This window comes from Lontra canadensis, unplaced genomic scaffold, assembly GCF_010015895.1.
Source record: "Lontra canadensis isolate GAN:19392208 unplaced genomic scaffold, GSC_riverotter_1.0 scaffold65, whole genome shotgun sequence".
NCBI classification, from domain to species: domain Eukaryota; kingdom Metazoa; phylum Chordata; class Mammalia; order Carnivora; family Mustelidae; genus Lontra; species Lontra canadensis.
Genome location: NW_022631059.1, coordinates 3614725 through 3679743, shown reverse-complemented (window position 1 = coordinate 3679743; position 65019 = coordinate 3614725). Strand labels below are relative to the sequence as shown.

The 65019-nt window shown below is 54.1% G+C and overlaps 1 protein-coding gene across 1 annotated transcript; it reads left to right on the top strand.

The window, feature by feature from the left end:
* Positions 1-21129: 21129 nt before the first annotated feature.
* EDN3 (endothelin 3) lies at positions 21130-38857 on the top strand. Its single transcript, XM_032878878.1, has 4 exons — positions 21130-21432; positions 22064-22352; positions 37284-37457; positions 38370-38857. Exons 1-4 carry the CDS (start codon positions 21381-21383, stop codon positions 38446-38448), a joined length of 594 nt encoding a protein of 197 aa, XP_032734769.1. The 5' UTR covers positions 21130-21380; the 3' UTR covers positions 38449-38857.
* Positions 38858-65019: the final 26162 nt, after the last annotated feature.

The window sequence follows — 65019 nt, the reverse complement described above, 5'->3', positions numbered from 1 at the left end:
AATTTCTTGCTGAACACTCCCTGTCTTGCTCAAATGTACGCCCTGTCTCTGTCTTTCTCTCTCTTCATGATGAAGGGGTTTCAAGTGGGTAGAAGTTTGCTTATCATCCTAATCACACTTATTTATTTACAATGTCAGATTCCCCTCGAGATGACAAATTTGCTTTCTGTCAAAGTTACGCGGCTGAATGTTTATAGCAGAGCCTGTAATTAATCGGGTTCTGTCACTAGAATGCATGTTTCTTTTTCCTTTGATTTGCAGGTGTGAAAAGTCTCCAGACTGGTCTTGTAAGGTGAGGCTTTGGCGCGCATCAGCTTGAGGGGACCGGGCCTGTGGGCAGGCCCCATGGCCCCCCAGCTGCTAACTTCGGGCGCCCTGATGATGCCGTCTTCCCCTCTGTTGAATCTGGACAGCTTTGAACATCCATTATACTGCAGAATTGGTCCCAGCTTATTTCAGAATTATTCTTTTCCAAAGCTTATTTAGACAACCTCTGGCCTCCCGTTTGGTTGATGTAAAAGTATTTTCTCCAGAGACCCATCCATGGCCTGCTTCCCTGGGTGACTTGGGCTCCTTCTAACCATGAAATCTCATTCACGACTCTATTGTGATGCAGAACAAAGGCCGGGAGTCTAGGAGACCTCATCAGAGGTAAAAGGCCGCCATCAGCGGACCTCTCCCTGCAGTGTTTCCCAGAAAAAGTGTCAGACTTCCTAACTCTGTTGTGGAAATGCACCCACAGCAAAAACCAATTCAAGGAATCTTTTTTAAAAGGTTTTTTATTTATTCATTTGACAGAGATCACAAGTAGGCAGAGAGGCAGGCAGAGAGAGAGAGAGAGGGGGAAGCAGGCTCCCTGCTGAGCAGAGAGCCCGATGTGGGGCTCAAGCCCAGGATCCTGAGATCATGACCTGAGCTGAAGGCAGAGGCTTAACCCACTGAGACACCCAGGCACCCCCAATTCAAGGAATCTTATAGCGGATGGCGATCTGCCTCAGTTTTGCCTTTAATTTCAGGACCCTTGCTTTGCTGATTGATTTTTCCCTTTTAATCCCCTGAAACAAGTTTCCAGGGATCCTCCCACCTCTCTCCCTCCCCAAACACACAGACTTTGGGGCAGGAGGACGGCGGTGGTCGTGGTGGTCACGAGGTTGTGTCAGGCAGTAAGAGGAGACAATTGTATAGCCCTCAATGACACAGAAGAAGGTTGAATTCAAATCAATTTAATTAGCCAATGCAGGAAAACAAAAAACCAAGCAAGACCAATTGTCCAATAAAATATGCTAGGTTTTTAAACTGATTTGATCAAATCGATGGATGATTCCGAGGTCCTGCCTGGATGAAGCCGTGTAAACACGGATCTAAAGACCGATTTTTTAAAGAAAATCTAAGAGACTGATACAGAATAAATATTGAAGGCAAACAAACAAACAAAAAAACCTTTGCAAGCAAATAATCTTGTTTCCTGTCACTGACAACCCTTGTAGGGTAATTTACTCTTTATTCTGTCTGAACATCACAAGAATCCTTTAATTTGAAATATTTTCCAAAATGTCATTAAATAATGTATTTCTTTCCAAATAAAGCCCAGGCTGAATGGAAGCCTTCATTTTTCTGACTGTTGGGATCTGACAGCGAAACTCCCCTCGGCAGGGAAACTGGTCCAAAACAGCCTGATCCTGTTCAAAGGCCAGGCAAGGTTGCAGTTGTAGCTCGGGTGACCCCAGACACGAAGGGGAAAGTCTCCATCACAAACTGGCACAGACGCTTCTCTTCTCAAGGCTGGGGGGCAACGGGAGCGCTCCCTCGTCCCAGTGCGGAGAGACCCCTCCTCCCAGGGAAGCAGCCTCTGAGCTTCACCCAGCTGCAATCCAGGCTTTCCATGCTCTGCCCAGAGGAAGGAAGGGTTTACTCTACGGAAAAACTGTGTCATTCAGACTGTCTGGGCCTCCGACCCCATTTCTGGAGCACCAATGCTAGCTGTCTGGTCCTGGATTCGAATGCAGCCTGCAGCCACATTGGGGTTCATGCCTGTCCCTGACATTGTCGCCTGACCGCCCTTCCCGGTCCTTTCTCCTAGGATTTGTTGTAAGGGACTCAGAGCATCTCTTTCTTGCAAAGCCTCCATTCTCTCGAAGCCCCTAACTCTGACCTCCCTGAAGGGGCCTCAGAAGAACCTGCAGCTAGCCGGGCCCATCCATCACACAAGGGTTACGGTCACCTTCCAAGGGTCCCACCCTGCGCTGGGCACCCGTGGCCAGATCTCAGTGGCGGCGGGCCGTGGATCGCGTTTCGGAGCCCTCCCGGGTCCCACACTGGGCTTCACTGCCCTTACAGGGTGGCGGGGAGGAGGACTTTGAGTAGGTCACTGTAGACCGGCTGAGCTTTGTAGAGGGACTGGGAGAAGAAGAAATGATGGGCCTTAACTCCTTTGTTCAAAGACTCCCAGGAGTTCCCTCTCGGCCCTTCTGGTTTAGACTAAAGGGTTCCCACACCTCACTCGGGCACTACTGACAGCAGGCACTTGTTTTGGGGAGGGAAGGGAGCTTTTTTTCCTCCTCTGTTAAAAAAACCTATTTCTTTAAACTGGTGAATGCGGCAGAACATAAATTCTATCATTTCTAAACATCCCGGCCGGTGGTATTAAGTACAGGGACATCGCTGCGCGAGCACCTCCACGCCCCGTCTCTGGAACTGCTTCCTCCTGCAAAACTGAAGCTCTGTCCCCCCCTTTTAAACACTAACTCGCCCCACCCCGGCATCCCGGCCCCCACCTCCCCTGCAGCAAGCACCCACCGTTCCACTGTCTCCAGGAGTTTGACGACTCCAAGGTATTCATGAGAATAGAATCGTATGGTATTTGCCCTTATGTGAGCAGCTTGTTTCCCTCAGAGCAGTGTCCTCAGAGTTCATCCTGTTGCAAAGAGCTGAGGACCCCCGCCCCCGCTTCAGGATGAGAAATCTTCCTTTGTCTGTGTAGACCACATTTCGTTTATCCGTTCAGCCGTCCGTGAACGCTAGAGCTGCTTCCGTCGCTTGGCTCTCCTCTTGCGAAGAGTGTCGCGGTGAACGTGGGCACGTGGGCGTGCAAATACCTGTGTGCTCCCGGCTTCCAATCCTCATTTTCTGGTTTTTCTGACAGTGACCATCCTGGTGGGCACGAATCGAAACTCCGTGAGTTCGGTTTGCGTTTCCCTAATGATTCATGCCGGTGAGCATCTTGGCACGCGCCCGCGAACCGTGCGTATATTTTCTTTGCAGAAACGCCTCTTTGAGTCCTTTGCTCCTTTTTGAATCTGTGTGCTGTTTTTGTTGTCGAGTTGAGGATTCTCTGCACGTTTTGGATATTTGTCTCTTATCAGAGATGTGGGACTTGCGGATCTTTCCTCCCTTTTTTCTGTGTTGTGTGTTCTGTGTGTCGCCTTTGCACTCTGTTGGTGGTGTCCTCTGACGCACACATGTTTTTTTATTGTGATGAAGTCCAAATTGTCTGCTTTTTCTTTGTGGCCTGAGCCTTTGGTGTCATATCCAAGAGATCATTGCCAAACCCAATGCTATGGAGCTTTTCCCTCATATTTTCTTCTAAGAATTTTACGGTTTTAGCTCTTCCCCATTTGGGTCTTCGGGCCATCTTGAGTTCGTTTTTGTTCGTGGTGTTACATAAATATTCCAGATGTATTCCCTTGCATCCCGTTTTTCCAGCATTGTTGAAAACACTCTTTTGCCCATTACATGGTCTTAGCACCCTTGCCAAAAATCATTTCAGTATATGTTGGAGGTTATTTCCCCTGGGCTTGTTGTTAGTAACTTTTACCATATTTATGTATGATTTGAATTTGCCTTGTTTTCACAGCTTCTAAGTGATTTTGGTTCTTATTTAGCTCTTCCACTAGATTAGAAACTTCCAGAACAGTGCCCAGATTCTCTTACTGTTTGTGTCTTGGTGTTGCCTGGTGGCCTCTTGTTTTGTTTATTGGGATTCTCCGACCTGTGTCGTCAGGTGTGGATATACCTGAGTGACGTGGTGGGTGGATCTACTTGATCCCTATTGAAACTGGCTGTTCTCGGTCATGTTGAAGGCCGGCTTTGCAGTACCCTAATGGCCTGGTACAGCCAGCCTCCTTCTCCAGTCCGTGGGCTCCTTGGCAGTGCCCTGCCCACCACTTACTTCTCAAATGTTGAGCAGACAGGTGAGCCAGGGGATAAGTGGTGTTGGGAATATGGGAGCGACCACTGGTCTCTGGACCCTCCCCCCGTTATCAGTGGAGTTCTGTGGCCTGGTGGGGATCACAGTTGGACTCTGTTTTCAGTCCCTTCTTCTGAATCTCCTTCCTCTTTCCAGCTCTAAGCTCTGGATCACCTCACATCTCAGTCTCTAGGTGCCTTCTCGATCCACATTTATTTCCAAGGTGAGCTTATCCCCATAGCTATAAATGCAGCTCCTCTGCAGACAGCTCCCAAGTTCAAATCCCCAGAACCAACCATCCCTCTTGCAAGACTGTGGTTAAGTCTCTGAGCCTTTCTGAGCCTCAGTTTGCTCATCTGTAAAATGGTGATAAAGCGACATTCCATACTGCTGTGTATTATAGATTCTGCATGTCAGTATTTGGCACCTAGTAGGTGTCCAAGAAGCGGGAAGTTTATCTTATGAAGGTTCTGCTTTCGGACACTCCTGAGATCACTTATACTATCAGACATCCCTAATAAGGAACACTGAGGATGAACATGGGGGAATGAAAGCAAGAACTAAACTGTGGTAGATCCCAGTGTCTTCTGGCTGTTCTGCATGCAGGGAAGGCAGCTCAGAGCCTCCCCTGGCCTCCTGGAAGTGTGAAGGATGGGTACTGTTTGTACTTTTTCTTGTTAATCTATTTTTCCAAAGGTTTTCATCTGTCATTTTCATTTATCTTCAACCAGTTCAGAGCTGGGATGTGTTTTTGTTTTTACAGATTTTTATTTATTTATTTGACAGAGAGAGAGAGATCACAAGCAGGCAGAGAGGCAGGCAGAGAGAGAGAGGGAAGCAGGCTCTTTGCTGAGCAGAGAGCCCGATACGGGGCCTGATCCCAGGACCCTGAGATCATGACGTGAGCGGAAGGCAGAGGCTTAACCCACTGAGCCACGCAGGCACCCCCAAAGCTGGGATGTTAACAGACTCCAGGATTGTTCTGAGCTGTTAACGACCAAGGTGTTGTTGAGAGACGGTGCTGGTGAGAACGAGGGGTCATGGAGACAATGCCTGGGACCTGTGGGTGCGGGGGTTTTCGGAGGTGGGCGTAGCGGCCCAGCCATTGCAGCGCCTCCCCCAGAGGGTGGGAGCGGGCAGAGCTGGAGGGAGGCCCTCTCAGAACTCGGTGTTACCTCGAGCCTTGAAGAAGAACTTTTCTCTCTTTCATCCCCAGGACTCTTGTCTGGGAAACCTGCTCTGAGTTTGAAGCGAGTTGATGGGTGGAATAAGAGAGGATGTGGTTAAGCCACAAGAAAAGACCTTCTAGTCTGAGGGCCCAGGGGCAGCCCACCCTCCAGGTCCCGCTGCGGACTGGGCGTGCGGCGTCCCCTTCACTCAGACCAAACTGCCCGCGCCCCCAGCACTCCCACCCCTGTCCCCTCGGACTGAGCGTCAAGCCCAAATCCTGAAAGGTGTTTTGTGATCTCTCCACCGTGCTTCTGTCTCCCTCTCCAGTCCAGAGCAGCAGATTCCCTGTCCGAGGTCTCGCTTGTCATGGGGCCGGTGACACGTGGGCGACCCCCCGTGTGGTGGCAGGTTTGTGCCTTGTCACAGGCTCATCATGGAGGCAGGTCCTCCTCTCACATCCTCGTAAGAAGAGGGGAAAACAGCACAGGAGGATGAGGGTGAGAGAGAGAGAGACGGAGGTCACGCGTCCCTAACTGCCGTTCCCGTGTGGTGGTGTTATGGGTCCATTTCCTTACTGATGCCGTTCGTTTGTCTCTTACCACGCCTGGTTTATAAGCTACACTTCATCGGAGGTAGGTACGTATGGGGAAAAGCGTGGGTAGGATTTGGTGGTATCTGAGGTTTCGGGCATCCAGTGGGGGTGTTGGAACACATCCTCCACAGATAAGGGGGGGGTGTTCCTGTATCAGAAAATCCAGTTGGCTCTGCCCCCAAAACATTTTCTGGATCTGATCGCCATTCTTTATTCCTGCACCATGGTCCCCATTAAAGATCCCCGTCTAAACAAGCCTCTCAACTGCTCCGCCTGCTTATCTTGTCCCTATATTCTCTACATGCCTCTAGAGGGCCCGGGGTTGGGGGGCAGAGCCCAGATCCCCAGAGGGTAACTTTTAGGCCTTGGAATCTAATGGTGTTGGCACTCTGGGTTTCTAACCTGCATGGAGTCAGCGACCCCATACTTCTCACCATCTCTCCCTTGTGAAGTGGCGATGTCCACGTCGTTCCTGTCCCACCATTATATTCAGGGAGTGGGTAGCCGGTTTCCTGGGGCACCATCCACAGGTGGAAAGTAATTTTGCCCCAGGATGGATCACACCCAGTATCTCACCCATCCCTGATTTAGATGATGTAGATCGTGAGATCGGGGACTTTATTTATGGGGTTTGAACATAACGTTGATGCTGTAATGGGCTGAGACTTTGGGGGATTTGGGTTGGGGTGAGTGTGCTTTGCATGTAGGGTGGATGTGCATTTGGGGAGCCAGGGGTCAGACTGCAGTCCCCCTAAACATAGGTCCACCTCAAACCTGTGGGCCTGACCTTATTTGGAAAAAGGATCTTTGCAGATGTAGTTAAGAAGGGAGGAGATCATTCTGGATTAGGATGGGCCCTAAATCCCACGCCACGTGTCCTTCTAAGAGGAGGAGTGGATGGGGAGAGAAGGGCAGAGCGAGGGCCGAGCCAGTGGGAGCTGCACTACCCCTTCCTGGAGCTGCCGGAACCTGGGGGGCAGTAGAAGGAGCCTCCCTCAGAGCCTTCTGAGCTCCGTGTCAGACTCCTGTGAGAGAATAGATTCCTGTTGTTTAATGCCACTAATTGTGTGGTAATTGGGTATAGCAGCTATGGAAACCTAGTGTGCTCCCCTTCCTCCTTCTGTCCCTCCTTCTGTTAGTCAAATGCCAAGCTCGATTCCACCCCTCTGGGAGCTTTGCACCGGCTCATTTCTTTCCTGGAACACCCTTCCCCCAGATCTGTAAATATCTGCCCCCCGCCCCCATCTGGGGGTCCACTCCAGAGTCTGCTAGCTACCAAGACTGGCCTTTGCCAGCGCCGATGTGAATGACCTCCCTGGCTACTCAGCATCGCCTTACAGCCCCCCCCCCCCGCTTATTCCACGGTCCAGTTCTGTTCTTCCGGCTGCTGGTCACTTTGTTCCCTGTCTTCCCCCAACAGAACTTTAAGTGTCTTGAGGGCTGGGACTTTGTACCTTAGTGCCAAAGACGGTCCCCATGTCCTGCATGGTCTGTAGTAGGTTTGTTGAATGGATGGATGGATAAAAGGCAGAGAAGGCCCCTGGTCTTGTAGACCTCATATTTTCTCACCTTGTGAAAAGAGGAGAAAATGGGGGGCTCTAGGCCACCAGCAAGCCTACGATAGTGCTCATAGGGCACCCCGTGAGACCCTGGGCCCTGGCAAGACCTCTGCCCTTCACTTTTCTGTTCTTTCTTCTTCTGGCAAGAGATTCTTTTTCAGGGCTCTGGGGTTTCCGTCTTGCTTGGTCTCTGGCTGTCCTGTGCCTCCGTCACCCACTAGTGCCCAGATGCCAGGGGCTGGGCGCGGTGAGCTCATGCTTCTTCGGTCTGCTCCTTGCCCCATCCTGGCCTCTGCCCTTCCCTTTGCTGTTTTCCCTTCTTTCCAGTCCGAGCGTCTTGCTTAATAAGCCCACAGTGATCAAGGAGCATTCTCTCCCAGGCAGTGTAGCTCCAGAGGGGGGTTGCCACTGTGAGGCACCCGTGTTGAACACTCATATGAGTGTTAGATGAACTGACAGGCCCGCTAACCCCAGCAGGTAATAACATAGCTGTTTGCGAGGAACATGTGCATGCCTTTTCAGTTATCTGAAGTTGTGGCCCACGCACCTTCTATCTCCTGGAGAGACCCCGGTCTGGGGAAGTGGTTGAGGGACCCTCGGGCTTACATAGAAACCAGGGGCATCTCAGCTTTCCCCATTGGCTCCCAGCCTTGCAGCTGCCCCCTGGATGGCCTGCCTCGCTTCTGAGCAAATAGGGGAATTGAGGCAGGTGGAAATCCCTCAGAAGGTCTGGTGGCCTCGCCAGAGGGTCCTGTTGATCCCACCTGGCATGTTCCCAGCCTCTGCCCCCAAGACGGTGAACATGGCAAGTCAGCTCCTGACTTGAACGGGCACACAGGTCCCCACGGCCAGGGGATTCCTGCCTTCTCCTCTAGAGAGGGGGCTGGGTCCACCTCCCTTGAACATAAACCCTCAATATTAGAGCGCGTTCCCAAACTAGCCATCCCTGGCTCCATGTCAGTGGGTGTCAGCTCAGTACAGCAATCTCATTTGAAGAGTTTTTGTTGGATGCCAGCACCAGCCAGGTGCTGAGAGAGGCTCGGGATATGAAGGTGATGATACATGGACCCCACGGTCTCATCTTCAAGGCCCCCTCCCTTCTTCACAGAGGACACGCTAGGGCAAGGATGTGCTACCACAGACAAGGAAGCATGAGAATGATGGGGAATCTGGACGTGGTGTCAGACCTCAGTTCTGGCCCAGGACTTCCGTTCGTTTGGAGCTTTAGGCCCTAAGGCCAGTTACTCTATCTCTCTGTGCCTCAGTTTCCCAGATGGTGAAAAGGGATCATAAGGATACCTACTCCATGGTTGACAGGACGATTAATGAGATACGGAAAGAGCTTAGTGTGGTGCCTGCACAGAGCAGAGACAATAAATGATAGCTTTTAATCGTAACAAATGATCTTTATAGAATTCTGTAGACACCATGCACCTGGGTTCATATCCGGCCTGGTGGAGGTAAACTGTATCCCTCCCGTGTCTGCATCACAGTTACTTTTGTGGTGGAAGGCTGCTCCAAATTGCATTTGGGGACCCAAAGTAGAAGTCTTGGTTTTGAGCTAGACTGTCTTCCGGAGTTGTCGCCAGACTGTCTCCTGCAGTGGCCCCAAGTCTCCTTGAAGCCGACACGATACATCAAAGTTTTTACATTATCAGTCATTCCTACACTTGGCAAAAGGAGTGACTCAGGGCTCATTTTATGGTCCGTGTTTGGGAGTGCCTGACCTCAGGTTCTGCTCTTTGCGGTAGTGAGAAGCCCGTGTAGGGGGAAGCAAGGTGGAGGGAGCACCTCTCCCCGGCAGCCGCGGGGCGACACCCCTGCGGCCCTTTGGAATGAACAGCCTGCGGACGGTCCGGCCACACCCTCACCATGATCAGCCTTTGCCCAGAGGGCGGCTGGGTGGAAATCCCCAGAACTGAGGGTGAGACCTGGCTGGCAGGTGCTTGCCGCTGCTCTCCCATTGGCTGCCCGGACCTGCTCGTTTGCATGCATTCCGTCCTCCCTGCTCTCCCCTCACCAGCACCAGGGACCTTCTCTGATTCCCAGGCATGGGTGGACAGCCCCGTCCCAACACCTTGAGCTCAGCAGTGCCGCCATTGTCACAGCGTCCCCTTACTTTCATTGGGGCTCATACTGTGTCCCCTGCTAAAGGATAAGCAAGCTGGGGCCCCTCCACTCAAGGAGCTCCAAGGTCATTGTTGTCATCGGCAACACTGCAGCAAAAATACCACCGGGGTAGAGCTGTTGAGTTGAGATGTGTGTATCACTGCATATGTGGCTCACTTAGAATCCTCCCAGCAGCACTGTGAGCCAGCGGGGCGTCCTAGCTGTCACCGTTTTCCCAAGGAGGACAGAGGTTTGGAGAGCTGAGTAGGGTGCCCACAACCAGTGTGCGAGTGGCACCTAAACCTGAGCTAGGAGGCGGGTGGCCTTGTGCACAGCTCCCTCGAGGGCGCACTCCAGGGCTGCACGGGAGACCATCCAGGTGACACTGGGCCAGGAGCTGGGGCTGGGTCACTGACACTAATCCCATCAGGATAAGGCCACGCCCTAGTCCTGCCTTGATCCTGTTTGCCTCCAGGACCGTCTCGCTGCAGACCATATACCTTGAATGCCTCCTTAATGATGACTCACTTTTTTTTTTCTTTTGCATAAAGAGAGGGAGAGCCAAGAGCTGTGAGAGCCTTTGGCACACAATCGTATCTGGTTAGATGTTTGATGAGGGTGTTTTGCACTTTGCTTTACTTAAATTTATAGTGACTTTACGGCATGTGAAACTGGTTTCCATTTGTGGAACTGACAGCATCTCTTTCTAAAGTAAGAATTTTGAGGAGAAGTGGTATGGGGTAAAAGAAACTAAGGGAGTAGTGGTGGAGGAGTGCAGGGCTCTGGCCGGAGGATGTGTGTGACGCGTCTGCTGCACGGTCTGTCGGCCGCGCGCAGACTTGGCCTTGCCCCTTGTGAGTGCCCATCGCCCTACAGACGGCAGGACATCCCCAGCCCTTCATCACTCCTCCCTGGCTTTGTGCTCCGGCGGTTCCCCGCCTCTTCCTTCGTCTCCTCAGCAAGTGTCAGGCTTCTAAGGGGCAAAGACTGTTGTTGCATTTCTGCATGTTCCCGGGCACCCAGCACCTGGATCCCTGGTGGCTGGCGATGGATGGTCTCAATCTGTGGGCGTCACTACTATAGCAGGACAGTACCTGGTTTGAGCATTTGGCATGAATTGACCACTTCTCAAACATTTGAGAAAAAGGCCAACACAACTCAGAATTTTCCTATTATAAGCGTCTCTTGGCATCTCATTCCTTCTGGGGCTGTGGTGGCCACAGCAGGGAGTGAGTACAGCTGCTCTACCCTGGGGCACTTTGGGCTGCTAAAGTTGGGGAATATGGGATGGGATACAAGCAGTAGTGACCTTTCTAGGAAAAATGAAGCATAACCAGCTCTGGCAAAATGTGTACATATTTATGTCTTGGTTTCTTCTGTGAAACAATGACCCAGGAGTGATAGTGATGACCAATTAGAAAATGTTGATGTTGTTAGTGAAAGACACAGACTGGTGCTGTTTTGGAACATAAAGACTTGGCTGTCCAGATGCAAGTCTCATTCAGGTGGGGCTTGATCCAGCACCTTGTATGATGTCACTGTGGAACTAATTCTCTCAGTCTCTCTCCATTCTGTCTTCCATGGCAATACCTTCGTCCTTAGCCTCCACAGTGGGGAACGATGGCTTTTCTTTCCAGAAGCCAAGGCAAATGTTGCTAGGCCCATCACTGGCTCCTTCCCGAATAAATGAGAATCCAACAGGCTAGAATTAAAGTTCTGAACTTCCCCATCCCAGCTTTGTGAACTTTGGCAAGTCATATCCCCTCCCTGGGTCTCATCTGTGCGATGGAGATAATGACGTAACCCACTGGGTAGGGGTGTTGTGAGGTTTAAATGATAGAACAGAGGAAGACATGAGTATGCCCGTGGAGCATCTACTATTGTCAGGTACTGGGGCACAGCAGCAGGCAGGGAGACCTGGTCAATGCCGTCCAGCAACGTCATGGTTGTGGGGGTCAGGCACTCACCGGATCATCCCAGATATAGGCATTTTGTCACAATTCTGAAGAACACTGTAAAGGATCAGTCCTCAGTCTTCCCAGCCCGAGAGGCCAGGTCTGGGGTCTAAGGGAGGTCAGAGGATTCTGGGAAGAGTAACCGATAGGCTGGCCTTGTCGCTATCCCTGGGCCGAGCCACGTTCATCCCGCACGCGGTCCCCTCTGTCTGGGACACTCCGTCATCTTTGCAGGGTTCGGCCTCCTCCAGCTCCTGGGGCCTCGGCTAGCCTCCCTCTGCACCCCGTTCAGAATGGGGCCCCTGCCCTGCCCTGTCACTCCCTAGCTCTCCCTTTGTGCGCTTTTCCTCATGGCGCTTGTCCCAACCCCCAGTCGCACGAGTTAATTATTTGTGTCTTTACTGCTTATTGTCTTGCCGCCAGTGGCGTGTGGGCATCGCAGAGGCACGCCCCTTGCTCACGGTGCCAACAGCAGCGTCTGGGGTGAGAGTCTGGTTCCTCCTGATGGGGCTCAACAGAAAGTTGTTGAGTGAATAAAGGAACAAGCCGAGAACCCTTTTAAACGTGTTCTCTCTGTGCTACCAGCTGACCTCCGAAACGAAGACTTGAATCCTAAGGTTAAAAAAAAGAGCCATGATTTCCTTCTTCCCCATCCATCGCGGCGTTGGGGCCGAGAGCTGGCTGCTCTCTGGCTCTGGGAAGGTCTCGGGTCAAACCCCGCCCTCCGTGCATTTCCGAACTTGAGTTATGAATTCCAGACCCTCACAGCATCGCTCTTCTGTTTCACTGGTGTCCTGCGGAGGACTTCCTGCGGAGGGGCTTCTCTTGTCTTTCAGAAAGAAATCTTGCCTCCACGGGAAAATGTGGAGCTCATTAAAAACCCGGATTATGAAATGTCTTTCAGAAGGAAATGCATCAGAGTTACAACCCGGGAGGTTTTTGACGATTCCCTTCCTTGTTCTAACTTCTGGAAAGTTCTGGAATCGGAGAATCCCAAACAGGATTCTGTCCTGCCCTTCCCTAATCCCCGACCGTCACCCCTACTTCCCAACATGTGCTTTCACTTCTCTCGGGCACTTGGTGTCTGTTCTTCTCCCTCGAGACCAGATGGTCCTCAGGTGTGAGGGAGACCAAGATGGGGAGGAACGGGGAGGGACACACCACGGAATGTAGGCAAACCCCACAGATATTTTTTCTCTGACCCTGGGAACAAAAATTTAAGTATTTCCATGTAAGGGAACGAAGTGAGCTGTGTGAGGAAAACCCCGGCAAACCTCAGTGAGAATGAACCGTCTACACCCTGCAAATTCCCATTTCCGATGGCCGCGGATTCTGACGTTTTGCCACTTAACTTTGGGGCCCCAGTTCCTGTTCAAGTCAGCCAAGGGTTATAGAATCTTCGGGGTCAAGGCACCATTTCATGCATGTTGTAGGATTTCAGCCCTGGCCTGGGGCAGGTTTTAACAGGCCTGGTTCTTTACCGCTCCCTGACATGCCCTCGACGCTATCACGTTGCTGCCCACCTTCCCCCGCCGCCCCACCAAGGCCCAAGAGCTTGACTGTAGGAGTTGTTTTGGCCAAGAGGGCTGTTCTCAGATGCGGTGTGGACAGAGGCCTGAGAGAGGTCTGTGTGCTGGGTGTTCTCGCCCCACTGGGCTGACCTGCTGCAGGATGAGAAATGGAGCAGAGCTGAGTCATTTCTTGGTCCCACCCAAAGTCAGCCTGGATGGCCAGCAAGCCCAGCAAGATCTCAGAGCTGCTCAGCCAACAAATGCCCTCGTTCACTGTTGCTGTGGTTTGGGGAGCGTTTGTGACACGTGCTATTTTGGCAGTAGATAAAAAACACCCCTTCCTACCCCCCCAAGACTTCTGATCAGGAGAGAAAAGTATGTGTACAATTTTAACCACAACCACTACTATAGCTGGGTAACATTATTCAATGTTTACTCAATTAATTCAATGCTTACTGACTGTGTCAGGCCCTACAGTCAATACTATGCCTGTGTTTTCTCATTTAATCATACAGCCACCCTACTAGGTAGTAACTCCCATTATCCCCATTTAAGGTGTATTTTAATTTTAAATTTAAAATACATTTAAAAAATGTAAGGCTCAGAGAGGCAAGGTGACTTGGCCAAGGTCACACAGCTAGCAAGGGTGGGGTGGTCACACTTTCCATCCAGGTCTGTTTGGCTTCACAGCCCGTGAGTGTTACCATTCTGCTTTACTCAAGCCTGGAGGGGCTATAAGCAGCCATGAGAGGGCCAGAAGGTATTTCCTTTAAAAAGCAAATCAGGTAGAGCTTTCTGGCAGGGGCCGCATTTGGGTTTTGAAGTGGCTTTGGAGAGAATTCATGCAGTGGGGGAGGGAATGGAGGAGTGCTTTTGTGAATATTCTGCAAACAGATCAAACTAAAATTCGGTAGCTGCTGGAACCAAGTGTCCCAAACCTAGCGACTGGTTGCATTTGGTGGACACAGGAACTCACCGTGTCAGGAGCTCTGGAAGGATACCGTTTGTGAAAAATTCCTCTGATAAGAGTCAAGGCTACTTCAAGGTAGGTAAAACAGGCAGGTGTGTTTTGGTGTGTTGACTTAACTTGCTCAAAAGCATCTCTCCCATGAATCTGCTAGGATGCCTGACATTCCCATCTCAGGGAGGCGTGGAAGGAGCCCGCTGAGAGCACACATGTTGGAGATAAGTGGAATGGGTGTGGATGTGTGAGTGGTCCGGCCGGGGGCTCCTGGGGGCGCTGGGAAAGGACTGAGCTGGAGGCATCACTGAAGAAAATCCTGAAAGGGAGTACCTGAAGCGTAGGACAGAGATTCCCAAACTCAGTCTGCTTCTGCCAAGAGCTGATGCTGCTGAAGACAGAGCCCCTGTGCCCTTCCCTCGGGAACTGGTCATGGCTGTGCCAGGCAGCCGCGAGGCTCCAGGCTGGTGTCCCATCTTATGGCCAACTAACATGCTACATCAGGGGCAGCCTTCACCACCCGACCCCACCCTGCGCCCCCACGCTGCGTCCTTTCTGCGCCACAAGAAATGGTTGTGAACGCTACTCATGTCTTGCCTGCGACAAGTGTGGAACCTCAGATTTTCTGGGCACGGATTAAACATTTATTGTGGTAGCCCTTGCCGTCCCCTGAGCGGGTCACCAGCATGCCCATCCTGCTCCTGCTCTTGAGACAACCACCAGCAGGCTGGCTCTCTCACCTGCCGCTGCCGTGATCCTTACCTCCGCACCAGTGGTTGAGCTGAAACATCATGACGCTTTTGACTGCAGGTGGCAGGAGCCTCATCTGAGCAGCCTCAGATGGGACTGTACCTGCCGGTGCCGGGGGGTGGAGGTGAAAAGTCCAGGGGCTCAATGCTTAGTCGCAGCACCCTGCGGCTGCTTTCAACGTCTGGTCTTTCTATGTTGGACAGACTTTGCCCTCATAGTGACAAGATGGCTGCCAGCACCTTTGCGCTTCCCTCTGGTCCTCTCAGCAGCCCCATGGGAAAACATCCAGAGTCCCAGAACCGAATCTCATTGCTCTGATGGGGCGAGGCTTGGCTCTCAGCCCCGCCTCCAACAAACCACTGTATTCAAGGTTGTGTTAATTTCCTTTAGCGGCTGTCATTAACTACCACCAACTCAAGGGCTTAAAACCTCGCAGATTTATTACAGTTCTGGAGGTCTGCCTATTTTAAAAGGTGATGCGATGCTCTGGCTAGTCCACAGACATGAGCCCGCCCCTGGAGTCCCACACAAGCTGTGGGGAGATGCAGTTTTTCAAGGGAAGGTATGGTCCAGACCTGGAGGGACAGGATGCTGAAGGGAGTAGCAACAGCAAACACAGGAGAAACTCTGGAGCTCTTGTCTACAGTTTTTGCTAGACTCACTGTCAGATTCTTTTTTTGGGATCAACCCAATTTCTTTCAGCCTTTCAATGCATGTAATTGGCAGGGCTGAAGTTTGGAATGCATTGTGGTAATTTTATTTCATTGGGAATTTTATATACAATTTATGTCACTCTTAAAACAAGGAATTTGGAGCCTCATACCCCCTGCCGCACATCTTACAAAGAGCCGCATGCTGACGAGGAGGTACACAGCTAGGACTTGGATCACACAGAAACGCACTTAATTATTTGGTTTTCTGAGTAAGTCCGGAGTTCCGCTGGCGTAGGTTGGGTGGGAGGAAGAAACTCCAGGATAATGGAAAAGTACATAATGTATTATGTTACTCTTACTTAAATCCCCTAAATTTGAAAGAAAACAATCTTCAAAAGAGTCACAAAGCACACGAAGAGGCAACTTGAGGCGATGCTTATCTAGATAAATCACAATATTCCTAACGGCTGGATTTTGAATCAAAATTTAAGTGAGAGGTACAAAGATAGAGCTGCACATCTGCCAGCTTAGAAGAAGCAACTGGAATATAAACAGAATGAGCCTGCCATGCACTTGACCAAGGCCCACAAGTGTCCCGATTCATGTCTCCTCAGCCAGGTGCGTTTGACAGCAGGGACAGTGAAGGGTAATCAGGGAGGAGTAGCAAGGCCACTTACTGTCCGCTGCAGAGGGGACACGGTCTTTCAAGTGACCTGGCATCAGTGATTACGGGAATAGGGAAGCTAGACAGATGGAGAGGTGAATACTCGTCAATGATACACAGAAGAAAATGAGTGTCATCATAGACCCAGGGTATGGGTTTGAGAGGCACCTGCCCAGTGGTTATGAACCTTGTCCCTGGAATTGGGTGATTCTGAATTTAAATCCTGGTTTTGTCACTTGAATAACTATGAGACCACGAACCGGTCACTGTAACCTTTTTGAGCCTCTATAACTGTTAACCTTTCTTCGTCTAGAAAATAGGGATAATGATAGCACAGATTTTTGAGTTGTCACAAGGGCAAAACAATGATTAAAACCCTCGCCATAAGCTCACCATCAAATCATGTGAACTGTCTGTTTCCTTTATACATTGCATAGACTGAAGCCCAGGAGGACTGGTAGTGTTCCAGATAGAATTTTATCCCATTGAAAGGGACAGAATCCCCAAAAAGCTTAAATCAAAAAGAAATTATGAGCTATTACAAATGAAGAGTGTAGGGATAGTATGGATTTCAGGCCCAGTTGGATCCAGGGCTCAAAACAGAACACCAATCTAGTCTTTCTAGTTCTTGACTCCACTTTCCCCCATGCTGGGTCCATCCTCAGGCAGGGTCTTTCTTCATGATGGCAAGGCGGTTACCAGTAGCTTCAGGTACATTTCCTTTCTTCTCTACAATCCCAGTGAATAGAGATTTCTTTCTCAAGTGTTTTAGCAAAAGTCCTGAGATTGACTGATTTGTCCAACTTTGCCCAGTCCTGAACTGATCCGGGGGCCAAGCAGACAGGCTCTTTGGATTGGCCAGATCTCAATCACATGCCTACCTTGGAGTCCCAGACCCACTGACCACATAGACAAAGGAAGGGTCGGTCCTCAAGGAAAAACCAAAGTGCTGTGACCAAAAGGCAGGGAGGAGATGCTGGGTGGGCAAAAATAACCAGTGCTTCCCACAGTGTCCTTCAGAAGTCATGGCTAAGGAATCAATCAGTGCATCTTGAAGTGGACAAACAATCCAACAGAAATAGGAGGAGGGCACTGAGACCACTCCTGATTTTCTCAAGTTCTCCTTCCTCCCTCTGCACACCCCACCAGTTGGATCAAACCACGAGAGCCCAGGGAGCAAGACCTGGGACTTCCTGAGGCAGCGCCGTGATGGGGAGAGGTGCACCCTCCTTGTCTGTTGGCCCTTTTCCCTGTTATAAGAAAAGTGATTTTGAGTTTCAAAGTTCCTCTGTACCTTCGAGTTGTCAAAATAGGTATCATATGTGTTTTATTCATTTCCACAGATTCTTTTAAGAGCTACTTTCAAGAATGATGAGATTTCCCCTTCCCAAAGCAAGGAACAGCTCTCTTTGCTCGTGTCCACTGTCCTCCATCTGAGCGATTTTGCCATCAAAACACTCCGCTCTTCCTCCTCCTTCCCCTGTCCTTCCTCCTCTGTTCCCCTCCCCCTTCCTTCTTGCCCCTCCTCCTTGCCCATGAGATCTTTCTAGACTTCAGTTATGGGCAACCAGCCTTGTGATTTTTGCCAAGTCTCCAAACTACCTTTACAATGACTACTTCATATTTTAATTCATGTTACTCTTTAAAACATTTTAATAAAAAAGTTATTAAGTTAATTTAGAGAGGAATTCTATTCACCACCACACATGGAAAACCAGTACCATTTTCATAAATAAAAGATAAATATAAAATTAGATGCAATGAAACAATCTTACGAAATCCCAACTACAACAAGAACAACGAGATTTAATACCAGGCAAAGAACTTGAATAGACATTTCTCCAAGGAAGACATACAAAAGGCCAATAAACACATGAAAAGATGCTCAACATCATTAACTATGTGGGAAACATCAATCAAAACTACAATGAAATACCATCTCACCTCACACTCATTAGTATGACTACTATCAAAAAATTAAAAAAATAAATGTTGGCGAGAATGTGGAGAAAAAGGAACCTTGGTTGGCGGGAATGCAAAATGACGGCTCTGTGGTAAACAGTATGGAGTTTCCTCAAAAAATCAAACTATTGATGAATTACCATGTCATCCAACAACTCCCCTTCTGGGTGGATGTAAACCCAAAAGGATTGAAAGAAGGCTCTGGAAGAGATAGTCACACAGCCGTGTTCATAGCCACATTCTTTGAAACAGCTAAAACATGGAAGCAATGCAGCGTCCATGAATGGAGGATAAGCCAAATGTGGTCCATACCTACAAGGGAATAGTATTGGGCTCTCCAATGGGGGACGTTGTGACACCTGCTACAACAGGAATGAACCTTGAGGACATCATGCGAAGTGAAATAAGTCAGACACAAAAGTCTTGTCCCGCTGTGGGGAGGGGTAAACGGGGAGTCAGTGTTTAATAGGGACAGAGTTTCAATTGTATAGGATGAAAGGGCTGTCTGCGGAGAGGGGTCGTAATGGTGGTTGCTGACTGGGTGGATATATTTAACATTCCTGACCTGGGCACTGAAGATGGCTAAGAGGATAAATGTGATGTTATACGTATTTTACCACTATGTAAAAAAAGGGAGAGAGAGATTGAGAGCAAGAAAGAAATCCTATTTGGATTCTGTGGCTGGCCCGAGGCCTCCAAGCCTGCGGCCTTGTCTCTCAGCGCGAAAAGGAAGGTTGTATGAGAATTCTTGCAGACATTCCCGACCCAGGAGCAATCCTGGGAGCGGTCAGGACTGTGGAAGAGCAGAAAAGGGGAGAAGTTTCTCGCTGGAGAGCGAGTGTTGATGAACGTCCTGGCTAGTACCCGCTCCAGTCATCGGGCTCAGCTTGCTGATCCGGGTGAAGACCAGGTAAGATTCTGCCCCCACTGACCATCCAGCTGACTGTGGCCTCTTTTCTCAGCTCTGCTCTCAGCACCCTGTCTCCTGGGTTCTCTGTCCCAGACTTAACTGCTGTTGGCTCGATGAGGAGACTCTAAGGGGAGGGCCAGAGCCAGGCTGGTCTTGCAGTGTGGTGGGCCTCCCGATGAGCCCACCCAGGTGTGCTGCGTTTGGGCCAGGTTGTGGGGGCAAGGGACTCAGTGAGTGGTCTGAGCAGCTCTGATGCCTCCTGTGTCTGGGAGCACGCGAAAACCGCCTTCTACCCCCCTTCTCTCATTAGCTCGCTAGCGGACTTTCTCTTTCTGCAGCCATCCCCCAGTTCCAAACATCTTATTTTGTAGGTGATGGGCATTTTAATTCTAAGGGAAGGGATAATGATAAAGTCATCCAAGTTCCAGCCCAGCAGGAGCAGAAGATAATCCTAGTCTTGGGGCTTTTTCTAATTTTCAAGGCATGAAGCACAAAAAAATGAAGCAGCGCCCCCTTACAGAGCTTACATCCTGCTTGGTGACAGTCACCCTAAAGGATAATGTCTTCCACATCCCACACCTTGACCTGGACTCAAGGACTGGGCAGGGTGGAAGGGGGGGCAGGCTGGGGAAACTTCCCCATCAGCCCCGCTCTGGGGGCTTGCCTGCTTTTTGCCTCGCATGGCGTTGGAACGAATTACTCAGCACTGACTGGGGCAAACCTCCATCGGTGGCCCTCGTGGTTTCTGTGGGTCAGCCTAGGGGGCCACCCAGTCCTCAGCGGCAAGTCTGGGAGGCTGGGGCTCCAGTCACCCCGGGGCCCGTGCGTTTATGTGTCAGCAGCGGGCTCCGGCCGTGCTGGGAGCAGTTGGATTCTGTGTGGGTCGCTCTGTGCAGTCTCTGCACGCAGGCTCCCCGGGATTCCTCCCAGCGTGGCGGCTGGGCTCAGAAGACCAGCGTCCCCATGGAGGGAGCCAGGTGGAGGTTGTGGCCCTTTTATGACTTCTGCTGCTTTCTCTGGGAGAAGTCTACGGATTTGGGGACATGTGTGAAGTCAACCTCCAGGGCTCTGGGAGTGGAGCAGCTCCGGGCTGCAGGCCTGTCTGCTGCCCCACGACCTGGCGGTGCCCGTAGTTCCCTGGGGAAGCCGGTTCCCTGGGGAGGCCAGCTCCCACCCAGCACAGGCTGGGCCCTCCAACCAGCCCTGGGGGGACTGCCCAGTGCCGTCTGGGGCACCACCTCTGTGTCTGTCCCTCTGATCTGAGGACTCTGGTAAGGGAGGCCCTCTGGGGGCCCTCCAGGGGTTCTCAGAGGTCAGCAGCCCAGGGCCAAATCCCCGGATTCATTCATCCACTTACCCATGAATCTTTCCAGAATGCTTCCTTGGGGCCCAGCACAGACCGTCTTGGTAAAAACAAAATAAGACAATCCTGTCTTCTATGTTGCTTGGGGCAGCAGACAAGACTCAGGTGAGCCGGGAGAGCCCTCCACCCATGGCACCTGGACCACCTTGAAGGCCATGGAGGGGATGCCAGGAGCCTCTCAAGGCCGCCCCCACCCTGTGCAGGGGGCTGTGAGCGAGTCAGGGTGGCCCAGACCGCTAACCTCTTTCTGGGTTGACTTTGCTCCCCTGCCACGGGCCCACACCCACTGGCTCTGAGCTCCTGGGAGAGGCAGGGAGCCACTGCCCGTGCCCGTGAGTCACGAGTGTAAAGTACGCCCAGGGCCTTGGCAGGACCATCTGTGCAAGGGTAAGGTGTCATTAGGTGAACATTGAGAAATGTCGCTTTCCCACAGCCGCTGAGATAGAAGGTAACAGCTTCCCAGTTCAGCCTTTTGTCGCTCGCAGGGGCGGGAGCTGCAGGTCCCAGGCTGCAAGGCAGTGGGGTGTGTGTGAGCGCGCGTGTGCGTGTGCACATGTGTGTATGTGTGTGTGTGCGCGCGCGTGGCCTTCTGGCAGCTGTCCCCCCACCGCGCCCCACCGCACCCACCGCACCCACCGCCACTGGCGCGCTGCCCCCGCCCCCGGCCAGCTGAGTGCGCCCCCGGCCGCTGAGCTGCCTCCCCGCTCCCCAAGCGCGAGCGCCGGGAGGCGACCCCTGGCGCGCCACGGGTTCAAAGGCCCCGCGCGGCGGCCCCAGCCCCTCCGGGGGGCGGGGAGGCGAGGGGGTGGTGCGGGCGCCAGAAAAGCCCGAGCCCACAGCCGGCCCTGCGCAGGGATGGGCAGCGCGCTCTCAAGTGTGTGACCGCCGCCGCCAACTCCCGGCCGGGCCCGGGACGCAGCGAGCGAGCGCCGGCCTCGGACCCCGCAGCTGGAGGGCGAGGCCGCTGTGCCGGGCCCAGCGCCCTTTCTCGGCTGCAGGCGTCCGTGCTCCCGGCCCGGTGCCCGATCGGGGTTCATGGAGCCGGGGCTGTGGCTCCTCTTCGGGCTCACAGTGACCTCCGCCGCAGGTAAGCGGGCGGGGCGGCGCGCCACTCCGGGCGCGAGCGCACACAAAAGGACCCTGAGATGGGGGCGCGGGGAAGGGTGCATTGTGGGGAGCAACCTCTTGCCTGGGCTCGCCACCCCTGGAGGCGCCTAGGGGTGGGCTGGTGGCGGGCGGAGGCGGGGGGGGGGGGGGGCAGAAACGGAGTGCCAGCTACCCCGGGGGGCTCTGGGGGTTGCAGTCCACCGTCAAGCCAGAGATGGGGCTGGCCGGGTGGACTTGTTGAATTTTTCATGAAGTTGGGAACTTTTCAAAAAAGTTTGCAAACTCTTCAGAAACTGTGCAAAAATGATTGCAAAGCTCTCAACGGGTGCAAATACCTTGCAGACTTTGCAGAAAGTGAAAATAGCTTGCAAGCATTTCACCAAGTATGCACATAACTTGCAGTCTTTTCTGAAACTGTGCACATAGCTTTGCAAACTTTTCAGAACGCATGGCAGAGTTTGGAGACTTTACAGAAAGTGCAACTAGCTTGCAATCTTTGCAGAAAGTTTCCTTGTCCCCTTCCCCCAGGTTTTTGGGAATGGTTGGTGTATGTGTGTGGGGGATTTCTGCACACTCAGGAGCTTAGGAGCCCTTCAATCTGCCTTTTGCAGGACTGGTGCCTCGCCCCCAGCCTGGGGACGCTGGCAAGAGCGGCATGCCTGGGCCCCCCACCGCAGCCAGATCTGAGGGGGACATCGAGGAGATTGTGGCCACTACTGCAGTGCAGGGTTTGATTCCCAGACGCCCTGGGCAGGAGCAGAAACCGGGTCGGTTTGGGGAGCAGGCATCCAAGGGGGGTCCTGTGCACCGCCGCGCGAGGCGCTGTACGTGCTTCACCTACAAGGACAAGGAGTGTGTCTACTATTGCCACCTGGACATCATCTGGATCAACACTCCTGAGTGAGTCAGCCCAGCCCTGGGTGGCGGGAAGTGATTGGGAGGGCTGGCCTGCATCTCTGTCCCAGAGGACCTCATCCCATCCCTGCCGGGTCAGCCTGGAGCCCACCCTCACACAGCCTCGAGCTCTTGCTGGGGCCTCCTGCCAGCGCAGGCCTGGTCTGCCGGTCAGGGCTGTGCCTCCCATCCCCTCTGAGGGCCTGGCCTGGGAGAAACCCAATCTCAGAGTTTCGGATCCAGTGGAAGGGGGAGCCCTCCCGCCAAGAGAAATGAGCTGGCCAGAGGGATTAGACACCTGAGAAGTCCTTCTTCGATGGAGGAAAGTTATCTCCTGCCCCAGGGGATGAGTGCCCCCCACCCCCAAACCCGACCCTGCCAGGCTCCAAGGAGTTTCACATTCCTTGAAAGCAGCCTGCTGTCCAGAGAGTGCAGGGGTGAGCTCGACAGAGCCTGGTGGAAACTTCCCAGGAAGGGTGGAATTCCACGGGGCCCAAGCTCCTTTCCTCCCGGGGCTGGAGTGCCGGCTGGTCCTGCCACAGGCTGACCATCGCCCACTGCCGCCCACTGCTGCCTTCTCTCCCAGATGACCTCTCCTCCTTCCTTCCAGCCCCCAAGAGTTCTTACTCCTACTGTAGGACTGAGGCCAGTGCCACCGGGAGTCCCGGGGTCGGCCTTGCTGTAAAGCCAGCCTTCTTCCCAGGCCACTGGGTGGAGCGTGCTCTGCCATGGGAGGGTGTGACAGTGTCCCCCATTCACTTCCGCCATCTGGGACCCTCCCTCTGCGCACCCATCACCTCAACCACCTCACTGACAGTAAAGAGGGTCTGACCTTGCTCTGGTTACCCGCCTTCTGGGCTTTGCCATACCGAGCTCTAAACTCTGGGGCTTGGACCCGATGTCTCCGCGTTCCATTCCTCAGGGTGTTCCTGGGACCTGGCGGGACTCCTGCTGGTGCCCTCCTTGGGATTCTCACGGAGGAGGTGGTGGTGCAGGAGAGCCTTTCGCTGGGAAGGGCAACTTGGCTGCTGTGTCTGGAGCCACCTTGATTCAGGTCCCCTTGTCTTCCTTCACCCCCAAACCTCTGAGCACACGGGGTGACAGCTTGGGTGGCTCACTTACCCACGTTGTTTAGGAGCACCTGCAGAGTGAGGGGACGAGGACGGTATCCCCAGGGCTCGAGCAGCTTTCAAATCAGGTGACGGGATCTAAGCACATCTGGGGTAGGTCTGGAAAGTGACCCCGTGATGCCAGAATGGCAGGCAGGACTGGCTCCATGAAACCACCTTGACCCTTGCGCAGGGTCCCAGGCTCGGAAGGAGCCACACTCCGCTTAATGCTGACTTGAAATTCTTAACACTTGTTGCACCAGACACTGCGCGTTGGCATTTTATCGTGGGCTCCGCACATTACGTAGCCGGTGCAGATGGTGGAGTTCGCTCTCCAGGTTGTGTCTACTCGGGCTCCAGTAAGCACAGTCAGCCCACAGCTGGGAGGACGCCGCCTCGTCTTCTCCGGGAAGAAGAAAGTGCTGTGCGGTGGGGGAGGTGCCACCGATCGGCTTCTCTTCTCAGACAACAATCAGGGTCACCTCTTCTCGCAGCCCTCATCCCCCGGACACTTGTCCTTTCTGATTCCTACCCTCCTGGTGTTGAGATCTGACCAGCGTATCCAGAATTCAGGGCAGTCAGCACAGGGTTGAGTCTTGCCTTTGTTCGAGTCCCAAGCTGTGGCTCTAGAAGAAGAAAGGAAAGCCAACTGCATTAGGGACGGGGGCCTGGGACAGAGGAGTGAAGGACTGCAGGGAGGAGAGGGTTTGGAGATTACCTCCACTCTCTGCTTATGGTCAGGCTTCTGGCACCGGCTGGAGGACCGAGGGCTTGAAATGCACCCAAGAGGCTCCACGTACGCCCTCTGATCTGTGTGAAGCCTCCGCTCGTAATTCCAAGTTGTCTTGTGTGAAGCCGCGGACCTCTGACTTCTCCCGGGGCAGCCGACGTGCTGACGTCCCCCCGCCCCCACCGCCCCGACAGCTAGATTGACCTCTTCCCCTCTTTCCTGACCCGGATTCATTTTAAACACTAGGAAAGAAGGATTAAAGATGGTGTTGAGAGTTCTGTGTACGACAGAAATGACAGCAGCCAGACGAGCAGTGTGAAATTAGACAAGCAGAACAGTGTTCATAAAACAGATTTTTCCAGATGCTCCTTCTCTTTTCTTCCTCCCCGGCCCCGCCCCTCGCTTGCCTCTCTCCTTCCCTTTCTTTCCTTCCTTCCCAAACTGGATAGATTTGTAGACAGGTCCATTTGCTGTCTTTAAACATCTTGGACAAGATTGCGATGTGAGAAAATGGGCTCTAGGAGAAGGGAACGTGGGCCTCTGGAGGAATGGAAGAATGAAATGGCCAAATTGAGCGGGTGGGACAACCGTGGGGAGTGACGAGGTCTCTGGGTTCCTGTCTGTTCCCATACCCACCTCCTGCTGCAGACCCTCCTGGTCTGTGGGAACTTCTCCAGCGTGTAATGTGCATTCAGGGTCTGCCGCTGGCCACTCCGGGAAGTGCGGGGCTCTTGAGCCTCATGCCTATGTCGAGAGGCTTTGCTTTGGGTGATTTTTCAGCTCTTCGTGTCTTTTTTCCTCCGGCCCATCCTTTCGTGTGACGACAGACCCCACAGCCCTACTCTACCTCGAGAGGACATTTGCGGGGTTGCGGGCAGTCCCGGGAGTGTGGTCACTCACTCTGCGTGTAAAGACCCGAAGACTGCAGGTGGGACGCAAGGTACTGCCCAGAGCCTTCGTGCATCTTAGTGCAAAGTCAGCGTCTGGCGAGGGCCCGGGAGACCAGGTGGTCCTGAAGTATCTTCTGGGTGTGAGAGCTGAGAATCTCTGGCTCCTTCACATCACAAGTCAGTGAGCCCATCTTCCAGACCTGAGGCTGCCCCGTCCTTTCTGCTGGCCCCCAGTGCGTACTGGGCGTTCTGGAGCGCCGGCTGGCTCTCGGTGAGGTCGTGCTGCTTGGATGTTGCTCCTTGTCTCACTGAGGTTCTGGTCCGCAGAGCTTTTCTCCCAGAAATGAGGCTTCTTGTTTCAGGGCGGATGGATGTTCTCCAGAGGCCCAAACAGGCGAGGAGACCCATGTGGGAATGTGGGTTTCTTCAGGGAAGTTGCCCATGATTTCCACTGTGGCCTCCAGAAAGTCTGTGGTCCCGAATGGGAACCAAATGTATCCTGGGCCTCTGGAAGCTGCTGAGGCCACAGCTGGCCTGTGGCACTGTTCTCATGACTTTCATGACTTTCTTTGGCCATGTTAGGGAGCTCCCCCCCGCCCCCGGTAACCCCCTCTCGCCAACAGAAACAAAAACAAAACTCCCAATCCGAGAAAAAACACATGCGATCTTACGGTCATGGAAAGTGTGCCAAGAATAAGATGACAAGGGAGATGTCATGGACAAGTAGTTCATGTGCTTACACGCTTGTACACCTGGGACCATTCTCCATGAGTCCTTGAAACCAGGAGTCACGGAATTAGTTGGGGTCTCTGGAGAGACGGAACTCACAGGACGTTGTGCGCGTGCAGACACGTGTGTGTAAATACACACACGTACGCACGTGCACAGTCCATGATGTTGCAGCCTTAGCCCCGAAGGCAGAATTCCTCCCTCTTCAGGTGCCACAGGTTTTTCCCACGAGAGCCTTTGAGGGATTAGACAAGGCCCACCCACATCATGGAGGGTAATCTGCTTTCCTCGAAGTCTTCTGATTTAAATCTGAATGCTATCTAAAAACATACCTTCTCGGCCACATCTAGACCGGCACTGGACTAAACATCTGGTTGGGGTGGCCCAGCTACATTGACATATAAAATTAATCCCTCCGTCCTGACCTGGCGGGAGGATGAACCCCCCCCATCGAGTGGCTGACGGAGCTGCAGGGCACCCAGCAAGCAGCTCCTCTGTGTTCCTCCCACTCTGCTCCTGAGACCTGAGAGAACCTGTCAGCTTCGAATCCCTCCGAGCCCAGAATGAGGGAGAGGCACTGAGTGCTGGGATGGGGTCCGTGTTTTCCACACAAAACTCGGAGCTGTATGAGCTGACCAGGAGGAATGCATTTCTGAAAAGAGTGATGGGGATATTTGCCGTCTCCGCTGTGGTGGAAACTCTGGGGTCTACAGCCCCCAAGGCGCCAGAGCCAGGCACTGTGCTGTGTCCTGGCTGACAAGCTGAGTGGCCCGGGTGTGCTGTCCCCGCTCTCAGCGTCCCCGGGTGAGGCGTCAATGCCAGTCTGGCTGGGATGGTGACCTCACAAGATGACCAACCTGCCCGCCACACTGGCTTCTTCAAAGTGTGCCTCTCGGACTCAGTCCAGCAAGAATGACATTTGTTTTGGGTTCTTTTCCTCCCCAAAGAACTAGAGTTAAAAAAAAAAAAAAACAACGGTAATTAAAAAAACATTGAAACTTGTATTTTAATGTATTTTGCCACAAAAAGGCAACAATACCAAAGCTTCATCTTTGCCCCTGTTTGTTCAAGAAAGTAACACTCACATTTCCAAGAAGGGGCATTCCAAATGTTAGAATGTTCCAGTGAAGTGGCTGGATCCGGAACCCCTGCCTCCTGCTGATACAAGGCCAGCTGTCCCCCCGCACCATGGGATCCCCCGGCCCATAAGTCAGGACCGGGAGCCCCGTTGCCAGAGATGCAGTTGCTCCAGCAGAGGGACCGAGCCTTTCTGGCACTCGTGAGACTCCAAGTGCCCTGAATGACGGTGGTGATGGTGGGCAGTGTGGACGCCGAGTGAAGACGTGTGATCTGGTAAGCACTCGGCATCGCGAAGACAGGACCATCGGGATAACTGCGCGGCCTCGGGGTGGAGTAAACCCACCGGGGCCGAGGCCCGGCCTGCCGCACCCCGTTCTGTGGTTGGAGGGCGCGGACGAGGAGGAAGTGCTTTCCGCAGGACTGCTGAGGCCTCCTCCTGGGACCGTCCACCCGGGATCGCATCTGCATCCTGGAGAGGCGCGGACCAGCTCGGCAGACGGTCTGTTAGATGCCATTAGCTTACGGCGCACAGAGCTGGGGTAAAGGTGCGCCCGCCACCGACGGCTGATAAGTAGATTGATAAGGACTTGCTGGCCAAAGGTCGGTCCAGGCTTGAAGAGACTTGGTCCCGCCCTTTCTGCCCCTCCTGTTTCCTATTATCTTGCTCTCCCCTTAGTAAATCATTGCAATGCTTGGGGCTCGGTGTTCTCTGTGGGACCTGGCGTAGGGCTCCCTCCAGTAGTGCGACAGTGTGGACGGCGTCAGAGTGATGAACCATCAGCATGGGCCCTGTTTGTAGAGGGTCTGTCTGCGTTCTCGTGGGCTCCCCCGCGTGAACACTGAGCCTTGGGGTTTATGGATGGAGGACCCCATCCTGGGGCCTGGAGGAGACACTGGGCACACTGGTTCACACCCGCTTGTGAGAAGGACCCAGGAGAGAGGCAGCTGTTGGCCAGACGGGACATGAGTTTGGACACGGGGTTCTGACCAAAGGCGGTTTTGCTGGACTTGGTGTGAGTTTTTCTCCCCGCGCAACCATTCTGTGTCCTTCAAAATCTGGTAAATGTTTAGATCCCGGCTTTGAGGTCAGGTAGTGTGTCTCCGAAGACACCACAGCAAGACAGGGCTTTAAAAGTCGAGGGCCTTGAGGCTAAATTTCAGTTTGTTGGAGAGGTCGGCGCACACCAGGTGACCCCACTGTAGGGGTCACAGGGACCAAGAGCCCCCTTCTGTGTCCCGGGGTGGGTGTGAGGAGGCCAGGGGTGTGCAGGAGTGGAGACGAGGGGGGCCGAAACGCAGCCGGTCCCCACAACGAGAGAGTGACTTGAGGCGAGGGGCGGTTTGCTTTGTAGCAAGGAAGCTTGGAACGAAGGGCTTGACCCGGTGTGACCCCAGGGCGAGAATTTGGGTTTCTGCTAGATGAAAGGGACCTCACAGCTGGGAACTTGGCCTTAAATCTGAAGGCAGGTGAAAGGCTCTGACATCTCTGGTGTGGTTTATTCCTGCAAGAATTTAAAACAAAGGAAGCTGGGAGCAAGCAGCGCTTTCCTCCGGGAGGCCCCGCGGCTGTGTCGGAGCCTGGCCCGCTGTCTGCTCCAGCGCCTCAGCCGGTGGCACCCCAGCGCCTCCACGCACCTTTCATACCTCCCAGCGCCCCGCAGAAGCACTGCTCGGCCTCCAGCACGGGGAGGCGACCTGCTCTCATTCTGCATCATGTTTCCGATGACGAAATAGTTCCTTCAACTGGGACACACACACACACACACACACCTCCCCTCACTTGGACAGGAGCCCGTCTTACCGTGGAGGAAGAGCTGCTTGTCTGGGGCGCGTCGGAACTCCCGCGTCACTGGGAAGTGTTGCTCCAGTGGACTGACAGACAGCAGGACGGGGTATCCGCTGCCCTCCTCAGCTGTGCCAGCTGGGAGCCTGGGGCAGCCCAGAGGTTTTGGAGAATACGTCTGAAGCCCAGGAGGCACAGACCTCTTCTCTGGTGGTCTGCTCGGGACACCTCAAGAGACAGTAACCTTGGAACAGGGCAGCCAGGGAGCCCCGTGCCTTGGCCCAGGAACTCAAAAAAGTGAAACAGAATCATTTCAGGAGTCCACGAGGGGCACGGAGGCCAACCTGACAATGGCACGAGTGGCCCCGGGTAGGGACAGCCCCATCTATGACTCGGGGAGCATAACAGCTCTGCCAAAAGTCAGAAGCAGGCCGGCGAGAAAGCAGAGAGGGTGTGTGTCTTTCTCGGACTGTTTTCCTTGGGTTTCTTTGTAGGGTCGAGGCTGGGGTGAGGCCCGGTAAACACATTGCCCCAGGTCCGGTCTTCAGGGATTTGCCCAAGAGTCCGTAGTCAAGATAAATGAATATTAATGCAATATTATTTTAGTGCAATTTTTTTTTTAAATTTAAAGCAGAAAATTCATCATCAGCAAAACGTCAACATTAGTAATAAAGGCAGGGTCCCACACCGCGCGTGTCTGCCCTGTCTCCCTCACCTTGCCCGGGTCCCAGCATCGGGTTCTTGTGTGGGGCTAAAGACCATATCGACGGGGACTCAGCTATTCTTAGTTTGAGGTGAGTGATCAGTACATCAGGGCTATCGCAAGGACAGGACCCAAGGACGCCAACAGCTAGATTCGGAAGAGAAGGAGTCTTTGTTCGAGTCATGCTGGTGAGCGCGCCTTTGTTCGGTAGCATTTGGTGAAAGCTCCAAACAGTCAGCAGGACTGTCTTCTCTTACTGCAGATTATTTCAAGGATGTAGGGTGGTGTCTGTATTTTCTTTTTTTTATCCCTCTGCAAATTCTCCCCATCTTTAAAAAAAGTACCTGCTCCTTACTTATGGTCACTCTTTCCACGGCTGGGAACTATTCTGAGCCACGTCTGTCTGCAGCTTTGCATAAACTTCTAATGAGGCCAAGCCAGACAGACGTGGAATTGCCTACATTCGACCTGAAATCCATTAGGGTCAAGGTGGGGGGAGCTGGGGAGAGAAACTCCAGCCTTACTCCCTCCCATGCACACGCGGGGGCCGCGTCAGATGGAGGGGAAGCCAGCTGATCTGTGGGATTCTACGGACAGTTTCATTCCCCACATAGTGTTGGAGCCTGTTCCCCCAACTTCTTGTTTGAGCCGTAACTCATAGCGATCGCAGACCACCCCACAAACGCGGAGCACTTTTTTCTGTTCCTCTTTCTTGGATCCCTCATGCCTCCCAATCTCCTTGAGTGGGCGTGGGCCCCTGTTTGGGAGGGATACGCCTGTGTTCTAGAGGGAGCTGGCGCGCACGACAAAGTCTGTGGCTTGGGTGTTATTTTTAAGCTTGTTTATATGGTGATAGGACACAGCAGTCTAGGCCGAAGTGTTACACGTACAGGTGGTGATCCCTGGCGCCTTGGCCTGGGGGGCGGGGACCCCGCCTTTCACTGCGGTTTTATTATCAGAGTGAAGGGTTGCCCCTGCCCCAGCAGCCCTGAGGTTTGGAGACCTGGGGACGCGGGGCTTTGAGAATCTCTAGGTGGAATATGGAGCTGGACAGACCGTTTCCAAGACCCAGCCAGCCTTTTCCTTCCCCAGGCCTGAGGGTAGGTGCTCCCTGGGGACTCTCACTGAGCTAGTCTTCCATTTGGACCAGAAACCTGGGTCCGTCTCGTGAAGCTTGTCTCCCCTCCAAGGACTCAGCCACCTGTGCAACCTGGTTTCTCCCTCATGCCCTGGGGGTGGCCGCCAGGAGCTCCTCGTTCTTCCCCCTCCGTCTCAAGACATCTTCTCTCCAGGAAAACCCCTCTGAGATGGGCCAGCTGAGGGCAACAGTAGAAGTCCAAGACATCAGTACATATGGGAGATGGGGTGTGGACCAGAAGTAATGGCTAACTCAGACCTCACTCCTTCCTTCCCTCATTCATACAACACACAGGTACTGCTGAAATTCTGAGGCTTTCCTGAGCACCCCTACGTTAGCTGCCCTTGGGGTCCTGGCTTCTGCTTGGAAAGGTCCAATGTTGCTGACCCCGGGGCACGAGAAGCAAGCCACACTCGCTGTACAGATGCAGAATCGACCCTCATTCTTGGCTCTGATTGGTGGGGCTCAGGGCTCAAACACACTCGCAACATGCCTTTGATTACTGTCATATTCCCAAACAGCCAAGTCCTGGATAAATCCAAACTTTAAACAATTTTTTTCCCTTTGGTGGGGGAGTAGCCCCCCCCCAAATTAACCACCAACACACAGCCCATTGCTCACGTTCACGTTTCCAAATACCGTAGGATCATTGGCTATTTTGGGGGGCTGCGGGAAGGGCACTTTTCACATGGCTGGGTGGTGAGGTGAGCAGTCTCTGCCTTGGGGTCTTCCAACTTTAAGACGCATGGATTTTCTGCAGTAGAAGCAAAGCTGCAAATTCCCAGTTCACTTTACATTGTTTGTGAGTGTAAGGTTTGCGGAGTTGGCCTTAGAACTGGAGAGCGTGTGTGTATTTTCTGCTTGTATAACAAGGTCGCTGAGGAGCTGTATTTCCTGGCCTGTTTTCTTTCCTGGAGGCTGTAAGGGCCCCCTGTGGGTTGTCTGGCGCGAGGCCTGGCTCGCAGCAGACTTGCACAAGCATTTGAGGAGTGGACAAGGAATAGTTCACGGGAGGGTACGACTTCTGAGCTGGTGAGCCGGTCTGGGGCTGGGCTCTGAGCATCTTCAGACGGAGGAGAGTGTGTGGGATGCGAGGGCGTGGGATGCGAGTGTGTGGGATGCTCGCTTTCACCTGCCCAAAGGACAGGATGACCCAAAGCAAACATTTCGCAGGGGCTCACCTGGGAAGGAAGGACTCCAGCTGGCTTCCTTTGCTGAGTTTTGTCTTGATTCTGAACCCCCCTTTTGTGTTTTGTTGCAATGAAGAAAATCTCCGCTCATCTCCAGCAGCTGGAGACGCTCTGGGTCTTGCTATTAAATCTGAGAGGTTATGGTCACTTTGGTCTCAGGAAAGTGAGTTCCGGAGCAGCTAGCCATCACTGGTCACAAACCACAGAAGACATCGTCTAGCTCACATGGTATCAGAGACGTTGATAGGCAGGACGCGGACTGAGAGGAAGAAGCCGTCCCAGCAGCTGGAGAGGAGCCGAGACTGGGGGCCCTGGGGCCCAGACAGACGGGGATGGGGCAGGGTGGGGCACCGGGCAAAGAGCAGCTCCGAGTATTTCTGGATGTTGAGTTGCCTTGCTCAGGCGTCTTGGGAGAGACGGGGTCTCACTTGCCCAACTGGGGTCACTGGTGAGTCCTCAGACAGGAGCCGGTGTGGCACATGGACGGAGGGAAGGATCATTCCCCAAAGGAAAGGCAGCACTTAGATTCCTGGAGACAAAAGCGACCAGCGTTGGCCTCAGGCTCTAGAGAATTCTATTGGTCTTGGGCTCTAGAAAATTCTGGGCTTTCAAGTCCTTGGAGAGGGGTGCTCCCCTCCCTGAGCTGGTGCCTCTGGCCTCCTGGCCTTTGTGCTTAGCAGGTGCACCGGCTGCCTGTGGAAGTGAGTCGTGTAGTGACACACACGCCCTGTGGGGAGTGACCCCCTCCTGTCGTAGCGGTCAGAACAGAGCTCTCGCCTGACACTTCTTTCCCATTAAGGGAACAAAGGCTGTGAGTGAAGGTGAGCCACACTTTCTTCCTCGCCCAAGAGGCTGTTTCTCCGCTCGGGAGAGCAGGTCAGTGATGCCTGCCACAGAAGGAATTTAATAAAGTCTGAAACGGAGCCGTCACTGGAAAGTACGCAGGGCTTGAGAGGTTGTCAGGGGAGTGGTCGCAGGTATTGATGGCCGCTGGTGCCTGTCTGCCTGCGGGACGGTCCTTTCTGTCCCCTTCTGCTATAGGGTCAGTCAGCACTGAGAGGGGCAGCGGCTGGGGCAAAGGGGAGTGCTCATGCCGCATCTGTGACGTCGGCGCTCCCTCCAGACCATCGAGCGGGGCTGGTGTGAGCATAGCCCCCACTTACTCTGGAGAAGCTGCAAGTTGGGATGTTTGTGTGAAATTTTCAAATTAAACAACAACAAGAACTCTCTGTTGATTGGGTGAAACTCATAAAATGCGAATTTGCTCACCCCTATAGTAGCTTAAAACTGTGTGTGTGGAGGCCCACCTGTCTCGTTCCTGGGCATTCCCCCAGAGTCTGGTCCAGTACCTGCGCATCGAAAAGCACTGGGCAAAGACTTGCAGCGTGCCTCTCATTAAGGGGCGCGGCGGCGGGGTGGGGGTCGGTAAAAACTGGGTTTTCAATGACAGTTTGCTAAACGTTCTGGAGAAACGAGCATTTGACCAGTGAGTCTCCTTTGGCTGCTTCTGGCCGGCCTTGGTGGACGTCTGCATCTCTCCTTTAAACTTCAGGTATAGAAGTCAGTTCCCTGATCAGAAAGATGGAGGTAATTAATTCATTTATGAACAGGCAACACTGAACTTAAAAAAACAAAATCTTAAAAAAAAAAAAAAAGCCAGCTTTCCTTATTTAAAAACTTGTTGCAGAGAGAAATCGAGTGCTGTCAGTGTGATATGCAGATGAAGAAAGAATACGGGGGATCTGGAAGTTTCGTATTTAATAACATTTATATATGACATTTGGGGAAAGCGGTAAATAAGGAACACTGTGATAAATAAGACTGCGGCATCGCCGTCTCTGATCAATAATGAATGTACGTAGGTTGAGGGACAATTTATTACACAGACACACAACGCTAGACGCCGCATATGTAGGTATCTGGAAGGCTGTATTGTTTTGTCTAAGAGCATTTGGATTGATCTTCTCATCTGCTTCTCTCTTCTGTGGAGCTCTGTGTTGTAGCTGGAACATGAACAGATGTGAGAGCTGCCTACTTTTTACCAAGAATCACGTTCTCCAAGCCTTGCTGTTCAACAGTAGCTACACCGACTGGCTGGAGAGCGTGCTGGTCCCGGGCTCTCCGTGGATTTGACGTCATTTTCATCGTTCCACTGTTAGGTCACTTCCAGTTCTCATTAAAACAGGAGAAAGGGCACCAAGATAAACCAAGTGCAAGTGCTTCTTAGGGGGGCCGTGCAGCTAGAGCAGCCTGGGGGAAGCGCGGCAGAGAACGGCCTTGCTCTGACTCCTTTCTTGGTCATGCGTCTGAAATGCAGGCCGCTGGCCAGTGGATGGCGCTTTCCTGCCCGACGACATCCCTTGAATTCCCAGACCAATTACTCAACAATGAGAGCTATCACTAATTTACTGCTAGCCCCTCCCTAACTGTTTACAGGCAGTCTGTCGTAGATCAGGACGCTGTCCAGAGGGGGAGTGATCATCCTGTAAAGGGCTTTACAGCCCAACAATGGAGTCACTGGCTCACCTTTCTCTGTGCACCTTGCACATACCTGTGTGCATTGGCTTGTAATGTTTCCTTTACCTGATTTCACAGCCCAGTGTTATACGAACTCTGTCTCCCCATCACACTTAGAAGAGTGCCGGAGACACACACATGCGTGCGTATGTGTGGGATGCGTGGCACGTGTTCGGGATTCTTTATAATGCACTTCGTGGTGCTTGAACGTCTCAGGTTGGAAAGAATCTAGTCTTACAGTCCAGATTATCTCACAATTACTACCCGTGCCTCAGTCAGCAGCCTTCATTTGCTCAGTCTTGCGCGGGGTCCACGGCAGGTACAAAAGATGAAGACCAGCCTTCTGCTCTTGAGGAGGGGTGACCCACAGTGACTTCCAGACAGTGGAGTCCCCTGCCCTGGGCCCCGTGTGTTCGAGGGCTGCCTCTGATCCTCCTCTGGCCATGTCTCCCACTCTGTGGGACTCAGAGTGTACCCCCTTCTAGACCGAGTCTCCGGTGTCCAGGATGCTGGAGTCCTTACCCAAATGTCCCTGAGCCCACTCCCACTCCCAGGGCCTGTGGGGGTAGGTGTCTTCCAGAATCTGACACTAAGGCACAGAACAGGGCTCCAGACAGATCCCAAAGTCCACAGGGTAGTCAAGGGGTGGTTGAGGTCCCCTTGGTGTAGGATAGAGTGGGACAGAAGACAGAGTGCTCAGCCTCTTTGGGCAGCCACGTTCCAACACCAAGCTCCATGGAGCCCCAGGAGTCTAAATTCACACCTGGACTTCCAAGGTGTTTGGAAGCCATATTTGTTCAGGTAGGGCGGCTGGAACTGTCTTATTTAAGAGGTTATTTAAAACCTTTGAACTGTTGACCCATGGGTGGTGGGCCTCATTGGACTGGAGCCCTGTTAGAGGTAGGCTCTTCCGTAGTCTGAGCCACCTCTAAACCCTCCAGCTGCTGGCTTCCATCCTCGCCCACCCCCTCCAGAGGCCAGTCCCCCAAAAGAAAGCACGCTTGGCCCCCAGCGCTTGGAGCAGGGGTTCTCAGCCTGCCTGTGGGGAAGGGGCGCTCTCTGTAAACACTCTGAAAATTGCAAGGGCTCATTTGCATATGAGCTCTTTGCATTTGGCTGCTGAGAAAGCCTTTGCATTTCTCTATTAACAAATAGCTCGTTGCCTCATTTCCTTACTTAAGGCACTCTGGAGTGTTTTCACTGAAGTGGCTCTGCACACGCAAATGCACACTCAGCTGATAGCAATTTCAAAATTGCAGGTCTTGCTGTTGATGGAAAAATGGGAGCGTGGTTATTCCTGTGTGTAATCTTCACCACGAAAACGGGGACTGGGTTTAATGTCGACACTTTGAGATCTGATGTGGCCCTGTTACTGGAAAAACACACTTTAGCCAAATCCTGGCTCACAGCAGGGTCTGTATTTGGGCTGCCCCTCTGCCATCCACCCCCAGACCTGCTCCTGAGAAGAAATGGGGTTTTAGCACAGGTTCAGCTCAGACCAGAACTGCACCCTGCTTGGTTTCTCCATTTTGGGGGGCACAGACTGCTCAACTCCGGGTCTTCCTCGAGGCGGGAGGAACCTTCCTTCTACTATTCAGGAAGGAACCCAGCACAAGGCAGAACATGAGAAAGGAAACGGGGTGGCAGCACCCTTCACTCTGGCCTCCAACCCAGCAGGGGAAAGTTGGTTCAGAGCATGGGTCACAGTCACAGAGGGTTGCCACCGACCCCCGTCAGCCCCCAGCCCCCCGAAATGCTCCATGGTGTGTGTTTCTAATTAAAGTAAATCCAATTTGATTTTATTCTGAAAATGCAGAGAGGATGTCAGAACCCCCTTTGAGGCATATGATTGGTGATGCCCCAGGGGCGTCATAGAAACCAAGGTGGTTCCTCTTGGAAAACCCGGCCCTGTTGGAACAGTAACTTGGCCACAGAAGTTTCCTCTGGTAATTAGCAATTTGTCCCCCAGTCCTGTTCAATAGTGCTAATGAATTAAGCATATGCTTTTAACTTTTCCCACCACACTGCCTCCTGGCAGTCTTCTTCCTTCTCTGAGTGATGTTCTGGACGAGCACAAACGTAAGAAACAGACAAATGTTAATGGTCCCAGATGACACCGTCACCCGCCTCCCAGCTCCGACCATAAATGAGACTGGTAAACAGCTCCAGACTTAAAGACTTTTTTTTTTTTTTTTTAAAGATTTATTTATTCATTCATTTGACAGACCGAGACCACAAGCAGGCAGAGAGGCCGGCAGAGACAGAGGAGGAAGCAGGCTCCCCGCCGAGCGGAGAGCCCGATGCGGGGCTCTATCCCAGGACCCTGTGATCATGACCCGAGCCGAAGGCGGAGGCTTTAATCCACTGAGCCACCCAGGCGCCCCCAGACTTAAAGACTTTTTAAATAAGCCTTTTCCCAAGGCCAGTTCTGGCTTGGCTGTCTTCAGGGTGCCCGGGGGCCCTCCTGATGTGTGCGTCTTGAGGACGCGGTGTAAGGCCAGGGTGTGCCTGGAATTACATTTGCTTATTCAGGTTAGTGCGGACAGCGCAGGGACATGTGCACAGAAGACACTGGGCATCAGGTCTGCAGAGCACGGCCGGCTGGCCTTGGGCTCAGGGCTGGGCAGGCCTCTTACTAGCAGGGAGGACGTGCTCTGACCTGCCTGTGTTTCCACCACAATGTCCTTGTGCCGGGCCTGGCACAGGAAGACAACCCATAAGTGCCCTCCAAGGGCTCCCGACTGGGGCACACTGGAAGTGTGAGCCGGTGGACCCTGGGGAGTGCCGACCTTGCCTCCCCCAGGGCGCCCCACCTCCCTGTCCCCTGGGCCCCGGCGCCCTTGTGGAGGGCTTGGGGAAAACAAAGGTAAAGATTGGCTGCAGAGTCTTCCTAGTTCCCCCAGGGTGGGGTAGTCTGTGGACAGCAGATCGGAGGTGTGGCTGTGCGCCATCGCTCTGGCCACATCCACGGTCTCCCAGCGGCAGCCAGCCCCTCGAGGACTCCCCCCGAGTGGGGAGACCTGGCGTGCGCGTCCACACAGGGCCTGACGCTGCTCTGTCCTTTGCAGACGGACTGTGCCCTATGGACTGTCCAACTACAGAGGAAGCTTCCGGGGAAGGAGGTCCACAGGGCCGTTCCCGCAGAGCCCGCAGCCCTCCGAGTGGACCCCACGCTGCTCCTGTGAGCAGAGCCAGGACAGCGCCTGCTTGCACTTCTGCGCCCGCAGCCCGGCTGTCAGCAGGTATGACGCCCCTGTCGCACTCATCCGCGCAGATCTGGAGTTCTGGGCAAGTGAGACGAGGCCAGAAGAGTCTGCGGCATGGGCGTGGGGTGTGATGCGGTGTGTGGGCGGGGCGGGGCGTGGGGGCGGGGCCTGGGAGGGCGTGGCTGTGCCCTGGCTGCGGTGGTCACGAGCATGACCTTGGCTCCAGAGGTGGGTCCAGCCCTCTTGGTCCCTCTCAGAACAGAGCCTGCAGGGTGGCCACAGCAGTGTCTGGTCTCCAGACACACTTCTGGACTGCCCAGCACTTTGCCAAAATCTGCGTAAGTCACCAACATTTAAAGATTGAAGAATTACCCACCCCTGCCAAATGGGTATCTTTAGCTTCTTCCGAAACAGCAGATGGGACCATCTGGCCCCACGGGGCCCCACCTCCCCTGCGGGCCGTAGAGGCTGGAACCGCGTGGGAGCCACTCCCATCCGGGGGGACGTGCTTCCCGCATCCGCCTGCGTCGCCCCTCACCTTACTTTGGGGACCTCAGGAGCCCTTGAGTTTGAGACCCTGTAGCCGACTCTGACAGCTAAGAAGTCTGTGAATCTGTGCGGACCGAGGTTTGACCCCGAGTGGCATTTGCTCAAGTGGGCGGGAGCCATTGTGGTCAGGGACCCCGGATTCTCTGTCCGAAGCCCCAGTGCCAACCTCATTTTCTTTGGCTTCATAACATCTGGCGAACAACTGAGGAGCGAGTCGACTGTGCTCGGGTAGGAGTCTGCCCGCTGGGCGCTCAACCGTGGGACACCGCGCCCAAGATGCCATCCCTGGGGGGTGCGCTAATGTCCCGCTGCCAGGGAAGAGGAAGTCCTAATTTGCACCGAGAAACCAGCCGCACGGAAATGCGGGTCGACTCATTAAAACCAGCTCTCTCCCCACAGGAACTCAAGGACGGCAACAAATCCTGACAAAGAAGAGCCAGCCAGCGGTGCCAGCGGAGGCCTGCGTCCGAGGAGGTGAAACTGCTTTCTGAGGCGTCACACCCTTGGGGACAAGGAGGGCGTGAGGGTGGCATGTGGTCGTGGGGACAGCCGGTGGGAGCCCCAGCACGCACGGGGTGCGGCATCCACGGGGGACAGGGCCTTTGGTACATTATCTCCGGGGACAGAGCAGGCTGGAGCTGTGGACAGTCCCTGTCACTGCCCGGCCCCTGGGCAGCCACTCTCTCTCACAGAATTGACCCCTTGCATCCCTTGCAGCTTCGGAGCCGCGACAGCCGGCTCTGGACTTCACTGGGCCTGGCCCAGACACAGCTAGCTGGCCTGCTGCTCGGACACAACCCTCCCCCGACCCCAACACCCCCGGCTCATTTACCTGGGCCCAGGTGTCGCCTTTTCCAGAGGCAACATGTGGTCATTACCAAAAAAAAAAAAAAAAAAAAAAATCATTTCTTCTCTGCAGCAGCCGATTCTGGCGAGTGGTGACTTACAGCAGCTTGGCTTGGCAGTAAGGCCCCGTGTCCCCGCATTGATTTTTTGTTTTTTGTTTTTTAACCTGCTTGTCTTTTTGGTATGAGAGATTCCGAGGGTTTCTTGCAGCCAGACTGGGTTTATTTGTCATTCTATCAATCAGGAATTGTTATTAATGGCTCCCACACATCTGCAATGGGACGGTAATTTATGTCCATAATAATAGCCTGGAGGTGGCTTGGGTTCCTACAGGGACTGATCAAGGGAAGATTAAACCGTGCTCCGTATACAGGAGGCTTTCCAAATTAGTGCCAGCGGCTTCTAGGCATCCAGGGAGACCCTTCGGCACCCGAAACACAAATGGAGAGGAGGGGGCGAGCGAGGCGGCAGAGAGAGGCCCCAGGAGAGCATGAGCCAGGCCCCAGCTGGTCCCAGCCTTGCCTTTTCTGTCTTTTTCCTTTTTTGCTCTTCTCGCCCCACACTCATACTCCTCTCGGCGAGGGCGGGATATGATTAAAACCATCCGTCCTTTGCATCATTTATTCATCTGCTCATGCATTCATTCAGCAAAGAGAATCGTGCACCTGTGATGCACTGGGCACTGTTCTAGAAGTCAGGGACAGCAGGGAGTGAGGCAAAGGGTCTGGCCCTGTGGAACTTAAATAGTGGGAAAGCGGGCAGCAAACAGATACGGTCTCCCTCCTTATCCTTGGGGCTACGTTCCCAGGCCCTCCGTGGACGCCTGGAACCACGACCACCACCGAGCCTCATCTGTACTGTGCTTTTCCCTCCGCGTACACACCTCTGGGAAAGCGTGGTTTATAAATTAGGCACAGGAGAGAGTGACAACAATAACCCACCCTAGACTAGAAGCAGCAAAACAGTCTGCTGTAATAAAGGTTATGTGAATGTGGTCTCCCTGTCTCAAAACATTTTGGTCTGTACTTGGCCTCGTTGCGAGGAGGGGATGACAAGACGCTGTGTGGAGAGGAGAGTGAGCCGGACACGCAGGCCTGTGATGCAGCGCGAGGCTACTGGGGACCCTCTGAGAGTGTCAGAAGCAGGGACATCTGCTTCTGGGCCGTGGCTGACAGCGGGTGACTGAAACCATGGCTAAGAGGGGACCACTGTACATGAAATAATAGAGTGAGATGTACGAGGGACAACAGGAAGGCCGGTCGGGATAGGAAGTGCTGGGGCTGGTTGTAGTTTGGGATCCGGTGGACAGCGTGGTCTCCCTGAGCAGGTGACGCTGGCTTAGAGACCTGCAGGAAGTCAAGGGGTGAGCCAGGGGGATGAGGAAGGGGAAGAGATTTCAGGCAGGGACAACAGTAAGTGCAAAGGTCCTGTGGTAGGAATGTGCCCGGTACGTTTAAGGAAGGCGAGAGAGCCGTGCACGGAGAAAGTATGAGGTTGCTTTAGCTGTTGCTCTGTTACTGCTCTGTTGATGGTCCAGAAGGTGGGGAAGGTAGTACAGGTGCGTCCCCCTGGGGCTGGAAAGGTGGTTCTTTCAGGTCTTTGCAATTCATGTAAAGCTCCTGTAGGAAGATTTACTCAGGAAGAAACATCTTTTCTTATAAGCCACGGTTCCTACTTGCCGGCAAGACTCAAGTTAGTAATTTCCAAATTCACATTCTCAGAGTGGAAGCTTGCCACTGTTCCGAGCTTGTGATAATCGAAGACGTGACCAGGCTGAGGGGCAGCTACTGGCGGCCACGTCTGCTAGTGTGGTTGATTCACACCTTCCTGGGCGGATGGCAGGCTCTGAAATTGCCCAGAAGCACTGGCGAGAAGGTTCAGCAAAGCAGGCAACGGGGCTAGAGAGAGCGCGGAGGGAAGTCGCCTTGTACAGGCAGTGGGAACTCTGATGCGCCACATGCCTTTCTCTCTTTCACCTCTTTCTCCAGGATAGGCTGAAGTCAAGGACGGACAAACTGAGCGGGCCTTAGGCCTCCAGCATCAAATGCTTCCCCGGGCAGGACTCCTCGTTCGGACTGTGGCTCTGCGGCTTTAGGAGCCCCTGCCAAAGCAGGCCCCGTTTCAGGGCCCTCAGTCCCTGCTCCTGCCCGCTTCACATTCCCACCTCTTGGAGGTCAAGGAAGGCGTTTTGCCCCCCGGGAGAAAAACCCACCCAGAGGGTCCTCACTTAACAATACTGCCCTACCCCAAGAATGCCCCCGTCCAAAGGACCCGGTTTCTCTAATGGGTAAAATGATCCCAGATGTGCCCCAGAGCCTGACGCCCTCGGCTCGGGTTTCGTGCAGGAAATTGTTTTTGGAGCGGTAGGGCACGTTGGAAAGCCACTTGCTGGCTTTCGCCTTCTCCTGGAGGAGAGGTGGGCTCCAAGCTGGCTTTGCACACGTGAACACGTATCACCTTGTACCTGACGCAGCGGGTGGCGGGAGGGTTCCACATTCACGTCCTGACATGGGGCGGCCCCGCGGTGGGAGCCAGGAGGGCGCTGGGCGTCGATTCTGGGTGCAGGTCGTAGCTCTGCGGAGTTGAGGACTGTGAAGCTTATCGGATGTAGACAGAGATTTTCAGCTGAGCGTGATGCCCACCGGAAAGAATAGATCTTAAAAAAAGAAAGAGAAAAAAGAACGATGTTTGTGATGTTTGCGACCAGCAAAGGAGTCCATGAGTATCTGTGGGCTTTGAACCCCGGGCGGGTGGCTGAGCGTCTGCTCTTGGTTGGGCTCTGACTTTCTGTGCCTTTTGCGGGTCGTCAGACCAGGGCACGGCGGGCCTCTTCCAGGGGAGCCACAGTAAAGGCAGCCAGCTGCAGCTCAGGGCGATTTGGGAGAATATTTGCTTTCATGAATAAATGTGGATCTTTGGGGAATGGCTTCAAAATAAGTCACAAATGCAAACCTTTTGTAAATTATGTAAATTCCTATTTATCTATATAATTGGCAAGCACTGGGTCATGCCCAGCAGCTCACCATCCGCTCCAGCTGTGCTTTTGGCCAGCCCAGGATTACTGGATCTGACAGAGGGACGTGGGGCGATGTCACCAACAGGGACGGCCCCTCCCTCCACCCCTCCGCCCCCAAGCCCCAGCCCCTGCCAGCAGAGAGAGGAGAACCTCCATCTGAGGCACGCCCAGGTCACCCTGCAGGGAAATTCAAGGTGGTGGGGGACTGAGCCGTGGCCTTGACCAAATGTTGAGTTCTCCATGAGTATTTCCTAAGTTATTATAGGTATAAAAGGGAGTATCCGCCACGAGGAAACAGAACGGACTGGTTTGCCAGCAGGGGTGTGTAACGTAGAGAAGCAATTATTTATTTCGAGACCCTTCCTTACTTCAATTCCTTTACGTGGATCTGTTAAAAGTAAAGTCACTATATAGAGAGAAAGATTTTAAATTGTGTTCTGAATCCAAACTCCTAGTCCTTAGAGCTTGAATCACATTTTTAAAATGCATGTGAACTGTTTGGCTCTGTGGCAAGATGGTATCTTGGAGAGAAATTCATTCGTTGTGCTAACACTCAGAAAATACTAACTGTCAAATGCATAATAAAAAAATCTTGAAGTTTTCTCTGATTTGTGGGTTTTTCTCACTGGTGTTCTATGCATGGTTACACATCGACTTTTCATGGACCTCCGGAGAGCTCGGAGGGAGTTACAGTCCAGGAAGTAGAATCCATCCAAAGTCAATTATGGAGGGAGGCGAGCATGGGGCTGCTTGAATTTTAAGGAAGGAGCGGGATTTGGGGACCATCTGAGCAAGATAAACAATTCAAGGCAGTTGGGAAGAGGGAAGTTTGGGGAGAGGATTGGCTCCTTTCCCTGGCGCTGTCCCATTCACCTTGGTAGAGCCCCTGAGTGGCCACAGCAGGGCTGGGGCAGGAGTCCGGGGACAGGGCAGTCATGGCCAGCAACCGGCGGCTGACCCGAGTGGTCCTTTATATGGCCGTTTTCTTTTGCTCTGCTGCATACAGTTCTCGAGAACGAGCAGCCAGAAGTGACCACATTCTGTTTGATCTCCTCCCTCCCTTGCAGTCGCTTGAAGCCTTGAGGACAGCGAGGGCGTCTCTCTGGGTTGGAAGGTCAGAATAGGCTTAGGTTTCTTCATTTTCTTCCCCTTCCCCTTCCTCTCTCCAACCTCCTTTCTCTTTCTCTCTTCTGCCTCGAGGATTGGAGACTACCCGGGGCCAGGAAGTGGCCCGAAGCTCACCAGAGAGCAAAGGGGAAACCCGGGATTCTGAGTGGGCTTGACCACACCCGGTCTGAGAAAACCCAAGAGCCTCTCATTTTAGTGAAACTCATTTAGGGAATTGTGGCCTGGATGCACTGGGAGTCCCGACAGGAGTTTTCTCCTGCAGGATGTGAGGTCGTGTGGCAGTGGCTGCCGGGGCCCAGGGGAGGCACGACCGGGCGCCCACGGAGATGCCGCAGACCTGGGGTTGGGGAGGAAGGGAAGGGGAGTCCACCGGGCAGGGAGCGGGAGCCACTGCGGGATGGGCGGGGCCCAGGGCGGAAAGCAGATGCAGGGCTCCTGGTTCAAACGCATCAGAATTTCGGGATGGGGACAGCAGAGCACCTGGCCAGGTGAGGGCATCCCTGCCAGGCTGGGGGCCCCGAAGTCCAGCGGGAGGGCCAGTGATCCGGAAAGCTGGCTTTGCCTCTGAATCACCAAGGGGCCTAGCCTTAAGCTGGGCCTCAGTTTCCTCGTTTATAAAACGGGCGTGATAAATACCGGCCTGCCTACCTCCTTGCTTTACCCAGAGATCCAACCAAAAGAAAAAACCTATGTAAAAAAAATGTTTTGAATCCTGAACTCACAGCAGACACGAGGCCCCGTCTCCACGTGTTCCAGGTTTCTCTGAACCAGTCATTAGCTCCTGTTTTGACTCAAAGTTTCTCACGGAAGCACATCTTTGAAGTTAGACTATTTCTCAAAGTGATAGAATTTGATTTATAGACATTGTCAGGATAGTTGATTCCCCCCTACCCCAGAAGACACATATTCTCTAAATCCCCAAATTCTTTTATAGGAATTCTTAAGTCTCCCAAAGCTCGAGCAAATCAGTTACCTGTTATTCAGGCCATTATGAACCCACTTGGGTCCTTCAGTCATCGGGTATGTGATTTCTTCTTTCTCTCCTGGCAGGAATGCTCAGAGCCGTTGCGATCTGAGCAGTATTTAGCTCGGGGAAATTTAGGAATTAGTCACCGTCAGGGGCCAGGAGGAATGAATGCAAACAGGCTTCCGCCAGGTGTGTGTCATTAATCCTTCTGGCCTTCCAGAATGACGTACTGCGCACCTGGCAACAGGTGAAGAGATGGATGGAAGAGGCAGTGCTGGGGCCCGGCCTGCCACAGAAGGCACCCCGGGATGTTTGTAATGCGGCCTGAAGAGGAGGGCTGTCAGTCCAGGCTGGGGGTGGAAGGAGGACTTCCTGGAGGAGGTGAGTGAGGGTGAGCCAAGCCCAGCCCTGGGGGAAGGGCACCCCAGCTGAGCAGAGGCTTAGAGAAGCCCAGGGGCCAGGGTGGGGGCCTCAGGGAAGGCCAAGGAGCTGTGGCTCTCAGTGGGTCAGACTCCGGGGTGGGGGGGCGCAGACACGGGTGGGAAGGGAGAGCAGTGAGGGGTGACGACCACGTTCACGAAGCAAGCAGCCAGAGCCAGCTCTGCCCCCGAAACCCCCCATCATTTCCGCACGCCTGAAACGGGCCGGGTCCCCCAGCTCCCTGTCTGCAAGCTCTGAGCGTCCGAGGGGAAGACAGTTGTCCGTGGGCCGATGGGCTTTTGTCTTGGTTTTAGACACACCCCTGGCCTGTGACTCCTGACACGTGCCCCAGAAAAGAGGGGGCTACTCGTCCGCTGGGGCGGGAAGGGGACATTTTCCGTGTGCCACGTATTGGGTCTGGCCCGTGCCCAGTGGGGTTCGTGGGGTTCGTGCCAAAGGAGCAAACGCGCGGATCCCCACGGGGCCCAGAGCGCAGGCATCTGCGGACCCGGCCTGCGTGTTTTCGGCTTCGTGGGCCGCCAGTGGCGCTGCCGCGGGGACAGCAGCCACCACGGAAGGGGTGCCCGCGCGCCAGGAAAACTCGGGGGGCGGAAACCCGCAGTGGGCTGGATTCCCCGGAGCCTGCCCCGGGCCAGCCCCGGAACTGACGGCTCTGGAGTCGTGAATTTTCTGTGTCCTCGTCCGTCTGAAGACGGCTGTGTCGGTGCGCGTGGGTGCTCGCTTGGGCAGGGGAGCAGTTTAGGCGGACAGCTGTGTCCCCCCCACTGTTCGGGGATGTCGTTCTCCCTGAGGTCAGTACCACTGCCTAGACGTTTCCCTGAGACCCTGGCTGTCCTGCGGCAGCAGGGTCCTCCGGTCTCTGTGGTGCCGTCAGGACTTTCTCTCCATCCTTGGTGTCTTGCGGTTCTGGTAACACATGTCCGGGTGGGGATCTCTGTTCCTCCGGCTTAGACCAGTTAGCGCTCCGCGGCAGGACCTCCCGCCCGAGGGTCCTCCCCGCTCAAACTCTCCTTTCACAGCTCTCCCCCCACCGCTACCCCACCCCGCTCTGGTTTTCCGGCGGCCTAGGGAGTGCTCATCTGGAGTCCATGTTTGCTCTGTTTCTCCCATCCCTGCATATCCTGTTTCCTTCCTTCCTTTCTCCCGTCCCCTCCTCCCTCCCTCCCTCCCTTCTTTCCACCTTCCAGATTTATTCATTTATTTGAGAAAGAGAGAGAGAGTGAGCAGGAGTGAGCAGGAAGGGGCAGAGGGAAAGAATCCCAAGCCGAACCCGCACCCAGCCCAGAGCCCGAGGTGGGGCTCGATCCCACGACCCCTAGATCATGACCTGAGCCGAAACCAAGAGCTGGAGGGCTTCACGAGCTGAGCCACCCAGGCGCCCCATTTTCTTCCCTTTCTGAGAGTCTGAGTTCAGGGTTGAAAATCCAGACCTCTCGTTAGACCGTATCAAGTTATCCAAGAAGCGAGGCTTCCGTGACGCTCACTCCCAGTGAGTCCACAGGTGTTTCTGGGGTTCTCCCCTCACACACGGAGCCCAAGTGCAGCCTTCATTCTCCTGTTTGTTCAGAGTTAGGTGTCGCCTTTGTAAATCTTCACTATAATTCCAGCCCACAGGTTCTGTCATTGTTCTCATCTTACAGATTATCCAGAAAACCGAGGCCCAGAGAGGTCACGAGCCCCGGGTCCCATAGCTGGTCGCTAGCCCTCAGCTCTCCGCAAGGTGCCTACTCATCCTCGTAGATGATGCGTCAGGGACAGGACACAGTGAGGACGTGAGGCTCATGATAACTTTATGAAGATTTAAAAAATTCAAGCATTTAACAAGTGATACTCTTCCGTGATTCAAAAATTAAAACTACCCCCAAATTTGCCCCCAGCCCCTGCGCTCCTGCCCCCCCGCTGTAGGGGATCACTTCTCCGACTTTCCGGTCTACCTGACGCTGTCTGCTTGTGAGGACAGGGGCGCGGACGAGCACGCGGTTGCTCTTCTCTGCTTCCGCAGAAGTTGGTGTCCGACACTGTGTGATTTTTTTGTTGTTGTTTTTCTGATTCCACTTTTTACACCAAATGCGTAAATTTTTTTCCCTGACACCAAACACGCATCGTTTCGCATCCCCGTTCTCTGACTCTGCGGCTCCCGCCGGTTGGCCGGCGATCCAGTTCAGCTCCGACACCACCTGCCTAGAGTGAGCGTCAGATTGTCACAGTGGCCCCTTTCCAGACACCAGCACCAGTGGGGTCCCCTGGGGACCCATGCTTCTGCCCAGCTGACTACAAATTTGAGGGTTCACACAACCCTTGCCCCCCATCAGGTTCGATAATTCTCTAGAGTGACTCCTAGAACTCTGAAAAGCTCTTCTGTCCCTGTCGTAGCTTTATCACAAAGGACACGACTCAGGAAGAGCCAAGCGGACGGGACGTGGAGGGTGGAGTGTAGGGGAAGCCAGGTGGCAGAGCCACAGGGAGTGTCCAGGAGCTTTCTAAGCCCGACATGTTCCCAACACATCCAAGTATTCCCAGCCCCGGAGCTTTTAGAGTTTATTGCTGGTTCATTATGTAGACACGGTTGATTACATCAGTGGCCACAGGCGACTGAACCCAGTCTCCAGGCCCTTGCCCCTCGGAGGTCATGGGGTGCACTGAGAGTTCCGCGCCCTTCACCTTGACTTGGTCTTTCTGGCTCTTGGGCCGCCATCCTGAAGGAGTCCACCCCTCCCCGATGAGCCACCTCACAGACATACAAAAGATTGTCAACTTCAAAAGTTTTAGGAGCTCTGTGCCAGAAACTGGGGACAAGGGCCCAGTATTTATTTTCTATTATACCATAAACCTGTACTTTTTTTGACCTTGCTTTTTGGCTTAATATAACTAGAAGATGAATATCCCATGGCCTGTTCAGTATTTATTTTCTATTATACCATAAACCCGTACTTTTTTTGACCTTGCTTTTTGGCTTAATATAACTAGAAGATGAATATCCCATGGCCTGTTCAGTGGGCACCCGCTGACAGACAAAACTGTTAGTATTGTATTATGACAAGTAAAGCCCCAGCGACCAAGGCCAAAGCTCTCATGCACTCCCGTGGGCATCTGTGGGGGTGGGGCGGTAGACGCCTGGAAGGGAGCCCGCTGTGTGAGAGGGTAAACGCTTCTGTGGTTTTGGTGGATATTCTCGTATTTGAGGAATGTTCGTTATCATCCCCACTTCTGGATGAGCCGCCGACCTGAGGCTCAAAAAGGAGAAGTCGTTTCCCCAAAGTGACACAACGAATGAGGAGGTGGGAAGGACACCCCCTATTCAGGGGGCTGGACAAGTGGGGAAAATGCTGCTGGGGGGAAGCGAGATCGAAGTGGTTCAGTGGCCAGAGCGCTAGGAACGCAGCAAGCGGGATGAAGGCAGCAGGAGCCCCTGGAAGTTGTTGAGAACCGTCCCCTTCCTCACATTCTGCTGGAGGTGATGGATTTCTTTCTGGAATTTTGGTTAACATGGGGGCAGCACAGTGGGAGCCCTTAACAACAGGGTATGTGTCTTCCCTGGTCCTTACTGTTGGTGATACCTCCTTCTGCATGGGCTGCCTGTCTGGTGGTCGAGCCCTTTGCAGAAGTGCCCGTCACCGCCGCCCCCCATAAAAATAGTTTTTGCATCTTTTCACCAAGTGAAATCTTTCCCTCATTGAGAATGCAAAACCCAAGGTCTGTATCCATACATGCCAAGGATTTTGGGGGTGTCTGTAAAGCCCCTTCTGTAAAAACTAAACCCCACCCCCAGATTAAACCTCTGGTAGCACAGCTGAGGCCACACCACCCCATTGCTCTGCCATATCCGACCAGACCAGGGCTGGGCACTGAACAAGGCCTCCACCAGGAGCTCAGAGAAGTGCGACGGTCTGAGGGAGCTGGTCAATGTCGGTGGTGAAGGACCTCAGAGAGGGGCTCCCTTTTCTGCCTTTACATAGAGTGCTGAAGAAAGGTGGGCCCTGGAGACAGACAGACGAGCTGGGAACCACACTCCTGGGAGAGCGTATCATCGCGGAGCCTGGTTCTTAGTGACGGTCCTGGTCTGAACTTCATACGCGAATTTCATGCAACCACACATTTTCCTTTCCTTTCATAATCCCTCCAGTTCCTGAAGCTCAGGTAAAGGGATAAGAGTTCTAACACGGGCATCCTCTTCTAACTTAGCAACCAGAATCCAGTACTCACCAGCTCTTGCTGCCTCAAGTCCAAGGGAAAAGGGACAGCCCTGTCTCCGGTGGCTCCTGCCCCAAGTCCTGGCTCCGTTGTGAGCATGCCGACCTGGGTCACGTGTCTACCCCCCAACCAGCCACTGGGCCAGGACAATATGGCACAAGGATGGGCCCGGGCTCTGAGACTCACAAAGCTCTTGGACCAAAGGAAGTTTGGATGATCCTCCTAGAAGTAGGGAAAACGGGTGACAGGCAGCAAAACCCACAAGGGTGTGTTCAGGTACCTGGTTGTCCAAGGCTGTTGATTAAGACATCCTGCCTATCTTGAACTAAGTGAATTAAGTGCACCTTCCAAGTGAAACCATGGTTTTCATCAATTTCCAGTATGAGATGATCTTGACAGGTTTGTTCAGAGACTTGTTTCTGAGTACACGTGTCCCCAGCATTTGTCACTGGAGAAGACCGGTGACATCTTTATTTCTGTCCATGCCCCGTGGCCCAAGCAACAGCCTAGTGTTATAAGTAGGGGAAAGAGACCATTCGTAAGGGAAAATATGCCTTCTTTTAAAAATGGTGTTAGAAGAGGTTGCCTCCTGTGTTGCAACGCAACTCCAAGTTTGAGGCAAATGAGTGTGAAACTCATTAAGAGATGCCTGAGAAAATTTTGTCCACAGCCATGTCCCCATTCCAGCCACAGGCAGGGCATCCAGAATTTCAAAGTTGAACCTGCCATATCTTAAATATTCGTGCACTTAGTTGCTTGGATCAAGAACCAGGGGAAACATTTTCCTACTAATTAATCAACTAGCGTTGGGATCAAGGAGCCGTAATTATAGGTAGAGGTTAGAGCTCAGGAAACACTACCACAACTTAGAATTGAACTGAATCTTCCTCAGAGTTAATTCGGTAGCTAATGCTGGCTCAGGCATTTTAAATGTGACCCTAGCTTAGGAATGGGGTAGGATAAGTTCTAAGGGGGTTTTCCTTTTCTCTTGGTTTATATAAATATAAAGCCAGCATTAAAACAAACAAACAAACAAACAAACCCCCAGTGCCTGAGAGCCAACTGTTTACAGGCTCCTTCTCCCTCTACGCCTCCCACAAGCCGAGCCTCCCTCAAGGCCCACTTGTCCTCAACCCCGTCCCCGCTTCTGCCTCCCAGAGGCCAGAGGGAGCTGGCCTACATGGGTTCCTCCTTGTAGTGGGTAGAACAAGAAGCCGGAGGCGGAGGTCAAGGTTAGAGACCTCACAGTTAACTCCGTTAATTCATAAATAGCTTGTCTTGCACGTAACTTTGTCATTTTTGCTTAGTGCTTGTTCCTCCCTTTGCCTCCCTCATGAGGGTGGATCTACTGCCATATTTACTGCTATAAACTCAGTACTTAGCCAAGCACCCAGCCTTGCCATAAACTCAGTACTTAGCCAAGCACTCAGCCCTTGACATAAACTCAGTACTTAGCCAAGCACTCAGCCCTTGCCATAAACTCAGTACTTAGCTAAGCACTCAGCCCTTGCCATAAATTCAGTACTTAGCCAGGGACTCAGCCCTTGCCATAAACTCAGTACTTAGCCAAGCACTCAGCCCTTGCTGTAAACTCAGTACTTAGCCAAGCACCAAGCCCTTGCTATAAACTCAGTACTTAGCCAAGCACCCAGCCCATGTTGTAAACTCAGTACTTAGCCAGGCACCCAGCCCTTGCTATAAACTCAGTACTTAGCCAAGCACTTAGCCCTTGCTGTAAACTCAGTACTTAACCAAGCACCCAGCCATGCTGTAAACTCAGTACTTAGCCAGACACCCAGCCCTTGCTATAAACTCAGTACTTAGCCAAGCACCCAGCCATTGGTCGAATTCCATGAACATTCGTCCGGTGAATGGAGACACGAGCATCACAGGTTTCTGACGTTGATGGACTTGGGGGCTGCTGGAAAAGCACAGACTGTTACTGCCCAGGAGTTTCACCCAGTGAACTTCACAGTGAGGCACTGTGGGAGCAAATGGGAATAGGGTCCTCTTGTCGGGGCGGGACACAGAACAGATGCCTGTCGAGGACAGGGTCCCTCCACAGTCCAGCGAGTCCCATGGTCGCCTGTCTTGAGCCCAGCCAGTGCTACCTGTCCCCTTAGGGGAGCCCCCAGCCTTGCCAGTCCTCGCCGTGCCCACCTGAGCAGTGGGGATGCTCTCCTCATTTGCTGACCCCTGCGGGCTGGGCGGCTGTGGTCTTCAGAGGTCCCGGTGACAGCACATTGAGTGCAGGCCCAGCCCGGGCCAGACCACTTTGTGGGGCTGAGAGTTTCTGAGAGGCTAATTATTTTTCTTTGGAAATTTATGTGGAATTTGGCTCAAAGTGGAAGAGATAATTTGAATTTTCTTATGTTTTTTTAAAATGTTGGACTTTACTAAGAAAAAATCATTCATTTCCCTTGGTTGTGTTAAATTTTACTTCACTCGTGTGATTATGTATTAACAGAGTAGGGTTCTGGTTGACTAGCAGATGTAAGGCCCGTTTTGAAGACATTGAATGAAGTATTTGTCATTTTATTTTGCAAGTTTTAGTTTGTATTTCAGAGCCAACAGACAATTTTTTTCAACCCCTTGGAAGGTTCCCAAGCCACAGCCCTGGCTGCCATAGGGTTCCTTACTAACGTGGGTCCAATATTGCCCATGTTCTGACAATCGGTGTGGAGAGAGAAAGTGGGATGCTGGACATTTTTGTTAGTCCTTGGGTCCAAGAGCCGTTGCTTTGTAGCAGACCATCTCAGAATTTGATGGCTTAGGAAAGATAGGCATTTGTTCTTTCCCACAAGCCCACGGGTCATCTGTAGGGCTTTGCTGCCCTGGACCAGGGGCGGCTGATGTCAGCGGGATGGCGGGAATGTCTGCGGTCAGCTGGGGGTTGGCTGGGGACTGGCCAGTTTGGCGTGGCCTCGGCTGGGGACACTGGGCTCTGCTGCATGTGATGCCTTGTCTCCCAGCAGGCCAGCCTGGGCCTGTTCTCACGGCAGAACCAGAAATTATGGGGTGGGGGGCTCCAAATCCTGCTGTTCCGAGAGAGGCAGAGGCAGAGGTGCCCCCCAGAACCGAGGGGCACAGCGACGAGCTTTGTGCCTTGAGCAGTGACTGCAAAGGGCATGGTTGTTGAGGAGGTGAGGACTGGAGTTGCTGGTCGATATTTATCACAACCGAACAGTAGATCTGTCCTTTGCATTTCTCATTTCAAGGAAATATTCAGCCTCAGCAAGAACCGTGGCTTCGTGAGGCCCAAATTCTGACAGCGCTATCTGGCGCAAGTGTACATCCCCGCAACCTTCCGCCCAAGGCCGAAGTTGCAAAATGCAGGCTTGCAGAGACGCTCCCTCCTGGCCTCAGGCTGTGGGGCATCCACAGGCGCCCGGTGGTCCCAGGGCTTCTCGGAGGCGGCAGCTGTGCGGGCTGTGCGGGCCAGAGCTCTGCTCATATCTGCCGGCCGTGAGCAGGTGCATCAGCCCCAGCGTCCGGCACTTTGTGAGCTGGACAGGGCAGCACGGGTTGCGCACAGGGTCCCGAGGACCGGGGAGATCGTACTTGTCAAGGGCTTGGGGAGCTGCTAGACGCGTTGAATGAGCACCGTAAACATTAGCGGCCTTCGTTGTTCTTCCTTCTGCAGCTCAGCTCCCAGTCCGCATGCGGGGACGTCTGTGACTGCACGAGTTAGCCACGTGAGCCCCGCTCTTCTGAGAGCAGAGACATGGAGAGCACGTGAGGGAGAGGAGACAAGGACATAGGGCCCGGCTCTTGGGGTCTTCCTAGGATCAAAACGGCTCCCTGATCCCCTGTGCCAAGTCCCAGGCTTGGGCTATTACATGACCAACAGGAGACCAGCCAGAGACGACTGAAGGATTTTTCTAAGAACTTCAAACTCTCCCTTTTCTCTAGTAGAATGGTAAAACAACAATGACCGTGAAGGGCAAAAGAATGTTATGGGGGGGTGTCCCAAGCACCTTGAGCTGGGTGTGGAGAAGGGGCTGGAGGGAAGCCTTCTTTGGATGGACAGACTTGGCTGGAAGCCAGATGGCTGCTGGAGGTGGGGGCATTGGTGGGAGAGGATTAGAATGTTCTCAGGGAAAAGGACTGTGAATGGATCCTCTCACATTTGAAATGGGACACTTTGGCTCAGGAGGAACCTTCCAGGCATGGGAACTCCTGAGCCCAGATGGTGGGAAAATCCTCCGAAAACTTTGGGATTTGGGTCTGTGCAGCTGGACGGCAGCTGCGGGCCTGGAACCGGAGCTGACCCCAGGTGCGACCACCTGCTTCGGTCAACACATTTTCCCACCCTGGTCGGGGAGGCCCGGCCTTTCTCACTGCGGCACTGCAGGGAGCGAGGAGAAAGCGGAGAGCTGCTGTTTGTTGAAAGGATCAAGGTGATGGGCGTCCAGCCCGGAAGGCTCACGGAGGCTCGGGGTTGATTACCAAGAAGGCCCAGAGCAGCCGAATCTGTGCGGTTTTCCCTGAGGCCGCCAGTAAGTCAGCCTCTGATGTCACGTTCTCTGTACCCACAGAGCCATGTGGTCACCACCGGGCCATGTGGACTCCATAAATTTGGAGTTTATAATTGTTCTGACAGGCTAGGGAATGGATCTTCTCTTCCAATTATCTATGAAATAGCAAGTTAAGAGCATAATCCTGATTGCACGGGGCATGCCTACCCCACCGGCGGGGACAAACCCCGTGATCTTTCGGAGCATCTGGTAATGTGTCATTAATTACTAGGGTGACGGCCAGTGGCTCTCTCAGGCCCCCTGGAATGCTGGTGGGTTATATGCTCTGGGTCTTGTTGTGCTTGAAGTCACCCACAGAAACATTACAAGTAGCTAATTACAACTGTTTCCTTTAGGAAGCCCCTGGAATTCCCTTCTGGAAAGCTCTGAGAAGGAGCTAAGGGCCTAGGTCTGGGGTCGGGGGGCCTGGGGCCCAGCCCTAGCTCTGCCGCTTGCTTCCCTGGTCAGTTTCTCAATCTCTCTGAGCCTCAGTTTTCCCAGCTGCAAAATGGGGATGATAAATGGGGTCTGAGCCCACGTGCCGGGTATAGGAGCGGACCACCATGGGGGTGGGTCCTCCAGCCCCGAGGAGGGCAGCCTGGGGTCTGCACCTGGATGGCGGCTCTGAAAGTGCTAGAACCACCCAGCTCTCCCTGGCTGTGTTCCTGACCCACAGACGCTCTTAAGATAAGTGCTTGTTGTTGTGAGTCGGACCAGCCTGGTAATCGATGGTCCTGACCTCTGCTGTTCTGACGGTGGAACGAGTCCGTGTGGGAACCGGCGGAACCTCAGGGTCCAGTGGGTGCTCCCCAGCGGCCAAGACGGCAACGCCCGTGCTGGGTTGCCGTATTCACGATGTAAAAATACAGGCAACCCTGTTCTGTTTGAATTTCAGATAAACAGTAAATAAAATTTTAGCGGAACTGAGAACCTGGCAATGGCTGGGACACACTGTGTTGAAAATGACCCGTTGTTTATGTGAAATTCAAATTGAGCTGCGTGTCCTCTAGTTTATCTGGTAATCCTAGATCGAGGGGATTTACTGCCTCAGACTCCAGCAGATGTCTGTCTCTGGTGTGGTTGATCCTTTTATTCCCTAATTGAAAAAAAAAAATAGCAGTTTCTGAGTACTAGAACTTATTTTGGCAATTACAAAACCTGGCAACAATACAGAAGGTTGTCATTCTCTTTGCATCCCTGGAAGAGTGTAAGCGGGAATGATGTCTTATGTAAACAGTTTGTCAAAATGATTGAAGAACTCGCAAATGTGCCTACCCCAAACTTTGATTACAAAAGTATTCATCACAGTCTTACCCCAAATAGCAAAATAGCTGGGGGGAAAAAAAACCCATTGCTCAAATAATACTTACAAATAATACGAAAATTTCCCCTAAGTTTTCCAGCAAGAACGGAGACATTCTCTGATGCCTGTGAGTAAAGGTTTCGGGGGACTGACAAACAAATAAGGAACAGCCTCCTGGTTTGGCTATGCTCAGCCTGGGAGCAGAGGCTTCGGAAGTGACTGTTCACGTGCAGGGACGTGTCGGTCCCTACGCGAACGCGGTGGCTTGCAGCTCAGCCCCGGACCAGCACCTCTGCCCTTGACCAAAGGCCCAAAGCTCAATGAAACTGGAAATCAGAGGGTTCGGTTCAAGTCTCAGGGAACACATGGAATTCAGACACAATCCCTGTCACAATGGGACGTGTTGGGAATACCTTCTTGGCCAAAGGGAGGTGCTCCTGATGGTGTCTGGGGTGGCGTATAAGGGTCCAAAAATGCTTGGGCTCAGCCTAGTGGCCAGGCACTGGGAGGAGTCTGGTGTGCTCCTTCTGGCTCATTCTCTGTCTGCAAAGGTCATCTCATGGGTTTGCTGGAGCGTTGCGGGGGGGTGGTGCATGGCAGCCAGGCCCGCCACCAGCTGGACTCCACCTCCTGATACTGGGGAACATGTGGGTTGTTGATTTCCTGCGACATCTGGGAGCATGAACTGACCCCCACCCCTGACCTTGGGCTGAGGGCTGAGTGTCCGGCGAGGCTTCCTGGAGGACACGGTGGGTTGGCGGGGTGGAGGGGTGCCCTCCCCTACCTTCCCATTGCAGTGTGGACTCCACCCTGGGGCAAGAGGCAAGAACCAGAAGGAGTTGCCTTCGCACAAGATGGCAGAGAGTGCGCTCAAGACACATGGCCTTGGGGCCCCAGAGGTGCCTTCCCTTCCCTATAGCGAATATCTAATAACGTCTAATAACAAACCCAGCCTCAGCGGCATTCCTCTTTGTAAGAGCACCGCTGTAAAATAACTTCATAAAGCTTATGGAGGAAGGGACTGGGAAAGCAAGGGTGCCTGGGGCCCACGGCCACCTCGTCAGCTACGGCTTTCTCTGTAGACCCATTTTCTTGTGGAGTTTGGGAGGAAGGGGGGCCAGCCCAGAAACTCTGTGTGCGGGTGGGGCTAAGAGGGGTGAGGTGGTGGTAAGCCGCTGGCATCAGAAGCTGGGGGATGGGGTGCAGCCCCAGTGGCATCTGGGAGGCCCGAGTGCGATGGGCTTGCTCTGCAAGGTGACTGTGGCAAGTTCTTTGATGCTCTGTGCCTCAGTATCCCCACCTGTGAAGTAGGGCTTCTCATGGGAGAGCTGGGAGTCCTGGTCAGGTTACGGCTGGAAGTGCTCTGAGGAGTGCACGTTGGGCACGTGTCTTCCGTAAGTCACAAGCAGGGCATTGACAGGAAGAGGGGAGGAAGGGTCTGTGTCTGCCGTCTCTGTGTGTCACTAAGAAACAAGGCCAAATGCCTTCGCCCTACAGCGGCCCCGCCCCGGGCAGCAGAAGGCCCCTAGGGGCCCTTCTTGGCCTTAGCCAGGATGTGATTCAGGTCTGGAGAAGGAAGCTGGGCTGTTGGAACGTGCACCGGGCCAGAGTGGGTGTCCCGAGTTCTCCCCTTTGCAGAGAACCATGTTGAAGGTGGAAGGGCTGAGTGCATGCTTGTGGGGGCCCTGTGTTGGCAGGACATCTGCAGCCAGCACGGCGAGGCCGGGGGTGCCTGTGGGGACGGCTGGGGAGACAGGTGCCGGGGACCTGAAAGTCTTCAGCCGGCCCATTTCACGGCTGGGAAGGACACCCAAGCCGGGAGTGGACGTAACTGCTCAGAACCTCCCGGGGGGCAGGGCTCCAGGCTCAGCTCCGGGCTGACCCCTGCCTTCTGGAATCTGGTATAGGCCTCCGGGGGGCCATCCACGGGGTGGTCAGAGCTCCCAGAGACAGGGCCCAGGGGAGCCATTCCAGAGGCTGCAGTACGGGGTGGCCGCTAAATCTGCAGGCCCAGAGCAGGACGGCTGGGCTGCCAGTCCGGGTGCCCCGCTTCCTGGCTCTGTGACGCAGGCAGCCCCTCTGTGCCCCGGTTTCCTCATCTCTGGTTTTTGTGGGGGGTGAAATGAGATCCTAAGGTCTGAGTGTTTTGAAAACTGGGCCTAACTCCCTGTGGCTATAATGTTCTGCCCCGTGCTGGGAGAAGTCACCAGGAGGGCTTCCTGGAGAAGGCAGGCTTTAAGTGAGGCTTCAAAGAATAAAAAGGCACACCCAGAAGGTGTGCTGCTCTGGGGTAGGGACTTTCAGACCGAGGGAGAGGCAGGGGTGTGAGAGCAGATGGTGGGCTGTGGACCAGCGTGTAGGCCCCCAGGCCAGGATGTGTCTGAGTGCAGGTGAGTGAATGTGTGTGAGTACACACACTTGTGCGTGGGTGAGAGTGTGTGTCTGTGCATGTGGGCAGGTTTGTGGAGTGGAGTGGGGCCCTGGGCCCTGAGGAATAGCTGGGAAGAGAAGGAGGAGGGACTGAGGTCGTGCAGGGTCACGGGAGGGGGGGCTTTCCCTGCAGACTCAGGGAAATGTGACTGGGTCTGAACCACTGGGGGAGATGATGAGGGTCACACTTTAGAAAGGGCACTTGGTGGTGGGGAGGGCCAGACAGGGCCTGGAGACCATGAGCACTGGAACAGGAGCCCAGACAGACAGATAAGAGGCAGTAGAGGCTGGAGGGAGCTGCTGGCCCTGGTGGGTGATCCCCGTGCCACCAGCGTGCTCCCAGGATGAATGTCCCAGATTTAAGGCAGGTGACAGTTCCCACCCCATCCTGTACCTCGTTGAGGGAGCTTGGCCGCCCCTGAACTTGGGTCCACGTGGAATAAAGTTCTGTCCCAGAAAGCTCAGGGGCCTCTGGGCTGGGCTGAGTGGCTGGGTAGCCCTGAGTTCCCTTGTCAAAGAAAGCACCGCCCTGGGCAGCTAGGGGACAGCCCTGTGACAGGTTGGCTGTGGTCTGGGGAGGTCCCTGGAGCCCTGGAATGTGGCATCCTCTCATCTGGCCCAGTTGTGCCCCACAGGATGGACGCCCTGGGAGAAAGACCATGAGAACAGGGCGCCCTCGGGGAGGCGGCTGCTAGCGGCAGTGACATCTGCTTGGCTCCGGCAGGCACCACTGCTTGGTAATACAGACTTGTGGATGGAGGCCGGCGTCAGCGGAGGGCCCTGTCCCAGCTGTGGTCTCCCTGAATTCTCACTGCATTCCCAGGGAACGTTCTTACTCCCACCTACACGAGAGGAGACAGGAAAGGCAGGGAAGGGGTCCAAGATGAACTTGAACTTCAGACTTGGGAGCCTATGGTCTTAGACTTGCCACCACTTCCAGCCCAGGGGTTCCCATCCTCAGCAGCACGGACATCTCGTGCGAGACCCTTCTCCCTCGTGGGGGCTGTCCTGGGCCTCATCGGGTATTGGCCAACCCCCGTGGTGATGACCACGGATGTGTCCAGACATCTCCGCACGGGCAAAACGGATCCCCGGGAATCCAGCAACTCACTTTAGGGAGGGGGCAAAGAGGACCTCAAGACCCCTGTGGGTGTCCCTGTCCCTCCAAGCCAACGCCGGGGCCGACCCTGTCTGGGGTCTGAGCCTCGCTGCCCGCTGGGCAGCCATGCAGCTTGGTCAGGGGCCGGCCAAGCTCTCCCAGAAATCACCCCTTCCGCACGCCTTTCTGAGCTGTATCTTGCTTCACCGGCGTGCCCGAATGGAGCCCGCCTTAGCCTTGGGGGGGTCACACCAGCCTTTGGCACTTCCCACCCACTTCATCCACCCACAGGCCACCCTTAGGTCAGACTGGCTAAGGTCAAGTCCACGGCAAAGTCCCAGGGCTCCGGGTGCCCTGCACGGTGTAGGCTGGAGCGTGAGGAGGGCGGACCAGGCTCCCGGGCGGAGGTCAGAATAACAGCCGCCCTCCTGGAAGGGCACTGGAGCTGAGACTGAGATGGGACGTTCACGGCCTTGTGGGTCCAGCGGACCATCGCGGGAAGCATCTCCCGGGAGTGCAGGTGCACCCGCTGAGGGCTGTTCCTCCCAGAGGCTGAGGAGACGGGAAACCCCAGGCCACGGCAAACGCCCTGCAGCGGCCTGTGGGACAAAACCCCAAGGCTGCCCCGGCCCCCGTTAGGAACAAGATGCGCGGGGGTTTCAGGGATGTGGTTTCCTCAGAAGAATGGAGGAGGCAGACGCGCCCCGACAAGATGGGGGCAGAGACCGAGGGACGTGGCTCTGAGCCAAGGGTCACTAAGGGTCATCAGCAGCGGGGGGGTTGGGGTGGGGGGTGCTAGAGGCTGAAGGAGAGGACCCAGGGCTCCGGGGGAGCAGGGGCTGCTGGAAGGCTGAGAGCAGGGGTCGACCTCAAGTGAGCCGTGTTTCAGGAAGACTGTGTGGGCTGGAGGCTGGGGGCCCGAGTATGGGGTGGGGGGCGACGAGGAGGTCCATTAAGGAATCGAGGTCCCCAGATTTGACAAGGAAGCAGGAGAACCAGGCCTGTAATCAGCCTAGACGCAGAGGCACCCTGGAAGGGACAGAGGATGCAGGGACGGCTCCGGGGGGCACCGTTGGGTCAGAATCGCTGCTGGAATGAGTGAATCCAGCCGTTTCCAGCCTCTGCAACCCTCTGCTTGGGGTCCGTCCACCAGGGAGGGAGGGTGGGTCTGCTTAGCCAGCTTGCTGGCTGACCTGCTTCTTGGCCAAGGGAACTCAGGACCCTGCATTCACAGTTTGACCTGATGGCGTGCGAGGGTGGGACACGGAGGACTTTCCCCGATGGGAGGATGCGGGGAGCAGCTGACGGCTGCTGAGCGCAAAGATACAGAGAAGCTGAGCCAGTGGCCGTTACGCAGACGATGAAGGTCTGATTGCACAAAGCTCTGTGATTCTTAGACCTCGCTGTGTCTGTAAGGTTAGGAACACAACTTTGTGGCTTGTCTCATAGAGACATTAGCTCCCCTGTCTCATGAATATGGGCTGGACTCTGGTTTGCTTTGGGCAGCTGAATGGGCCCCAACAGTGGGGTACCAGCCAGGAGGCCCACGCGTCCGGAGGCCTTGTGTGGTTTTTGTTCTCCCTCAGAGCCTGCCCAGCTGCCGTTCAAGGACGCCTGGAGTAGCCCATGGGGGATGAGAAACCCCACATACAAGGGACCGGTTACCCAGCCAAGACCACACCAGGCCTGCTGACAGCCTGCCAAGCCCACACACGTGAGAGAGCCCAGCCAAGATCAGCGGAGCTGTCCCCCGGCCTGCAGCTGACCTTGGACGGCGAGATCCGTGGAGTCCAGAAGAGCCACCGGCTGATCCATGGGCCCCGGAACAGTGAGAAGCATTTATTATCGTGAACCACTGGCTTTTGGGCTTGCTATGCAGCAAAAACTGACACACAGCAGACGGAGCAAGACAGAAGACTTGACTTGCCCCAAATCACGCGAAGGTGTGTGTTGGATCCAACGTAGACCCTGCCAAGGGTTCAAAGTTCCCGCCAAGGGAACCAGTCCTCCAGGAACACAACAAGAGTCAGTGGTGGCGGGCCTTGATTCAGTGACCTCAAAATCCTTTCCAGGAGAAATGAGCTTCATGTCACGACTGCACGGGGCCTAGGAAACCTGCAGTGACCCTCACGTGGCAGACGGAGCCACACGAGAACCCTCAGGCAGATTCGTAGCTTGGACTCTGTTTCTTAGCACCTCACGGGGCTCCTGGCTCGTGGCAAGGAACACACTGGGCCATAGTGAGGTGAGAGAGGAACACAGTGGAGACCATGATCCCAAAAGCAGCCCTTACTCACTTTGTGGAACACATGGCTGGGGGTCCTCGTGGTTCTGGAAAGGCACGACTTAGCGGGCCAGATACCAGCACTCTTCCGAACGCTGTTCTGCCACCAGGAGCCAGGGCTCTACTTAGCCAAGGGAGGCCAGGGAGACTGCGGGGCACCCGCGTTCTCTACGGGCCTTCCCTGACCATCAGCTTTCCCATCATGACGCGGGCTGACAACCACGCCGCCCCGTGCAGAGTCTGGAGATGGGAAGGCAGGCTGCGAAAGCAGTGGCACGGCGGTCAAGACCACAGACTTGAGGTCCGCAGCAGCTGCCATGGACTTTTCCAGACCTCTTGTCCTCCTGCTCGTGGAAGGAAGACAGTAACACTGACAGGAGTGATGACCGGAGGCCACACTGGGCCTTTTCAATCCCAAACCGTCCTCCTCCCAGCATAGAGAGGAGGGAGTATTCCTTGACAGGCTCTTGATGAATAGTGGCTGAACCACTCGGAAAAATGGAGGAGCGATTCACTCAACATCTACTATGTGCCTTGTGCATTGCCTGCTGTATCCGCCAGGGTTCTCCGGAGAAACAGCCTGTGTGTGGATCTGTAGTCTATACTTTTATCTGTGTGTGTGTTAGAGACAGATGGAGAGAGAGATTTTAAGGAATTGGCTCATGCGGTTATGGGGGCTGGCAAGTCAGAAACGTGTAGGGCAGGTGGGAAAATCAGGTAGGAGTTCTGTGTTAGTCTTGAGGCAGAATCCCTTCAAAAAAACCTGTTTTTTTCTTCAGTCCTTCAACTGATGGGGTGAGGCCCACCCACACAGTTGAGGGTTATCTCCTTGATTTAAAGCCAACTGATTGTTAGCGTTAATCACATCTGTAAGATGCCTTCTCGGTAACACCCAGTAGCAGCCTCCTAACAGCGGGGTGCTGTGGCCTGGCCAAGGTGACCCGTAGGATGAGGGATGCGTTATCCTACATCTTCAGAGCCTGGCTGATAGGTCTGTGTTTGTGGGCCTGTGCTAGGGAGAATTCTAGCCTGGCCCCAAGGACGCCCCTCTCTGTCGTGGTGCCCTGGGTAGTCCCTTCCCTGGGGACAGAACGGTATCTTGCCCCATGTTAAGTTTCCGTTGCTTGCACAGATGCATTGCAGAGGGGATGAAGGCTTTCCACCAGCAGACTGGGAGCTGGTTAAAAGGGAGAGCATCTGGCGGGCCTGGCAAGTCTGCATCCAGAGGTCCGAGACAGAAATGAGGGGGATTCAAAGCCAGAGAAGGTTTGGACATGAGAGGGTGTCTGGTGCCGGCTTCAGGAGTGGAAGGGCTGTGCGGTCACCGTGGGAGGCCTCTGGAGCTGGGAGAGGCCCCGGGCCAGGAGTCCACAGAGAAATGGCTCAGTTAGTTAGGCGTCTGCCTTTGGCTCAGGTCATGGTCCCAGGATCCTGGGACTGAACCCCACATCGGGCTCCCTGCTCGGCGGAGAGCCTGCTTCTCCCTCTCCTCCCCTCTCCTGCTCTCTATCTCTGTCTCTCTCAAATAAATAAATAAAATCCTAAAAAAAAATTAATTTCCAAGTAAAACCATCCTGGAGGGGAATGGTGTCTCCTCCTCCCGCTTTAAGACTGATGGGGGTCCCGTGTGTGGGGTCAGGGCTGGAGGGCGACAGGTTCATGTGTGGGTTTTAGGGGTGAGCCATGCTACTGGTGCCCAAGGTCAATGGCAAAACCACAGCACCACAGCGAAGGCTCTGTGCCATCACCTCCCCCTTTAGCAAACTAAGTCCAAGGCCCTGGGGCTCAGGGAGGGGCCCCATCCTCCTGTACTCGAGGGCCAGGGAGGTGACCACTGAGGCCTGCACTCTGATCTCCCCAGGCTTGCCTCCTGGTTCTCTGCCTTTCTCGGCCTGGCCATCCAAGTCTGAGCCACCCGACCTTGGGGCTGAGCTATCACACGGGGCTGGGCTTTACTGGCAGTGACAGTCGGGGGTCGGGACAGCCCGTGGGCCGGACCAGGCCCACCCCCCTTATTCGTAAGGCCCGTGAGCTCTAAAGGGTTCATTAACAGCAACAGCAACAGCAACCAAAAGCACATTTCATGACATGGAAAATGACACAAAATCCATGACCCGGTGTCCAGAGGCGAAGTGTCACTGGACACCGCTGAGCCTGGTTGCTTCCAGGTCGCCCCCCGGGTTCCTGCTGCGATGGCAGAGCTGAGTGGCTGCTCACGAAGGGCAGCCTTTGACAGAAAAAGGGTGGCGGTGTCTGCTGGAATTCTGGAATCTCTCCCTACTGGTGGTAACATGACTGACGCGTCCCTCTCCGGAGTCCCTGTCACCTCTCCCACCCCATCACCCGAGGGCTGACAGCTGAAGTCCGGGGCCTCCCAACCCGAGACAGCCTGCCCCAGTTTAAATCCCACCCCTGGTTCTCCTGGGCTCCTTCCACGGGCTGCCCTTCCTCTCGCCTCGGGGTCTTAGCTCACAGTGTTCCTGCGCGCGGACACTCTTCCCCACGTCCCCACCATTCCGCACAATCTCGGCCAGTGCCCTCTCCTGCTCATACGCGGGCCAGAGAGTCGGCCGAGCCTCCCGGCCCCGATGAGGTGAGCGCCTCACGTCACGCTGCGGGGCTCCTGCTCCTCTCTCCCGGGGCGTCACGTCGTGATTCTGTGAACTCTTGTTAAACTTCTGTCCGCTCCGTCTGCCGTCGCGGTCAGGGCTGAAGGGCAGGGACGGCTGCGGGCTCCTGGCAGAGCTCCAGGACGAGGTAGCTGGCTGCATCAGTGTGCGGCAGCTGCTGGATCAGAGGACTGTGAACTGGGGGGCCTAGAGCAGAAGGACGTCATTCTGTCCCCGTTCTGGAGGCTGACGTTTAACATCGAGGTGGCGGCCAGATGTGCTCCCTGCAGAGGCTCTGAGGGGGTAGACTTCCTGCCTCGTGGGGCTTCTGGGGGCCCCTGGGTAGCCTGTAGGTCGTGTCCCTCCAGCCTCTGCCTCGGGGACCCCCAGCCCCTCTCTGTCAGGGTCTGGCACTTACCATGGATTGAGGGTCCATCCGGATAATCAAGGATAATGTCACCTCAAGCTCCTAAAGACCTTCTATCCAAACGGGTCACATTGACAGTTTCCAGGGATGAGGGTCTGATGTCTTTGGGGGCCATTATTCAGCATACGGAGGTTTCCTGGCTCAAAAGGTGTGGAGTGAGGGGTGCTCTGAAAAAAAAATGACCTTCCTACTTTAGAACAGCTGTAGATTTACACGGTTACGGTGAAGAAAGCACAGAGCGTCCCGTGCGCCCCACGCCCCATCTCCCCTGTTAGCATCATACCCCCCGAAGCGGTCACGTCCGCACCTTGTTCAGATTTTCTCAGCTGTTCCCTAGTGTCCTCTTCTGCCCTGGGGTCCCACCCAGGACTCCATGGGACATAGGGTGGTCACACCTCCCTAGGCTCCTCTGGTCTGTGGCACTTTTCTCAGACTTTCTTTGTCAGATGTTTTCTGGAACGTTCTTCAACTTGGGCTGTTCTGATGTTCTTCTTGGGGCTAGACTGGGGTGATGGGGGGAGGGAAAAGGGACCCTTCTTGTCTCATCACATCAAAGGTCCACACCTCTCAACCTGAGAGACCTGTTGATGTTGACTTTGATCCCCAGGGTGAGGCCATGTGCTTGTCAGGTTTTTCTACTGGGAAGAGTCTCCTGGTTTTTCTCTCCCTTTCTCCGCGGTCCTCTCGGGAAGGAGGTCACCACTCACACCGCACTTCAGGAGAGGGGACGTTGCCCTGCCCCCCGGAGCTGGAGACCCATAAACCTCTCGGGATTCTTCTTCACGGGAGATCTGTCTCTTCTCCCCAGTTTATTTATTTGTTCAATCATCTCTGTAATTGGTGTGGTCTCGTGGATATTTATTCCAACCGTGGGTTATAACCCAATAATACTTTATTTATTTAATCACTCGGATTGTTCCAGCGTGGACCATCTCCTGTGTCACTTGGACACGGCCCCGTCGTTGTGGCTGCCCCATCATCACTGTTGGCTTTTGTCATTGCCTTGCCGTCTGGCACTGTGAGATGCCCCGAGTTCACCTGGTGCGTTCCTGGGCAGAATAAACCACTTCTGCAAGGGGCCCTGGGTCCTTCGATTGGAGAGTGGCAATGCAGGCCGAGCTCCGGGCTGGGCACGCGTCTTGCTGCAGGGGGTGGCTGCCTCGAGGCCGTGTCAGCCGACACCCGGGGATCGGTGTGTGTGGACCTGTGCGTACACACGCACGTATGAGCATTCTTGCACTCCACCACCTGCGTCTGTATAAAGCTCAGCGTGTGTGCTGACGTCTCCCACTGTGTCACACTGACCACAGACCATTCCAGCCCCCTCCCCTGTGTGTCCAGCTCTCACAGCGAGAAAGCTGCTCTGGGGGCAGCGGGGGGAGGAGGGGGGCTTAGCTTCCCTGTCTGTAAAACATGGGGCTTAGGAGAAGAGACCGTCCACCAGGGCGGATACCCGAGGACACCAAGTTCAAGCAAACATAGATAAGCGGTTGACTAAACCAGGTCTTACTATTTGTTTATTATTTTTTTTCATTGGAACGCTGCGATTTTTCTTAGGGGTCTCCAAATGCACTCTGGGAGAATCTTTTACCTTTCCCAGGGATTATGTTGTCACGAAACAAATCTGTAAGGAGACCATACCAGGACCGATGACATGAAAATCTAAGGCAGCGTTCCTGGGGGCCAGGGCAGGTGGTCACTGGCTGTGTGGACAGCACAGCTCCCTCCTCGTCCCCCAAGGGTCTTGGCCCAAAAAGGCCCTTTGTCAGGGGAGCCAGCAAGGCTTAGGGC

Coding starts and splice junctions, on each gene's coding strand:
- EDN3 (XM_032878878.1), top strand. CDS start 21,381: ATGGAGCCGGGGCTGTGGCTCCTCTTCGGGCTCACAGTGACCTCCGCC. Junction 21,433..22,063: donor CACAGTGACCTCCGCCGCAG/GTAAGCGGGCGG, acceptor TGCCTTTTGCAG/GACTGGTGCCTCGCCCCCAG. Junction 37,458..38,369: donor CGCAGCCCGGCTGTCAGCAG/GTATGACGCCCC, acceptor CTCTCCCCACAG/GAACTCAAGGACGGCAACAA.